The 71,150-nt window shown below is 42.6% G+C and overlaps 2 protein-coding genes across 7 annotated transcripts; one reads left to right on the forward strand and one right to left on the reverse strand.

Annotated features, from left to right (window-relative positions):
• The first annotated feature begins 6,269 nt into the window (after positions 1–6,269).
• On the forward strand, positions 6,270–53,194 carry Fbxo15 (F-box protein 15). 4 transcript variants are annotated; one of them, XM_011247086.1, is made up of 11 exons: positions 6,270–6,354; positions 6,707–6,898; positions 29,038–29,148; positions 29,990–30,094; positions 30,787–31,029; positions 31,728–31,937; positions 34,312–34,438; positions 35,827–35,909; positions 37,149–37,303; positions 49,085–49,209; positions 52,840–53,194. In XM_011247086.1, exons 2-11 carry the CDS (start codon positions 6,876–6,878, stop codon positions 53,092–53,094), a joined length of 1,437 nt encoding a protein of 478 aa, XP_011245388.1. In that variant the 5' UTR covers positions 6,270–6,354; positions 6,707–6,875; the 3' UTR covers positions 53,095–53,194. The 4 variants fall into 4 exon arrangements, 3 of the variants coding, with proteins under 3 accessions (XP_011245388.1, NP_056613.2, NP_001354894.1); XR_877588.2 differs by lacking the exon at positions 6,270–6,354 and having other exon boundaries at positions 6,644–6,898; positions 35,827–36,778; NM_015798.5 differs by lacking the exon at positions 6,270–6,354 and having other exon boundaries at positions 6,743–6,898; positions 52,840–53,191.
• On the reverse strand, positions 17,909–23,248 carry Timm21 (translocase of inner mitochondrial membrane 21). 3 transcript variants are annotated; one of them, NM_025969.5, is made up of 6 exons: positions 22,721–23,242; positions 21,108–21,170; positions 20,912–21,009; positions 19,741–19,814; positions 19,552–19,657; positions 17,909–19,463 (listed from the first exon to the last, which is right to left on the reverse strand). In NM_025969.5, the coding sequence occupies exons 1-6, from the start codon at positions 23,013–23,015 to the stop codon at positions 19,365–19,367; spliced, it is 735 nt and encodes a 244-aa protein (NP_080245.1). In that variant the 5' UTR covers positions 23,016–23,242; the 3' UTR covers positions 17,909–19,364. The 3 variants fall into 3 exon arrangements, 2 of the variants coding, with proteins under 2 accessions (NP_080245.1, XP_011245396.1); NR_160856.1 differs by lacking the exon at positions 19,741–19,814; XM_011247094.3 differs by lacking the exons at positions 17,909–19,463; positions 19,552–19,657; positions 19,741–19,814 and having other exon boundaries at positions 20,123–21,009; positions 22,721–23,248.
• Positions 53,195–71,150: the final 17,956 nt, after the last annotated feature.

Genomic DNA, 71,150 nt, shown 5'->3' on the forward strand with positions numbered 1-71,150 from the left:
GTTTTAGGATGTATTAACTTAACAGACCACTAGCTTCCACCAACCCAAAAGCTAATGGTGGGGCTCATGGCTCTAACTGCATATGTAGCAGAAGATGGCCTAGTCAGTCATCAATGGGAGGAGAGGCCCCTGGTCCTGCGAAAATTCTATGCCCAGTATAGGGGAATGCCAGGACCAGGAAGCAGAAGTGGGTGTGTTGGGGAGCGGGGACAGGGTGGAGGGGGTAGGGGATTTTCAGAGGAGAAACTAGGAAAGGGGATAACATTTGAAATGTAAATAAAGAAAATATCTTTGAAAAAAAAAAGAATGTCATCAGATGCCATCAAAAATGTGTCTCAGAGATTTCCCTGTGTTTCTGTAATGCACCTAACTGATGCCCCACTATATTTGAGAAGTGTCTTGATTTATGACTTTTTTCTATGTCTATACAAATTTTAGGAAACTGTTATCACATTGGAACACGGTTTTGGATTTTTAGGCATCTTGAGCCTGTGTGCCTGGGCTATGACCCTCTTAGTTGGCACTGGAATAAACTGCCTCTTAATCCCTTCAGAGCAAAAGCCGTTTCTGCACTAGGCACAGAGGACATCACACTCCGAAGCTGTTTCCTTTCTCTGACACCCCATTTTTATCTCCGAGCACTTTTCCTTTCCATCAGATATGTTTCCAAAGATTTATTTTTTGATATTCAGGAAATAGTTTACCTATTATAAAAAAAACAGTCAAAAGCCGGGCAGTGAGACAGGCATGGTGGTGCAGGCCTTTAATCCCAGCACTCGGGAGGCAGAGGCAGGCAGATTTCGGAGTTCGAGGCCAGCCTGGTCTACAGAGTGAGCTCCAGGACAGCCAGGGCTATACAGAGAAACCCTGTCTCAAAAAACCAAAAAAAAAAAAACAAGACAAAACGTCATGAAGCTTCTAAATTTTTACAGCACGCAAATATGATCCTAATAAAAATTCCAGATGTGTTATTCCCAGACGATATCAATCCCAATGACCGTGCTGCCAGGTGAACATTACACCCCATAGTGTCTGTCTAGGAGAGATGTCCTTAAGTGGTGCTTCTCGTGGAACCTCACAACCGCCTAGCAACAAAGCAGCAGAGCAGGTGCTTTCTAAGCTTTGGGGTCAGTAGGTTGGCGAGCTGGGAAGCATCTGGGACATCTGGACTGTTGCTATATCAAGTTTAAACTAAACTTTAAACGTGTTCTAACAAATCCAATGTGAAGGTTAGAGCACCTCGTCTTACTTTTTTGTCTGTTTGTTTCCACAATGTCAGAATTCATTAATAAGAAAATCACAAGCTTTGCCATTTTTGACCCACCCTTTGATTGATCTTATGTAAATTAAAGCAAAATAGTCTGCCATCTACCCAACTAGCTATCCATTCATCTACCATCCACCCAGCCAACTATCCACCCGTCTGCCATCCACCCAGCTAGCTATCAACCCATTGACTATCTCAGTGTCATGAGAGCAACACTCTTCGTTCCTATCATCAGACAGCTGTCACAATTCATTACATTTTATTAGAAAAGACATTCTGTCTATGAGAAAATTGTTTTGAGTATACAAACGTACATCTCTGGGATTAACAAAATTATATTAAAACACTAAAAAAATATCCTATCAATAAGGTTGTCTGTGGTGGGAATGGTGCCCCTTGCTGGGGGTTTCTGCAGAGCACATAGCAGAAGTCATCGGCCTATGGCAGCCACACTAAGCCATGTGGCTCTGATCTACCTGGAGCCTTAAACTTCTGCCTGGAGCCCCTCTTCCTGCCCACATGCTGCCGCTGCATACTCTTTCAAGATGGTTTTAAGTGATGTCCCCAAACTTCAGAAAGAGCACACATTGCAGCCATTTAATTATCCCATATAAGGAAAGCACACATCCCCACCATTGCCTACCAGCCCAGGTTCTCATAAGCCTGGAACTGACTGTGAGCCACAGTCACCAGGTCCTCATGAGGTTTCTAAGGTACCTGGGAAAGGAACTAGCATGAAGATGTCAGGAAAGGGAAAAGTCAGGTCTATAGCTTGCTGTTCAATCGATCTTCCACCCCCATGTCCTTATTTGTATCATCTAGTGTTATATATAAATTATAATTAAGCTTAGAAAGGGTCTCACCCAAGATAAGATCTTTGTGAAGTATGGAATCCTTCTGAGTTGTAAATTACTACTGACACTTTGGCATTTCTTTAGAGAACAGTAAGTAAAGTAGTGAAAAAGACAAAACAAATTGTCCTTCCAAGCCCACCAGCTGTTCACACCCCAGCGCTTGCTCCCTCACTCCCTCGCTGGGATTTCCCCAGACACTTCTAAGGATCAAAGCTCATTTGCTTCTAGGTAGGTGCTAAAGAGCAGCCTGGCAAGCTGAAAAAGATCTTGTAAGCTCCCATCCCTAACCCAGAAGCTATCTCCACTTGACAACTGCGTGCAAAGGAAAAACTCAATTTTCTCCAATTGGGTCTACAAACCACACACTTAAGGACGGGCCCCCTGCCCAGTGGCAGATGGCCAACATAAAATGAGCTCCACTGTAGTACTGTGTCCAATTTTCTGAGGAACCGCCAGACTGATTTCCAGAGTGGTTGTACAAGCTTGCAATCCCACCAGCAATGGAGGAGTGTTCCTCTTTCTCCACATCCTCGCCAGCATCTGCTGTCACCTGAGTTTTTGATCTTAGTCATTCTGGCTGGTGTGAGGTGGAATCTCAGGGTTGTTTTGATTTGCATTTCCCTGATGATTAAGAATGTTGAACATTTTTTCAGCTGCTTCTCAGCCATTCAGTATTCCTCAGTTGAGAATTCTTTGTTTAGCTTTGTACCCTATTTTTAATAGGGTTATTTGATTTTCTGGAGTCCATCTTCTTGATATATATATATATATATATATATATATATATATATATATTGAATATTAGTCCCCTATCTGATTTAGGATAGGTAAAGCTCCTTTCCCAATCTGTTGGTGGCCTTTTTGTCTTATTGACAGTGTTGTTTGCTTTACAGAAGCTTTGCAATTTTATGAGGTCCCATTTGTCGATTCTTGATTTTACAGCACAAGCCATTGCTGTTCTGTTCAGGAATTTTTCCCTTGTGCCTATTATCTTCGAGGTTTTTTCCCCCCACTTTCTCCTCTATGAGTTTCAGAGTCTCTGGCTTTATGTGGAGTTCCTTGATCCACTTACACTTGAGCTTTGTACAAGGAGATAAGAATGGATCAATTTGCATTCTTCTACATGCTAACCGCCAGCTGACCCAGCACCTCACAGTCAGCTATTGGATGGAACACAGGGCCGCTAAAGAAGGAGCTAGAGAAAGCACCCTCGGAGCTAAAGGGATCTGCAACCCTATAGGAGGATCAACAATATGAACTAACCAGTACCCCCCAGAACTGTGTCTCTAGTTGCATATGTAGTCGACCATCAATGGGAGGAGAGGCCCTTGGTCTTGGGAAGATCATATGCCCCAGTACATGGGAATGCCAGGGCCAGGAAGTGGGAGTGGGTGGGTTGGGGAGCAGGGCACAGTGGGGGAGCGGGGAGGGTATAGGGAACTTTCGAGATATCATTTGAAATATAAATGAAGAAAATATCTAATAAAAACAATGGAAAAAAATGAGCTCCACGCTATTAGTGGAGGTGTTTGCTTGTTTTTGTTGTTGTTTTTACCTTACAGGTCTTTTGCTTACATATTATGGTTTCTGATTTTGTGGTTTTATGGGATTTCTTTTTTCTTTTTTTCTTTTTCTATCTGAGATAGGGTTTCTCTGCGTAGCCCTAGCTGTCCTTGAACTCAGAAATCCGCCTGCCTCTGCCTCCCAAGTGCTGGGATTAAAGGCGTGCGCCCAAAACGCCCAGCTTTATGGGATTTCTGTTTGTTTTGTTCAACTCTTGTTTTGTTGCAGTCATTGGCTGTTTTTTTTCTGAGAGAAAAAAAAAGGGGGGGGGTTGGGTGGGGGGGGAGAATCTGGGAGGAGTTAGGGGAGGAGAAACTGTGATCAGAATATATTGTATTAAAAAATTCATTTTCAATTAAACAACAAGAATAAAAATCTCACAACTACTCCAGGACACATCTAATAGCTGCATTGCTGAGGACTCACAAGCCTTTAAAGTCATTCCCTTCCTAAAAACAAAGGCGCGGCCGGGCGTGGTGGCACACGCCTTTAATCCCAGCACTCAGGAGGCAGATTTCTGAGTTAGAGGCCAGCCTGGCCTACAAAGTGAGTTCCAGGACAGCCAAGGCTATACAGAGAAACCCTGTCTCGAAAAACCGAAAAAAAAACAAAACAAAACACAGGCACGCTGAAGCCTGCATATGGACTCTCCAGAAATCAGAGCTGCCTTGGTCTGTTCTCATTATGGCAGCACTGAGGATCTGGGGGACTCTGGGGCTGGCTGAAGTGGGAAGAGCAAGGGGAGGAGTCTGGTCTGAATGCCTTGGAGAAATGAGGAGAGCGTGTTCTTCCTACCCCACTGTCCTCTGCCAGCCAGGGTCTTGTGCCTTATATCCAGAGCCTAAACTTTAATTCTTTGGTCAAAGATATTTCTCAAATACACACTATGGCTTTTTGGTTTTTTTTTTTTTTTTTTTGCATAATGGTGGGTAATAAGGAACATGGATGTTATTAAAAGAATGAGAAGAATAATTTTAGCTTTGAGGATATTTCAAAATGAACAAGCATCAGAGGGAATAATAGAATATTTAAAAATTAATTTAAGCGAGTTTAAATAGTTACAATTGCAATAGTAACTTATTTAATTCAATTTTAATGCAATTAACTTTTAATTAATTTAACACTATAACCTTAAGAGATATTTTTGCACAGCTTATTCTGAAAAAATGGCCTCCTTGGGCCAGCAGGGGCATTAAAGTTGTAAAGCATTATAGGTTATCTTTGCTTCTTAGAGACAATGACAGGGACAGAGAAGGAAAGATGTCCATGCCTTCCTCTTAGGACCAAGAACACTGAGCATAGTCTGTAGTTTCTTCCAGGGACCATTTAAGAAGCAGACAAGCAGGACGGAAGGTGGTGGCACAAGCCTTTAATCCCAGTACTCGGGAGACAGAGACAGGTGGATTTCTGAGTTCGAGGCCAGCCTGGTCTACAAAGTGAGTTCCAGGACAGTCTGGGTTATACAGAGAAACCCTGTCTTGAAAAAACACAAACAAACAAACAAAAAGAAGCAGACAGGCTTGACTGTTTTTCTATACCAACACTTAATCTTTATTGGTGGTCCTTGGATTAACCCCTAAATAACCTAGGGCTTGCTTATATAGTTTTGTGACAAGGAACAGTCTCTGCTGCCAACTTGGGTTTGGACAATTGCTAGGCTCTCTGTTGTTGCTGTGTGGGGCTGATGTTTCCAGGCCCCTGTTCAAAGGCATATTATTCAAAAGAATTGAATAGTGTGTGAAAATAGCAAAGCAGCAGGGATGTCATCCAAAAGTCAAGGCAAAGAACAGAGCAGGGCATGGAAAGATGGGGTCACTGGCAAAGTGTTTGCTGTGCTGTCAAGAGGAATCCAGTGTTCAGCCCTCAGGTAAAAATCACATGGTAGTGTATTTGTATAACAAATACAAGGGCTTAGAAGGCAGAGACAGGTGGCTCATGGGAGCTTGCTGTTCAGTCAGTCTTGACAAATTGGTGAGATTCACGTTCAGTAAAAACCTGTCTCAAAAGAAAAAAAAAAAAAAACAAGGCGGAAACGATAGAGGAAGGCATCCTCATTGACCTTCACACAAACATGCACTCACACAAACATGCACACGCACACACACACACACTCATTACCACACACATAAGAACAGATTGAGGATATTGCAAAGGGGAGATCAGCCTGTGCAAGACTTGCTCAAGAGCCCCAAGTTCCTTTACAAAGCTCTCCATGGGTCTAGGAGGAGGCAGAGTTGGTTGTTAGGGGAAAGAAGTGGGCGGTTTTCTGTTATGATTGAAAGGTTTGGGTTCTATTAGCCCTGTTTACTGCACGTGCCATTTCCTGTGTTGCATCTGATTTAAATCATAGGTATGACCAATCCTGCATAAGGAGAAGACACTAAGTAGAAATTTCCCCCTGTAAATTCACTCAGAGGATACAGTTTGACTTATTGCACGGCCCCCTCCCCCCTTCCAAAACAAACCGGACTAGGCTAAAATGGCACGCAGCCACCGCCCTTAGTTCCCAGATGTGCTTTATCATAACAATGGAATTCCTAGGGGCTTGTTAGATAAACTGTTAAGGTGGACCAACCAGCTAGCTAGTTTGGAAAGAAGTGTGGATAGCTCAATGACAAGAATCCCTGGCTGCTAAGCAAACTGCCTCACCCTACTTTGAGGACTTGTAAGGTGAGTGGCCTTGTAAAGTCTCATACTTAGGGTCTGAGCAAGGGTGGTGTAATGGCTATTCTTGGTTGTCAACTTGACTATGTCTGGAACGAACTTCAGGTCAGAATTGGAGGGCTCACCTGTGATCCAGATCTTGAGGCTTAAAAACACAAGTTTCTGATCTGGATCTTGGCATGGAGATCTTGAGGCATAGTGGCTATGAAAAGCTTAGCCCCAGGCAAGGTAGTACACGCCTTTAATTCCGGGAGACTAAGGCAAGGAGATCTCTGAGTTCAAGGTCAGCCTGGAAGAGAACTAATCCCAGATCAAGGTGTGGTTGTAACACCTTTAATCTGGGCCCTAACTTCTTTAGGAGACTATATAAGGACATCTTCGCCTGCTTCCACTTACTTGCCTGTCCAAGATCTGTTGGAATCTGCTTCTACAGAAGACCAGCTGAAACAAATAGCTTCGTGGGACTGAGCACAACTACTAGATTCTTGGACTTCCGTTCACAGCTGCCAATTGTTGGGAGTACAATAATGGAGGAGTCGGAATTGGAGATGTAAGTCATTATAACAAATTCCCTTACTGTATTGAGACTATCCATAAGTTTTGTGACTCTAGAGAAACCCTGACTACTACTGGTGGGATCTTTTGACCTAAATTTTTTTAAATGGTTTTAGAGCTTTATTGTAAAAGGACAGGGGGAAAATGAAGTTAGAAAGAGGGAAAGAGGCCAGCCATGGCCACGTGGAGAGAGGGGGGAAGAGAGAGAGAGAGAAGGTGGGGTACAGATGAGAGTAAGGAAATTGAGAACTTAATGAGCTTGACATAAATTCTAAGGTAGAAAACTATCATTGTCAGTTCAGCTTCAATTAAAGCAGAAGGCCTCCGATGGGCTGTGATCATTTCTAGAGTAGGCTAGGAAGGTAGAAGGGAGTTCAGTGTCACAGCAACACAGCACCCCTGTCCTGTGGCCCCATGATGGGATGGATGTTCCATGAGGTTTTCTCTTGAGAATGAGTGGAGGCAGGGAGTAGGTCTACATGAGTTGAAGAGCAACAAGGGGTGGAAGCTGAGTGAGGGTCACAGTCTGAGATACTTGCTCTGGTGGGAATGACACTGGTGGGCGTTATGCCCAGTCCTGCCTTCCCACTCCTCAGTCTCTTTACTGTCCTCACCATTTGTCCCCCAAAGCCAAAGAACGTTCACGTGCAAGCCGGGGTTTCCCCCTGGTGAGGCAGAACAGACAGCAGGCTCTAAATATTTTATGCTTTCCAGGACCATTTCCTTTCTGGATATTAAGAATTCATGCCAACGTTTCACAATAGATCATGCAAATACTGATTTGCGTAGTGAACCATTTACTTTGGAGAAGGGTGACAGGCTCTGAGTCAATTCAGAGCAGAGATTTCAAACAGCAGCTGCATCATTTGACTATAACAAACTTATCTACCCAGGGACAAAAATGGAGGAGATATCCCTGAATGTCTGCTTTCCTGTAACAGGTTTTTGGAACAAACTCCTATAGCAAAAGCTGCAAGAGCCATGAGAGGTTTTTTTTTTTTTTTTTTTTTTTTTTTTTCTTTTCCTATTCCTAGTGACATCTGGAAACAGGCTTTGTTATAATCCATGACACTGGCTCCCCTGTCAATGTGGATTTCTTACAAACTAAGATGCTCCTGTTTTTAGCAGCTAAGTTAGGACTCCTTCGATCTACCACGTTCAAGTGTGCAGTCTGAACTTTCAAACCCTCACAAAATAAACCTGTGTGGAGTCTATGCCTTCAAAGGTAGTTAATATAAGACATTACGAGGGACTTTAGCGCAGTATGGTTGGTGTCCCTACAAGAAAAAGACAGTGATATGTCTACAACTATTGGTATGCATCAAGAGCTATGAGTTCTCATTAATATTTCCAACTCAAATCCAGAAATCTAGAGTTCAAATTGTTTTGCCCTTTTCATATTTACAGCTCTTCTCCAACAATGAGAGGAATGGATTCTCCTATTTCTCACAGACTATCTATCACTATTCTATCACATTCGCCATGTCTAGTCAATGTTCCTGTTGCCCCTCACGTGTCCCCTCTTCAACCACCTGAACTCCAGCATGTCCTATAGTCACTTCTGATTACAATCTCTTTCCTTGTCTGTCCAGCCTATGACAACACATCCCGCTTGAGTTTTTCGGTTTTTTTTTGTTTGTTTGTTTTTTTGTTTTTGTTTTTTCTGGTTTTTTGAGACCGGGTTTCTCTGTGTAGCCTTGGCTGTCCTGGAACTCACTTTGTAGACCAGGCTGGCCTCGAACTCAGAAATCCGCCTGCCTCTGCCTCCCGAGCTCCCGAGTGCTGGGATTAAAGGCGTGCGCTACTACGCTCAGCTCCGCTTGAGTTTTTCACCCCACCCCTTTTCTCCTTCAGAGATAACCTCATCCTAGGAGACTTCCATTCCAGGCCACATTTCACATCATCTGCTCATGGTCACTCTTCTCTGAGACACTCCAATTCTCCCCCCTTTTCTAAGAGGCAAACCTGCCTCCTTTGGTCAAAATAATAGCTCTCCTTTCTTCATTTTGTTGATTTGACTTGTTAATAACATAGCAAAACTTCCATGAATAAGACTTGTACAATAACTCATAAAATGTCACGTTTCTAGATCTCACTTAAAACGAGGGTCTAGTGGGATCTAGCTAGTGGTTTGAGTGGTTTCTTAGCATGCGTAAACTCCTCAGCTTGACCACTAGCACCACAAACAAAATAGACAAAAACTCAGCAATAATAATAACTCCAAACTAAACCAAGACAATCCACAAGGGAGGTTGGTGAGATGGCTCAGCGGTTAAGCTCACTGGGACCTCTTCAAGAGGTCATGAGTTCAATTCCCAGCAAACACATGGTGGCCTACAACCATCTTATAGGGGGATATGATGGCCTCTTCAGGCAGGCTGATGTATATGCAGCAGAGCTCTCACACATTAAATAAAGTTTAAGAAAAATCCAAGGGTATTTTGAGCATATGAAGTTTCTGGAAATGTATGTACAGAGTGTACTAGCTGTCATGTATTCTGAGGCTCCTTCCTGTGGTAATAGAAATAAGCTCAGTTCTATGATTCAGTAAGCACAGTTCCAAGAAAGAGCCAGCAATACTTGCTAGTGGCACCATCAGCCCACAAGGTCGTACCCCTAGGTAAGCGCTATTAGCTAGCGACTGATAGCTGCGGAGGGAGGAAGAGACAGGTTTCTTCAGGTGCATGGCTTCTGGAAGGTTGTCCATGCTTTGCTGGACAGTATTACACCATATACTTATGGATGGCTCTAAGCAAACTCAGTGGGTTATAAAGAAGAGGATATGAAGTTGTTGAAAGGGAGCATGGAAGGGTCTGGAGAAACTGGAGGGTGGCTGTAGGGTGGTGGGTAAGATCAAGACAATTATGTGTACGTCTGAAATTCTCAGTGGATAGATTTCAAAAACCTGTTCTTGACTATGCCTCTAACCCCTGTGTTCTGACCATGGTGATTTGTCCTCAGAGTTGCCTACTTATCAAGAACAACACCTCTGTGTGTCAATTGCTTCATCTGGTGTCCACCTTCCATCACTGTAATGCCCGCTTCTCCATGAACATAGTTCCCAGATGGGCTGCAGCTCTGTCCCTCGTTCTTTTCTCAACACTTGTGAAGCACAAGCTTCTCCTGCTGGGGATTCACCTGTGCTTCCTTCCTTGTTAGTTTCTTGGGACCACCATAGACGGTTTAAAGCTAGGGGAATTTATTCTCTTGCAGGTCTGGAGGTCAGAAGCACAAAGCTAAGCTTAGCCTTACAGGGCTTTGTTCCCTAGGAAGACTTCTCTTGGTTTGTGGCTGCATTTTAGAATTTAATTGTTATTTTCTTTTATGAGTATAGATGTTTTGCCTGCATGTATGACTGTGTACCTCTTGCATGTCTGTGGGGGTTAGAAGAAGCCATTGGATCCCCTGGAGCTGTAGTTACATGTGTGGTTTGAGCTGTTATGTATGTATGTATGTATGTATGTATGTATGTATGTGATAGGAACAGAACTCAGTTAGCCAGTGCTCCTAACCACTGCAACCTTTCCAATGCCCACATGGTTTTCTTCTATGTGTGCTGTATACCCTGTCTTAAAGACACTGTCACCGATGTAGTGCCATGGAATTCAGTATAATTTTCATTACCATTATTTTAATTTCCCCTGGACAGGTCCTATTTACACTTGAGCTCACAATCTAGTGTCCTCTGTGAATCTGAATGTTGAGAGCATTGTATAAGTGACCATAGCACCTGTGGAGGCTTGTCTCCTGCTTCAAGACATCACTGTCCACTGTTGATTGGGTGACAGCTAACAGTGTTCTCTCTCTCTTCCCACCCCACCCTCCCTCTCCCTTTCTCCCCCTTCCTCCCTCTCTCCCTCTGTTCCCCCACCCCTCTCTTCTCCCTATGCTGGAACTGAAGAATTGCTTTGCTTTGTCATTCCTCCTGCCATCATGAACTGAAATGTTTGAAACCACGAGCTAACTGCATCTTCCCTTCTTTCCATTCTCTCCGGTTCTGTATCAATGGCGAGAACCCGGGCCAACACAGTAATCTGTCTGTTCAAGGCAGTCAAGATTTCTGAGAAAGGGGTATGGAAGGGGAATGGGAGAGTATTATGACCTAAATACATAAGAATAAAAGATGAAATAAACAATTTGAAAAGGGTAAAAGGCTTCTCAGAAGAGCTCCCTTCCTAAGGAATGGGAATGTATGTTACTTAATAACTGAATTTTATTTTCAAGATTTAGAATTTGTTTAGTGTGTGCGTGCGTGCGTGCGCCAAGTGTGTGAAGGATTTCTGGAAGCCAGAAGAGGATGTTGGATCTTCTGGAGTGGTAGTTACTGGTGGTTCTAAACCACATTGTGGGTGCTGGCAACCAAAGTTCTCCACAGGAACAGTGCATGCTCTTAACCTCTGAGCCATCTCTTCACTCCTTAGTGGATCCTTTAATGTTCATGCTGCTATGCACAGACAAAAAGCATAGGTTAGCATCTCCCCCCCCTCGCCCAGCAACCCTCTGACCTTCAAGGAGGCTGAGTACACAAGTCAACAGAGCAGAAGTCCTTCCAGAAAAATCCTAGTGATCCACAAGGGCAATGGGATCAGAAAATTACCAAAGGGGAAAACGCTACCTGGATGAGAAAAGGTCCTGGAGCAGAGAGAGTTTCTCCTTTCCAGTGACAAAAATTCAGAACATAACTTTTAAGACACAGTTAAACTCTATGGCAGTTTTAAAAAGGCAAGGAAGTTTTGTTGTTTTTTTTTTTTTTTTTTTTTTTTTTGTATTTTGTTTTTTTGAGACAGGGTTTCTCTGTATAGCCCTGGCTGTCCTAGAACTCACTCTGTAGACCAGGCTGGCCTCTAACTCAGAAATACCCCTGCCTCAGCCTCCCAAGTGTTGGGATTAAAGGCGTGCATCACCACGCCCGGCAGGCAAGGAAGTTTCAACACCCTGCAAATAGTTCTGCTCAATAGAATCTGAACAAGGCTTTGGGATGTCATCCTAAAATTCCTCAGCTGAGAATCCATTTCCTTCTTGCTATCTAAATTATTTCAACCGAAAGACAGAATCTAATTAAGCTAAATCCTTTAAGCACATTAAACAATTCAATCTTTTTGTTCTGAAACTTTGCCCAAATTTGAAGAGTGGTCTCCTGTGAATTGTAATGAACAGTTAGTTTCTATGAATACTTCTTCATACTGCTGTAATTTCCATAAAGAATCAGAGGATATTTCCAAAATCCATTTCAGGTAAGCAGAAAAATCTCATCTGGGATTTTCCTCTGGCACTGGTGTCATAGCGACACCTGTCAAAGTGTTAAGGTCAACAGAGATCCAAATTATTCAATTTAATTAATTATTTTTAAATTTCAAATAGGAAACTCAGAGTGCACTTTAGCAACCTGGCCATTTGGGCTGATTTGCCGACTTCTAACTTAGGCTATGTCTGGTCAGCCATGTCATCTTGTAGAGCACAATATCCCAGTATTATCATTCCTGGTTTTGTGGGTTATAATGGCAGGAAATGAGCAGTGCTGTGAATGTCAAATTTGGGGGATGGTCTTTTAAGATTGCTTATGCTTTTGTGAAGTCTTGTTTTTTGTTTTTGCTTGTTTTTTGTTTGTTTGTTTGTTTTTCAAGACAGGGTTTCTCTGTATAGCCCTGGCTGTCCTGGAACTCACTTTGTAGACCAGGCTGGCCTCAGAAATCTGCCTGCCTCTGCCTCCCGAGTGCTGGGATTAAAGGCGTGTGCCACCACGCCCGGCTTTGCTTGTTTTTTTTTACAGGGGTCATAAGCCATCAGAACACATTCTCTTAGATGTGGGATGTGCCCCAGAGGCTTGTGTGTTTGCTTGAATACATTTCCAGCTGTTGCTGGAGGGATTGTGAAATGTTTAGGGGTGGGGACCTTACTGGAGGAAGAGGGCTGCTTTGGGCAGATCTGCTTTTAGCTGGACCAAAGCCAGGCTCAGTTTTCCTGTCTTCTCCCTTGTCTTTCCCTGCTTCTCCTTCTCCTCTGTTTCCTCCGCTCTTCCTCTTTTCTAGGCATGTACACACTCACTCTCTTTCCCCTTTCTTCTCTTCCCTTCTTGTCCTTCCATACTGTGAAGAGATGAGGCATCCCAGCCGCAGGCTCTTGCTGCCTTGGAGCCATCTAACTCCATGAGTTCCCTGGTATGATGCGATATGTCCCCTTAAACCATCAACCAGAATAAAGTCTTTCCCCCTTAAGTTGCTTTGACAGGTATTCCCTCACAGCTTCCAGAAAAGCAGCTAATATTCATTCTCTCTACACGTCAACACTAAGAACACTGTTAGTGTTTTGGCCTGGAGCAAAGAGCTGCTCACCTGGAGGAAGGTGAGCCTGGAGTCCTTGGCCTCATCTTTCTCTCCCTTTAGGCATCCAAGGAGCCTGGTAAAGCTGTATTAAGGACATCTTTCTTTGCTCTCACCAAGGACAATCAAACAACTTGTCACTTCAGCAGGTTAAATGTGTCAGTTTTTATTAAGTGACGACAGATGTGTGTGCACAGGTGGCGGTAGAACTGTAGACCCGATCAGGGAACTGAATGCACTTACAGCTTTGCAGAAAGCTTTTTGGTGCAGTGTTCAGCTGCAGAGGTCAGACATGGCTCTCAGAGTATCTACTGGCTCTGGTCCCTAGAGCACAGCCCATTTTCATGGCAGAAACAAACTGCAAGAAAGAATGTGGGAGCAATAACATTGAACTGTCCGTGAAAGCACTCTTTTGCTCAGTAGCTCCCCATCATCCGCCTTACTGGAGAATTCCATTATAGAGCATAGATCCTTCTGTACTCTCAAGGATGGAGAACATGTGACTGCACTCCCATTTTTTTTGTACTGCGTGAATGAATGTAAATGTAATCTGGAGACATTTCTGATGTAATTAAAGTTTTGAGATTAGGGGTTATCATGGATCCTGTGTGTGGACCTTAAATTCAATGACAGGTGTTATTACAAGAGCTGTTCAGAATTGAGAATATCAAGGGCAGAAGGACCTAGATATGGAGGCCAAGGGGGCAGTGAGGCAGCTATCGCTAAGGCTTACTTGGAGCAATCAAGAGGTAGCAGGGAGAGAAAGGATTCCCTGTGAGCACCTTGAGGGAGCAGTGCCCTGTGAACACCTTGACTTCACTGGTCTCCGGGGTGTAGGAGAATACCTCTGTTATGGACCAGTTAGTGGACATTTTGGCAGCTGCTGAGGATAAAAATGGATGCAGCCCCAGGCCTCCTGGAGCCAAGGTTTAAGAAGGTTTAAAGTGATTTGACAGACAGGCAGGGACTCTATTCTGTTCACTGAAATGAAAGAGATGTGAATAGCTGAGAATGAAAATAAGAGAAAGGGGAAGGCTGAGAATGAATTGAGGCCCCATCCATGTTGACACTAGAAAGACCAGCAGGCTTCTCTGATACACTCAGCTGGCTTCATAAAAGGGCTTGTTTCTAATTCTATGCTTCTTCCAGTGGGTATCAGCTTGGATGCTTAAAACTGTTTTCATCAGTTTTAGGGGAGACTGGGGAGAGGAGGCCATGGAGAACAGGCAGGAAAGAATGATGGAGAAGTGGGATCTAGAGGGTCAGAAGAGAAGGGGTACAAAGACAACTTAGAAAACTGAGACTGGATGGGTTTCAAAGACATAGTCAGAAATGGCATACTGCTGTTTCCTTGGGATGTGAGCTACAGGGTGAGAGTATCTAGACTTAGAAATGTTGGGTCCTAGTTAAGTATGGTTCTGAACATTTCATACAAGTCTAGGTAGGCCTTACCAGTCTTCATGGTCCCCTTCACATAGGGGGAAACCAAGATGTACCATGTTTCTTCTCCAAGGGAGATTGTCCCCAGGAAGCTAAATCAATAGCTCAAATAGCTCAAAGGTTGGATGTTGTGAACAGATACTATGAGCAAGGCAACTCTTATAAATTCAGAGATTCAGTCCATTATCAAGGTGGGAGCATGACAGCATCCAGGCTTACATGGGGCTGGAGGAGCTGAAAGTGTTCCAGCTTTTGTTCTGAAAGCAGCTATGGGAAGAATAGTTTCCAGGCAGCTAGGACAAGGGTCTTAAAGCCCACACTCAGTGACACACTTCCTCCAACAAGGCCATACTTTGACAAGGCCACCTCCAAATATTGTCACTCCCTGGGCTAAGCATATTCAAACCACCACAGATGCAATTATGAGGTCTGCTTCTTCCCTCAGCTGCACAGCCTCCATTCTACCACAAGAAGAGTGCTATAGCTGCCTACACCCTCACTAACGAGAAACTTAAACAAGTCCTAACAGATGTTGTGGTATTTGAGGACTGAATATATTAGTGAAAACCCTCAATAAATGACACCAAAAGTGAATTTGGCCTCAATGGCACTCAAGACACATCACAGGGAGCTTAACTGCAGATGTATACAGCCTCCGTCCGAACCCCAGGTTTTTTGAGGCAGCATCTATCTCTATAGCCCTGACTGTTGTAGAACTCACTATTTTGCCCAGGCTGTTTTTCCTGCCTCTGCCTATTGAGTTTGGGCTTTAATATCTATATCTATCTAGATTGTAGTTTCCCAGTTGCATGGCTATGGTACTTCCAGAGAAGTTAAGTAGGTTGTTTCTCAAATCATGAAATAAGTTTTTAAAAATTGGCAAGGCATTTTTTTCTAAATGGGAACAAAATAGAGGAGATCTAGTTAATAAGGAGGAATCAATGTCTGTCTGCTCAGTTGCTCGAATAACTATTTGGTTGGGTGTCCTTTTCTCTGACATCTTGTTATAGTAAGGACTAAGTGGTCTGTCTCACAGGGTGCTTGTTATTCCACTATGGCTGTGTATGCTGGAGATGGGGCTTTCCTTCCGCCATTCCTCCTGCCATCCCTTCAACATTCTAGGGACATTATTATTAGACTTACATTGTTGGGTTATTGTTTTGTTTTACTAAGGCAGACATAGTTTGGGTGGGACAAGACCACATGCATCACCTCTGTAGCCTTCTGTTCTTTACATTTAGAATTTAGTACAGCAGTATCCTCAGCCACCTAGTGTGTTGGAGTTGCAGGCATTTCTTAGGTTTGGATATAACCAAGCAAATGTTATCTTCCAAATACGGAGTAACTGTAGGTAAAACTATTAAATAGGGACCTTCTCCCTGTAGTACAAAGAGAAGAGCTACAGTGAGCATCCTACATGACTGCATGGCAGCTATTGCGGAAATAAACTCCTATAATGTCCCCACGAGGTTGAGTCTAATGAGATGAGGAAGGGGAAAGGCAGAGAAGGAAGGAAACACCAAAGGCTTTGAAACAGGACAAGCCCGGGTGCAAAGCCTGACATAAGTCCTTACTTCAGATAACCTCAAGCTACCTCCTGCTTTAGGGGTGGCTCCCCAAGGGGCGTGTCTACACTGTAATTCCTGGGTCCTGAGAATATTACCTTATATGGCAAAAACAACTAGGCAAAGGATCTACAGAGTATATTGATTCTGGGTCATATGCTAGGCCTTGAACTTAATTGTATACATCCTTGTAAGTTAGACACCCAGAGAGACAATGAACAGAGGTGTGGTAATGGAGGCTGAGGTTGGAGTGATGTAACCAGAAGCCCAAAGACACCTGGAGTTGCTAGTATGGGAGAGGCAAACAGGGCTCCCCACCTAGAGCTTCCAGAGAAAGCAGGGTCCTGTCCCTATCCTGATACTGGACTTCTGGCTTGTGGAGTTATGAAACAAAAATTTCTGTTTCTTTAAGCCATCTAGTTTTCAGCACCTTGCTACAGGAGCCCCAGCACATGTACTTTACCATAAACCCTTGGCTTCTGGTTCTTTAGGCTTCACTCCTCTGGGAAAGTGGCACCGACACATCCTCTGGGGTGAAATCTGACAGGTCTGGAGCGGTTGTAGAAACCTCATATGCTTTTTTTTTATAGAGAGCGGTTGGGGTTAGAGGCCTTTAGGGGTGTCTTGTCTCACTATGAGGGTGATGAGAAGTGAGGTGTCTTGTTCAGAAGAGTGACTTGGTACAGCAGTCTAAAGCAGGTTCCTGGATCAAAAAGCCAAGTAGCTCTGCAAGTGTTTTCCCGGGAGCTTGTGGAACAGGACAAATGAGGATGCATGGCAAACACTGGGACATGGAGAAGCTGGAAGTCTCAGAAGGGAGAATCCCATCCAAAAGGCTGGACTTAGAGGGGGCTGTTCTTGAGGACCCGACCCTTCTGGTCCCAGACAGATGTGGACAGTGTGGACCCTGAGCCAGGATTGATGCCTTGGATCTGGACTCAAGATGAGCAGCATCCAGGCAGGCATGGTGCAGGAGGAGCTGAGAGTTCTACATTTTCATCTGAAGGCTGGTAGCAGAATACTGGCCTCCAGGCAGTTAGGACAAAGGTATTAAATCCCATGCCAACAAGGCCACATCCACTCCAGTAAGGCCACTCCCTGGGCCAAACATATACATTGTGTGGCCTTTCAAACTAGGACAGAGTTGGTAAATTTCACTTCTTCTATTAGATATATGATGAATTAGTTTTAGAAAAGTTTATTTCTTGATATTTGCACATACACAAACACATGTACATACCTACACACTCACAACTTCAATAGTGATAACTCAAGCTCCCAAAGGATTTCTATTATTGATGGAAGTAGCTCTAAATTTTATGTGTAAGCTGAAATCTTTCTGAAAAGGAGGATCAAGGGTGGCTTCTTGCTGGAATTCTGCTGGAATTAGCATATGTTAACTAACTGAATGAATTGAATTGCATGCAGGAGGTATTCATGAGGAAAGGGCAGACATCTGTGCTGTAAAATAGAGCTGGGAACAAAGGCTAGTCATCTGGAAAGGAGGCTGCCAAATGTCTCCCTTCAAGATAGAGTGTAGTTCTACTCATATAGTTAGTTTTCCTTCTTTCCTTACCAAATGTCTTTAGCATCAGTTATTCCACAGGTTCTTGTCCTGAGTTTACCTTGTGTCATTGTTAGGGCTTTACTGCTGTGAACAGACACCATGACCAAGGCAAGTCTTTTAAGGACAACATTTAATTGGGGCTGGTTTACAGGTTTAAAAGTTGTCTATTATCAAGGTGGGAACAAGATGAGCAGCATCCAGGCAGGCATGGTGCAGGAAGAGCTGAGAGTTCTACATTTTCATCTGAAGGCTGGTAGCAGAATACTGGCCTCCAGGCAGTTAGGACAAAGGCATTAAATCCCATGCCAACAAGGCCACATCCACTCCAGTAAGGCCACTCCCTGGGCCAAACATATACAAACCTTGTCACTTAAAATGTGGTACCAGGAAGACAAGCTCTGCTGATATTTTCTATATTCCCTAAGTATGAAAAATTTCAGATTTATGAAAAAAGTCATTTAAACGTGGGAGTGATGATTCATGCTTGTAAATATAGCGCCAGAGAGACTAAGGCAAGCAGTTGAAAAGTTTATGGCTAGCCAGGGCTATTTATTTAGCAAGAAACCAAAGTAGTTAAAAGTAAACAAAGTAAGATCAACTAAGCTGAGCGGAGAGATGTCCAGGGGTTTGGGTGTGGGGTAGACAGACTTCCCTCAATAGGCCACCATATCAAGAACCCATCTGAAACCTCTCCACCTATTCCAACGTTGGAAGAAACACCACAGAAGTAATCCTACATTTAAGCTCCTCAGGATAAAGAAAGTTTTCTAGACCTTTCTAAATGCATAGAACACTTGTATGATCAAAACTTCCAAGAGGAAGGCCAAGTTTAACAAATGTTCAGAAAACACTTCCAAAAGGAACAGGTTATATATTATGTTTTGTTATGTTTGGACAAGCCAAATTAGTTTTTCTTGTGAAATGTTCTTGCAAATATGTAAAATTAGAGCTTTGTCCAAACACATTAAAACACTTAAATGAGGCTCCTATATACATTTACTCAATAGCACCAGGTCCATTCTTCTGAGAGCTGGGACATCCATGGTCCACCAACAGTAACTCTGGCAGCCACAGAATGGGGAGGTCTGACACGCTACAACCTGTGAGGGCACAGGCAAAGGTGGAGTGAGCCATGCCCTGCTTAGGCAGTGTGCTTTCTCCCTTATCTCAAATTAGATTCCAAAGTAAATAAAAATGCTTTTAACATCTTCTAGTTAGTTTTCTTTATTCTGTAGATTGTATAAAAGCCACACAACATTAAACAGCATAAAATACTTAAAACTTTACTTATGTGTGTATATAAATTTTAGTAACAAAAGTTTATCATGAAGGTAGAGCTGAAATACTGTCATGATTGGCAATTGAATATAATGTAAAAGTTGCTACATTTCATGGTTTTTTTTGTAAGAAAGACCTCAGTTGATCCAAACTCATGAACACTCACACTGCACTTCCTTTCTGTGTGACGCACTTTACTCTTGTTCTGAACATTCTGGAAGAGAATTGAGGGTCACAGTGAGAACAGATCCGTTCACTCTTGGCAGGAAGCAGTACGCTGGCTTGAGGCTTTTAACTTTGTTCGGAACGGTTATCTTCAACAATAATAGATCTTGTAGGAGTCACTTCCACAAATATGTATCGAAATTCAAACTGGCCACTCCCTGGGTTCTGAAAGACACGTAGATGTTATTACGCTCTCCGGAGCTTCCTGGACCCCAATGACCCTGAGTGACCCTATGGTCTGAGGCTGGCATACCTCTTCCACTTCTGCATGTACCGTTCCTTGCTTCCCTGGTTCAGAGCCCTCAATGTAGAATTTCACACGGATGCGCTTTAGCCCATTGTTTACATATTCAGAAAAACTGTAGAGAAAATACAATGTTGCACATCCAAATTCCCTGTACTCAGAGATTACCCTAGAGTTCCCCCGGGGACACCGCATTACCGGACATGCTGTCTCCGCCCACGTCTCGACATTTCCCCGTAGCCTTTCAAAGGCTCACCAAATACACCAATCACCTGCAGAATAGAGACTACACTTATTTAGTGTGATTCTTTTCATGGCTCCTATGTAAGTATTTTCTGATGGTCAAGTGACATTATTTGTTTACATATGGCAAGTGATTTTAGGAGAGAAAAATAATCTGTGAGGGCCCTTGACTCAAACAAGAAAACTAGAGAAAGGGCATTATGCGAAAATAAATATGTCACACACAGGGACAGAGATGGGTCACCCTGTCACTGGTAGCTTTACAATGATACAGGATGAGCGGAGGCTCTCTCCTTGACAAGAAACAATTAAGCAGAAGTTTGAATGTATTTCTCTATTGACACTCATACTGAGAAGATAAAATGGATGGGCAATAGTAATGACATTGTTAAAATAAACCAGGTGCAAATCTTTTATGAGAAAATCCATTTGACGTAGAAACTGTTTTGAATTTTCAAAGCAAATACTTTTCTTAAAAACATACATACAATTAAATACCATGTTTTGTCTTTTTGCTGAGTGTCTTTATTATGAGAAAGAAAGTTGTCAGATATCTAAGACCTAAGAGCTAAAAGAAAGGAATAAGCAAAAAAATAGGTCCATCCTAGCAGTGCCAGATTACCTATTTATTGTAAGGCAGGCAGTTGGCCTGGCAAAAAGTGGGACCTGTAAAAGTATGACAAAACATACCTGTTTATGGAACAGCTAGGAAGCTGACTCTAGCAATATTCTATTCTTTCATGTATTTTGTGCAGTTCTATTTGTCTCAATGTGAAAATGCCTGAGAGCCCGAGCCTGTGATTACCATTGCATCCAAACACAGTTGGGATGCCTACTGAGGACCACATAGAATCCCCTGAATTCTGTATACAATATAGTGCCCTAAGTGTAGTCTCTGCCAACTTTCAACTCTCTTGGCGACATTCTGGTTTAGGATAGTTTTGTAGGAAGGATGCCTGAGACCTGATGATGCAGGTGCACTTAACACCACTGAAAAGTGTATGTATGACACAGTGCCAGGGTCAAAGTGCATCAAAGAATGAGACCTGAAAACAGAAAAACAGCTCAGCATGGGCTTCAGAAGGGATGCACACCTCCTTCCCAATACAATCATCAGAAAACTAACCTCAGGGTGTGTTCTGCATTTTCCTAAGGCTTTCCCATATATGATATTAGGGCTGGACGAAAAAAACAGTTCTTTGAAGATCGCGTATAACAAGCCGCCTGAAAAAGCAGAAAGAGGTAGAGAGAGCGAGCAATGAAGTGAAGCACTGGGGTGAGAGGCTATGTAAAGGCATTCATGTGCTTGCTGGGTCTGTAACCTGTAAGGCCGACTCCAAAGAGCACCACTATCAAGTAGCTGACGTCTCTCCCAGCTTCTCTCACTGCAAAGAGAAAATATCAACAGGTTACAAGTGTGTCCACAGAACCCTGGCCTTCGGGGGCTTCAGGTGTTCCTAGCAGGTGACTTGTGACAGTGGGTCCTGATCCAGTGTGTACCATTCTCAGTAGCTTATCTCAAATGCTCCTGAGCTTCAGAAAAACTCCTCACCCAGGCATAGCTTACTAGACCAGAAAAGAACAGACCTGTTTAGTGTGTGTGGCATGGTTGTCCACAGGGCTTAGGGATCTCTGGATTTCTGTAACTGATGGATATTGCTTCTGTTATAGTAACAGAAAACCCCTATCAGTCTCTCAGAGTAAGAATGGCCACAGATGAGGCCATGTACACAGGTCTATCCTGTCCAGACTGAGACAGGCAACTCTTAACCCGCCCCACAGACCCCACTGACTCGTGCACAAATCAAAGAACTGAGCTTGGAATCGAAATGTTGGCTAGGAAGATCAATGAATCAAATATACTACTACAAAGACTGTTCTTATTCTGCACTAAGTGTATGAACATGGATTAAAGAATAGTTTGGGGAGATAAGATAATAAGAGGTGTAGGTAGAGACATTATTTACATAAATGCATGTTATATGTGAAAATTATATCGTCACCAGTACACTATCACTGATTATGAGTGCACTTTACCTCTTTGGTAAAATTTTATACACATGGACAGTCACATGAGGAACCCAGGTTATTCTAATTTCAGTCCTTAATTTTATCTTTCCTAGAAATCAAAGTTTAGCAGTGGTATATTTTTCCCTACTTTCATAGATACAATGAAAGAATGGAATATAATAAAATCAAAGTAGGTTACCATAACATACTTTCAGTTTTCAGTACAAGTTGCTAACTGGAAATGAGTTTAGGGGACTCAGTAGTATTTGCTGCTCTAGCAGACATCCAGAATTCAGTTTTCAGCAACTCCATCTGATGGCTCACAACTGCCAGTACCTTTAGCTTCAGGGGATCTAACAACTTTTTTCTGGCTTCCTTCACTAGTACTCATGTACACACTGATACACACACACACACACACACACACACTCACCCCCCCCCCACATAATAACAATAAATAGATATTTAAGGAAGAAAACACTAATTCAAATAACAGAAAGATTTCCATCCCTAAAAATTGTGTAATTTATGTGACTGAACTTCACAAATCCAATCTCTTTACCAGGCTTTGAGGCCGAGGGCTGCAACACCAATCTATTCCATTGTCCTTTAATGTCATAAACTACGTGTCACTACGGAGACTACGTGTCGCTACGTGGACACTGCACGAGGTCCCAAATTGAGAGCACAATAACAATTAGACTACATAACTATATTGGTGGTGCTTTCCAAATCATGTCATTGGCCTGGACAACCCAAGTCCCTATTCCCTCCAACACTCTGTCCTGACCTAATATTTTCACAAAAAGATCCCCATTCCTTGTGTTCCTGCAGTTCTCCGCCTCTGGTGCAGGCACTCAGGAGTGGGGAGCATCAAGAGCTAGCCGACAGTCTGAAGTTCTAGATCCTTTTTGTTTGTTTTTACCTTTCTGAGACATTGAGACGCCGGTTTCCTCTCTTTGATTTCTGCGAATAGACACTTGCTTGGTACTATCCTCCTTTGCTTTCCGGGGGTCCGGTCCTTGTGTCCAGAAAGTTTTCTGGGTGAACCTAAGGACAGTTCTAGGTTGTACTGTTATCTTCTGCTCTCGCAGCCCCCATCTCAAAGGCTGAGTTTTAAAGCAAGCTTTGGTGAACACAAAATGTGGCAACAACTGCCTGCCCAAGGACCCGTGCAGCTTCTCCGCATGCTGTACAACTCGTAGAAAAGCACAAATCATGTTTACAAAAACTCAGGCTTCAGGACCGCAACTTCTAAAGGTTTGTAATCCACACACTCAGGCGGATATTAAGCATTGTGTTAGGCGGATATCAAGATGAAAATAATCTATAAGAGATGTTAGGTACCACTTTTCTTATTCCTCTCTTGAATTAAAATGCCCTATTTAACCGTCTTGCGGACACTCACAAAGTGGCCGCCATGCTTTCGCAAAGCATCCCGGGAAACAACAGACGTGCTGGGTATCGCAGTTTAAGTGCTTCACACTTTCCTGCATAACTACAGAGAAGGAAGGGAGGAGAGACTACATCTCCCACAATGCCACGCAACAGGGAAGCACCCACTCTATTTCCCTAAGACGCTTCTGCGCCGATCGCTGCGCGTGCGCTGTGTCCAGGATGAAGAGGGCGTGTTATTTGTATCCCTGGTTCTATAATGGCCTCGTGGCTTAAACAGAACTTGCAAAATCGGGCAACTGAGTGTTCTCATGGCCTTTCTAAAGAGGACTGTTGTCAACTGAGAAGTTCATGTGGCTTTTGCCATAACTATAAAAATGACAATTTCAGCGTTTCCGTTTCTTCTCAGGAAAACAGCTAACAAACGTAGTTGAACAGGGCCACAAAAGGCTAACGGACCAAGAACCGGCGTCAGAATGACCGAGGCTTGGGAAAGGAGCCGGGCTGAGATAGTCCCGAATGTCCTTCCAGCAGCAAGGGCCGAGGTGTTCGCAGAGCAACTCAGTCAACGCATGCGCGATCCCGGTCGTGGTTCTGCGCATGCGTGTGGGGCAGTGGCGCTGCGCTTTTCTGTCCGGCCGCTAGGTGTCTTTGGGTCTCCATGGCGAGCGGACGCGGTCGGATGCTGAGGGGATGTTTTGGCCTCCAGGCGCAGCGAGGGTCACTTCATGGTGGGGGCGCTACCTGGGGCAGCGCGGGACAGGCCGCGGGGCGCTCCGGGTTCAGGTGACGCTCCGGGCTCGCGTGTGGGTCTCTTCAGTATCCCACCCCACCGCTCTTTCTAGGATGTCGGACCTATTCTGGCATGTGACTCCTACTTTTTAACACGGGAAACACCTTAAGAATGGCAAAGGGAAACTTCTACATCTTGGACACTAGGGTATCTCAAGTTAGGACACAAAGTTACTTCTTCCTAAGGAAGTGATGTGTATTACTAAGCATTCCATTCATTCATTGGTAGGTCCTATGGGAAGGCGATTTCCAGTCCCTGGGGGACCCCAGCAGCACACATGTAAAGACAGACGTAAACCTACTGCTCCCACCGGCACAAGGCTCTCATGTAGCATTCTTGCATTTTAGTGATTTTTAAAATGAGAATCACCCTTTTAAAATCTGGAGTAGGATGTATCCATCCACACCTAATGCTAACCAGGACATTTTGTGCACCTTTCCGGAGCACTAAGCCAAGTTGTTTTCTAGATGGTCACATCTTGATATCCAACTCTAGTTTGCTGTGTTCCTAATAAGTGTAAGGACCCTCAGAGTGACTTCTTTTCTCAATGTTTTCCATTTATCTCAAGGATGCCTTTAAGCCAAAGTATGGTCCTCACTTGCAATAACACAACGAGAGAACAGAATTTAGGACATGGGAAAAGGGCCTCTCTGAAGAACCTTCATTCACCCAAATAAGTACTTTACAAAATGTAATGTTTGTGATTGTTTAGAGCACTGTATCCATCACCTGAGTCAGGTCACCAGAGCTGGAGGAATAGTGCTAAGAACTTACTCTTTTTTTTTTTTTTTTTTTTGAGGTAAGGTCTATGTAGCCCTGGCTGTGTCTTGGAACTTACTATGTAGACTAGGTTAGCCTTGAACTACCTGCCTCTGCCTTGTTATTGCTGGGATTAAAGGGTTGTGACACCAACCCTACCCTGCAAGAATTTATACATCCCCGAGGATTTTCATTTCATTGCTAAGGCTTCTTGACTTATGGATGTAACCGTCATGTACATTTTGCTTTCTAAGGAGCCAAATGTCTTTTTGTGTAGGTGTAAAAAACTTGTTAACAGGGTATGTCAACTGCTTAAGCTATCCCTCTTTCAACTAAAAGACCCTGTCCTGCATCCTTTCTAGGTTACCTTGCTTTCAGAAAGATGGCACTTTGTGTTACAGTTGTTCTTGACTGAGCTTTTAAGACGCTGGAAAAGCCTTAAGACGTGTCACAGAATGAGAATGGGACAGCATTTGTAAAAGGAAGAGAAAGACTTTTTGTGCCTTTAAATGGGAAACTTTATTTCCCCTCTATTCCTAAAATTACCCTTTAGATTGTGCTTTGTAGAACAAGATGAGCTTATGTCTCTGTTCCTTTGTAAGTTTGAACTTTCTGATAGAACAATGTAAATGGCACTTGGCATGATGATGTGGGAACCTGCCAGTGAATTGGTCTTGTACAGATTCTGATTGGTAAAAATGTCAGCTGCTAAGACTAGAATGATTGACTGTGCTTTAAGAAGTTATTAGCCTGTCTGTGGTGGCGCACACTTTTAATCCCAGCACTCGGGAGGCAGAGGCAGGCAGATTTCTGAGTTCGAGGCCAGCCTGGTCTACAGAGTAAGTTCCAGGACAGCCAGGGCTATGCAGAGAAACCCTGCCCTGGGGGGGGGGGGAGGGGGGATGAAGATGTGTTTTTCAGTCATGCCAACATTAAACTGGTAAATATTTGAAATGGTAGTTAGAGCTCCAAAGTGGTTGTAAGGACGGACAGTCCTGGGGATGCTCCGCTGCTGTTTTGGGACTTTAATAATAGCCCTAATTATCTAGCTGGAGACATAGTGTGTGTTCTGTGAAATGTGCAGAAATCAAAACAAAAAAATGCCACAAAGTAGCCATGCCATTTTTAGAAAAGTATTAAAAAACTTGTCCATAGTAAAATATCCTTGATTTTCTTATAAATGTAGGATACAATCACTTTTAAAGCATTTACTACACTCCCTTTGCAGAATGTCATTAAGATGGATTTGAAGCATAAATTGGTAAATAAGCTGTAGTCAATGTTTTACTTAGTCAAACACAGATGTATCTGTTTGAATTAGTGAAAAGAAGTTTGTACCATTTTCTCTTAATGGTGCCAAGAAAGTACCTACCTGCCTGGTCTTTAACTGGTTAGACAGAATCCCACAATACACATTAATCTAGAGTTTTTGCGCACATACTTCCAAAAAAAAGGATGACTGCTCATCTCCTGAGATTCTTGGAGCCAGGCTTTCATAAATTCTTAGCAAGTGAGTTAATCTTGTGTGAGCTGCCAGGCTGCTGTGTTCCATGAAAGCTGAGCATCTGGTAGAGTTGTGCTTCTTAGGTATGCACTCAGAAGTGGGCCAAGGTCAGAGACATCATCTTTCTTATGTGTAAAATTGGGGATCGTTCTTTGCTTCTGATTTCTTTGCGAATGGCTCAAAACTTTTCTGCTATAGAAATTTTTGTTTAAACACTTTAATTTGTACAGACGTATAAAAGTATACCTGTTGCGGCAGCCAGCAGCTCGCAACGTGAACGGTTTGACTGATATGGCTACTCGAGCTGTAAGAGAGGAATCTAGACAGGGCGAAAGAAGAAACAGAGCTAAGACAAATTCATTCTGATCAAAGCTCAAATTTTATTGTTATGAACACTAGTTATGAAGGAAGGGGGAGGGGACCCGATTCCCGCCGAATAATCTCTGGTCCAGTAGAAAGGTGAGCACGTGTGTGGCTCCGTGTGTGGCTCCGAACAGCAAAGCGGCAGGTTCCAGCAGTGGGCGTGGCAGAACGAATGAGCAGGAAGCTCCACCCCTGAGCAAGCAAGGTTTCAGGCTGGGGGAGGGGAGACTACATATACCATAGGTTTTTTTTTTTTTTTTTTTTTTTTTTTTTTTTGATTAGAGCTATTCAGAGTACAAACTGCACACTGGACTTCATTTGCTCAAACTAGAGTGCAGAGGCCTGTGCTGCCAGGCTTTTCACTGTGCATCGTGTTACCTTCCCCGCTCTGGGAGAATTTATCCAACCGTTCGTGCCATGCTGCCTGCCAGGGTGTGGACTAATATTTATAGGGAGCTTCCCGTGCTCCAGCTGCTCAGCTGGTTGCTAACCCAGGGAGAGAAGCCCTTTGTGCTGCTGCTCAGAAGACATGGGGATGTTGCTTTTTGGGCAAGGCAGCTGGGCCTGTGAAGGGTGTGGTGATAAGTGATACATATTTTGGTGTACTGTCTTGGCAGAAGGTAATAGGCTACATTGCTGCCTGGTCAATCCAGGCCTTGGGTAAGGCCCCCCCTCCCCTTTTTTTCCTGCTTGTGTCTTCCAATAGTAGGCTGTGCTTGGAGATGAATTGGCATCTTTAATGGTTGCATTTGGTATAGATTTTGTATGTCAGCTCCCAGAGAGTTCATTAATTAGTTTTCCATTGAGATTTTTAGGACAGCTCACTTTTGCTTCTAATTACATCCTTTTTTTTCTTTTTCTTTCTTTCTTTCTTTCTTTCTTTCTTTCTTTCTTTCTTTCTTTCTTTCTTTCTTTCTTTCTTTTTTCTTGATGTTAACTTGGGAACTAAGTTATCCTGAGGGTGGTAAAACATTGGTGAATGAAGATTGGGTAATAAATACTTTATATTGCAGGGTATGGGGTTGTGTCAGTAGATGATGTATATAAGTTGTACACTGCTCAAAGAAGTAAAGTCTAGTAGGTTTTCTCTGCTGAGAAAAAAGCCAAATCAGGACAAATTAAAAATATAAAGTCAGGGGGAGGGTATGGGGGACTTTTGGGATAGCATTGGAAATGTAATTGAGGAAAATACGTAATAAAAATATTAAAAATTAAAAAAAATATAAAGGCTAGCATTAAAATATAAAGTCAGTTTTATTTGGGGAACAGCTCCTAGAGGTGGAGTGGAGTGGGTTGAGGGGGTTCACCAGTCTCAGGAAATGAGGTCAGAGGAATCATCAGGCAGAGAGGGAGAGAGGGAGAGAGGGGGGGATGGGATGGCCGGCAGGCACTGCTCACAGCTGGTACACCTGCCAGTGAATGCACCTGTATATTATCAGGGTTAGGGCTAGGGGTCCCAGGTTTGAAGCCTATCAGCTTTTCTAAACATTGCCAAGAAAAGTAGAACATTCACTGGGAGGGCTTATTGGGGCTGGGTCATAAAAGTGGGACCTGTGGGCTATGATTTCCCATAGTCTGAGCACCACTTGTTTTGAGGACTGACCCTAATACAGAGTTGTTTTGATCTGCTCTATAAATCTGTTAATTATAAAATGCATTATTTTATGTACCATTAAAGACAGCCAATTAAAATATAATTTATTTGAGTATAAGATGCTAAAATGTGGGAAAACTTTGGATATAGGTACTTTTGTGCATAACATAGATGGAAGTTACTAAATTAAAAATCTATGGTTTCTACCTTCATTACCTTTCTATTATATTATTGGAACTGGCCACTCAATATATCTGTTATAATTAAATTAGATTTAATTGTCAGTTTGACACAGCCTAGATCAGATTGCCATAAGGGCATGTCTGTGAGTGACCGTCTTGACTTTCTTCAAGAGGTCCCAGTCCACTGTGGGCAGCTCCATAGGAAGGTGATCCTGGGCTCTAGCTCAACACGAGCCAGCGAGCGAGTCAGCAAACATCATTGCTCCATGGACTCTGCTCCTCAAGCTCCTCATAGGTTTCTGCTCTCTCTGAACTGTTTTCTCCTAAATTGTCTTTGGTCCCAGCAAGAGAGTGAACTAGAAAGCCTGTGTGTCACTTTACTTTGTTTCTCTCACATACACTGTGGAATACCTACCCTCTGACAGGACGACAGCCTAACAATGAGAACAGTATTAGACGGCAACCCGCAGACTTTAGGCTTATACGTACTACACAGGTCATTTGGACCTTCTTTCCTTTCCTTTTCCCTTCTCTTTATTTTCAGAGATGAAGTTTTTTGTTGAATAATATTTACAGTTTATTGGTCTTTCAGAATCTTGGAGAAGGGAAGAATAATTTGCCTCATTTTGTAACTTTAATTTCTCCCTTTTAGTTTTAGAAGTAAGTTTGTTAGAGGCTCATCTGTCACGAAGCAGCATGCCTGGCGAAACCAGCACAGCGAGAAGCGTTGCTCTTCCTCCATCAGTTCTATATCCCTGGACAGGTAAATAACCTGCTTCTCATGGAGTGGTGGGCTTTAGGCATTGGGTTTTCTGAGGAGATTATAGTGGAGCATATATACCAAGTTGCTATTTTGAGCTTCCTAAGAATAGGATTGCGTAGGAAGAATGTACAACACAGAGTTTGACATGAGTCATGAGCTTGTCACCATTATCCCGAGACGGAACTTCTAAAGGTGACAAGTATGTTGCATTTTCCATTTATTAAGTTGTGCTTGCTAATTACTCACTTCCCAGTAGACTTGGTGGAATCCTTCTGAAGATGAACAGGTCTGTGGGGCCTTACAGTTCAGTAATTTGGAACTCTGTCACTGTGAGTTCTCTACTTTAGAACCGAAATCCATAGAATTTTCTTTATTGTGAACTGATGCTAAGATGCCTATAGATGGGTGTTGTGATACCATTTGTGGGGCATAGTCAGCATCCTCTGAGTCTTGCCACATCAGTCTTTTTCATGAAGAGACATTTTACCCTAGGATGCATACGGTGTCCCCCATCCTCCAGTTCCTGTATTTCAGCAGAGGGTAACACATGCTCATGATGGAGGCACTGAAGCTCTGCCTGTTGATCCATTGTGGGCAGATGTGGTTGACATGCAGAGAGAGCCAGTTCTCTATGCCTTTTGCTCTCTTAATTGGTCTATGCAATGAGAACTGTAATAAACAGAAAATTACAATCAAGAAGTTAATCGAGGATGAGAGAACAGTTTGCCTATTAAATGAGTATGTCTGATGCCCTCTCTTTAGGATGCGTAGCCAGTTGTATTCTGGGTATTTGTAGACTCAGTACTGGTTAACTTGTTTCATTTTTCTCCCCCGGTCTCAGAATGCCATCGGAAATCTTGGTGAAGATACTTTCTTACTTGGATGCGGTGACCTTGGTGTGCATTGGATGTGTGAGCAGACGCTTTTATCATTTGGCTGATGACAAGTAAGGAGAATACTGTGTCATCTATTGTATGTGAAAATGAGTAGGCATTTTTAGCCATTTTCTAAAAAGTAACAGAATTAATTTTAGTACTATTTTTAGACAAATTTGCATTTATGAATGTAAGATAAAGAATATTCTTTGCATGTACTAAAGATAAAGCCTATTACTATTGGACTCTAGAGTAAAACTGTAGTCTGTGATCAGGTGTCCTGGGCTTGATAGACTCATCCATTCACAGAGCCTTTCACCAAGTCCTGGTTTTCTGGGCACATGGCCTGTTCTCTGCAGATCATAGAGAAGTGGTAAAGGGGGACCCTTGCCAAAAATTTCTCAATCACTTAGAAAAATGTAAATCCTATTTGTGAATTTGTGAAGATTCAGTGCTTTGAAAGATTGTATCTTAGTGCTAGGATCTGTTTCTTCAGGTCATAGTAATGGGTAATTACCATGCAATTGCTATGTTAGTTACATAGTAATTAAACCAGTATGGGACCGGTTTAATGCATTTCTGATGCTCCCTGTTTGCTTTAAATGAGGAACCCACAGTAAATCCTCTGACCTCACTGAGGCTGTCCTACTGTCCTCACCATCCAGAAAGCATGTGTGCCTTCTCTGATTAGGAAGGGTTTGAACTGAAAAGTAATATCGCTGCTATAGCCTCCACACTGATGTGTTCTACCTTTTTCTTACAGTCTTATTTGGGTCAGGAAGTACGCAGCTGCATTTAGATCAAAAAGATCACGTTGGAAAGCTACTTCAGTGGAGGAAACAGCCACAAGTCTGAGCTTGCTGTCAGTTTGGGATAAAGAAGATGGATACTGGAAGAAAGAATATATTACAAAGCAGATCTCATCTGTGAAAGCAGCCCTCACCAACAGCCTCAGTCCTGTCAAACGCCGCACAAGCCTTCCTTCGAAAACCAAAGAGTCCCTCAGGTGTGTAGGTTCCTCTTGAACACTCACCTCAGTGGCTCTTGGACAGAACCACAAAATCGTCCAGTCTCTAACCAGATGTTGTCATCTCAAGGTGTATGCAGAGAGGGCGCAGGTTTTTTTTTTTATTTTTTTATTTTATTTTATTTTTTTATTTATTTATTGTTATATCTATGTACACTGTAGCTGTCTTCAGATGCACCAGAAGAGGGCATCAGATCTCATTATGGATGGTTGTGAGCCACCATGTGGTTGCTGGGATTTGAACTCAGGACCTTCGGAAGAGTAGTCGGTGCTCTTAACCACTGAGCCATCTCTCCAGCCCAGGTTTTTTTTTTTAAAATCAGTTTTGCTGGTCTAAGGACTGAAACTAGGACCTTACATATGGATACCATAAGCTACACTCCTAGACTACAGGAACAGTTTAGATCAGAGGGAACTGTCTTTGATAGTTCTTTATTGTGTGTGTTTTGGTGTCTTCCATGATCTTGAGTAAAGCCAGAGTGTTGAAGTGCCATCATGTCAGAACATCACAGATCTTTAGGGAGAGTTTCCTGGGAGGAGGGAAGGTTTAGAAAGTGCTGTGGGTAAAATGAAAATGTGTCAGAGATAGGCTGAGGATTTTGACTGTATTATGGGAATGATGTGTGAAGTTGCTGTTATGTGTTGTCAAGTTTTCAGCTTTTCTTTTCTTTCTCTAGAATATCTGGCTTAGGTTGGACAATCATCTTAAGAGAAGCCAGTGGCAAAGAACACATCATGCAGCATTCGAATCTTTCCGTAAATGACAACTCTGTCACTGTTTTTTGGCATGACAAAAATTGGCCACATGTAGACACGTTGTCCACCCTGGATTTGTATGGTGCCACACCAATTTTTATGGAGCAGTATAAAGGCCCTAACACAAGTTGGTAAGTTCTGATTGAGCAGCTTGTTGGTGAGGATTCCTGGAACCCCAATATTAGGTGGTGTATTATTAATTTGATTGTATCCTAGAGATCTTCCTGTCCTGCATTGTTCCAGAAGATTCTGGGTGTGTCACACGTAGCTCTAAATTTCTTGAAACTTATAACAGTAATACTGATACTCTATGTTAAAACTTTGTTAGATGATTTGTGGATTTTCTACCTATTTCTACAAATAACCAGTGATATATAAGCTGGGCACGGTGGCGCATGCCTTTAAACCCAGCACTCAGAAGGCAGAGGCACGGGGGCCAGCCTGGTCTACAGAGTGAGTTGCAGGCCATCCAGGGCTACACAGAGAAACCTTGTCTTGAAAAAAAAAAAAACCCAAAAAACACCAAAAAAACCACTCCCCAGTGACATAATTATGATATTCTTGGTGCTGGAGAGGTGACTCAGAGGTTAAGAGTATCATCTGCTCTTCCAGACATTCTGAGTTCAATTCCCAGCAACCAGATGGTGGCTCACAACCACCTATGTTTCTCTCTTCTGGCTTGCAGGCATACATGCAGGCAGAATGCTGTATACATAATAAATCTTTTTTAAAAATTAGCATATTCTTAATTATACACTAGTTATAGTACTTCCTAAATACAACTATCAGTTATTTTTTGTGGTTATTTTCCCAGACTAGATAACTAAGTATATTTTGACCGTTGATTTTTATTTGGGTATAAAATATATCTGAAATTTGTATATGAAATGATGAACACCAAGGTTTCCTACTATAGTTGTGTACAGTAGGAGAAACCAAAATGTACTGTTTTGACAGGATGGTATTTTATTGGTGTGTCATGACTATAGTTTATAGATACAGGCACAGGTTAGTTAACATTCATTAAACGATCTTGAAACGATGTGTTGTGTTGAAATGTAGAACTCACTTAAAGTGTGTGTGTCCCCAGAAATTGCCACAAGGGAATACGCGATACAACATGGTAATGGAAAACTGCAACACTGAGGGAAATTCATACAGTGTAACTAACTTATTTCCATTTAAGCTCTGAGGAGCAGCCTTTGACCAGCAGTGATAAACAGACTGCAGTCTGGGCCGTGGCTTTCATCCTGAGGAAAGTCCCTCACCTGTATCTTTGTTATGGACAGGAGAAGCTTACTTAAGCCCATACTTAAGCATGTAATTGTTTCTTCTGCAGAAGTGCTCATGGTGTTTGCAGATAATTTCCCAGTAACTTTTTGTGACTTTGTATGCTCAGCTGCATTTCTGGCATATTATTAGTTCATGTACTCCACACTGTCCATGTTTGTGAGGACCGTTATTTTCTGCCTCAGGCTATGGCTGTAGGGTACGTGTCCCCAGAGCCTGTTTAATATTGCCATAGCCAACAGAAGAATGTTTTTACAGCTTTGGTAAATTGACAATGACGTGAAGAGGTCTACCTAGTTGCTTCTTTCTTTGTTAGCCACAACAGTGAAGGTGACTGCCGGCCACTGAGTATCTGTTAGATGTGCTCTCATGGAGTTTGAGCGGGCATCCTCATATGTTGGGACCCAGTCTCGGATGGTTGTAAAGTCATTTTCAGTTGGAGCTATGGTTTCCTGTTGGGTTTTCTTGAGACTATACTTGTTCCATTAATTGGTCATGTGTTCATCGTCTCCCAGGCATGTCCTGTAGATGCTGAGTTTATTTTTAGTTAATATGTCACAAACTTCTCACCAGCCAGCTCTGTCACCTTGCCACTGTCAGCATAAGTTCCTTATGACTGGTTCTGAGGATCCTGTGACAGGAGAGCTGCAGTGTCTTAGGTGGCCCCTCTGGGTTTTACTTGGCAACTGTAGACTTATCACCCAGAGTAAACTCTGGATCCAGTGTCCTTGCACCTGAGGGACTTGGGCTCTGAGGTGACCACAGGTCTCATCTCCTTTCTCCTTTCCTGAGCAATCTCTGCATGTGTTGTCTGCCATGCTATTTCTAGATAATGTGTGCCCTCTCTGTATGGCTTCACTCAAGTCTTCCCGGAACACAGTGAAAGTATCTCTTCCACAGTATTTACTCTTGGGCATGAAAACACTCCTGATTTTGACTTAATTATCTTCTAATATTTCCAGTTCTCACTGTCTCTCAGCTTTACATTACAAACAACTTTGAAAGAAAGGCACATTTGCTCTCAGAGGAAGGGGAAGAAAAACAGGGTTATAAATTTTGTGTTTGTAGAATTTATAGTCATCCCACTTGGTTTGGACATTTTAGTGTGTATAAATTGGTCTTCAGAAGCACTTTTAGTTATGCTAATGTGACTTGACAACAAGACATATTGGGAAGTTCACATCTTTCTCTTCTCTCTTGGCATGCTGTTCAAAGTCCACGATGGCTGTCTTTAATTGAAAAGTACGATCTGAGTAATTTACGCAAGTCTGCTATGATTGGCTGCGACAGACATGTTCGGGTATTCTGTGTAAATCCTGGCCTCCTGGTGGGGCTGTGGCAGGTAAGATGGAGTTCATACATGGACTGTCATTTCCCATTCACAGTCCCATGCTTGCACCCTGCATATCAGACTGAATGTAGACTCCTGGAACAGTTCAGTAGCTGTGTCTATGTGTGTCTATTGAGTTGTTGTGTTCTCTGCTAATGTGGATGGCAGGCATGCAGTGTCTTCAGCAATAGGTATTTACTTTCAACATTGGAGAGTCAACCAAAAGGAACAGCAATAGTCTCTGTTTTGGGAGTCACTTAGACTTAGACCCTGACCAGCCATTCAAAAGAAGGTTATATTTTGGAAAGGACAGCAGGGCAGTGTGGTGTACATCTGCATCCACATTTAGCACTGTGGCTTTGGCTCTTGGCTTTTCACAGAATGGTTGAGAGTAGTAGTGTACCCGTATGCACAGCCACTATTTTCTGCAGCAGCATCTTTTTGTCCTTTGTAGCATATGGTAGTCATTTCTTTCCTTTTTTACTCTCTGCATGTGTGACTTGAGGGTGAAGCAGCACTGGTTCATTCTTGCCGGTCTGATTTGCTTGGAGAGTAGCACCTTCAGGTTTACCATTCAGGGATGGCTATGGCTGTCAGCATCAGTTCCCTACAATCACATTTCTGCCATTTAATCCTGTGGCCAAATTGAAGAAGCAAAAGTCTAGTCATTCCCACCGTATCTTCCAAACCATGCAGTGATCTGCAAAGTAAATATTGTGATCTCTGTGGCTGTGAGAACCCCCAGGATCAAACAGTACATCATTAAGGAAAGTCAGGGCAGGAAGCCAGGTCACCTGCAACTCGATGGCAGGAACTGTGGAGGAAGGCTGCGTGTTGCTCAGCTAGCTAGCATAGACTGTCCAGAACCTCAAGTCAAGGAATGCTAGACCTTCCTATGTCAATTACCGATCAAGAAAATTCCCCAGAGACAGGCTCTCAGGCCAGTCAGATCCAGGCAGTCTCTCCGTTGGGAGCTATTGAGTTAATAGCTGAACCTAACTAAGGGAAACTTTATCTCGTAATGCTCAGTGTTTGTAAAACTTACCAGACATCTGTAGGGTCCACATCTTTCAAAAAAGGTGAGATAGCCTGAATTCATCTCCCCCAACCTCTCTCAAGCACACACAAAGTACTTATGTGTGTGTATACACACACACACACACACACACACACACACATTCATATAAGTATCATGGCAATCATTGTATAGAATAGAGAATTTTGCTATTTCACAAGTGCTAGGACATTAGTTCTTCAACTGCATATTTTGCATTGTGGGTGAGTGGTCCAACATCTTATACACAGTAATGATGCATGTATCTTTACGCTGGGATTTTCATGATGAACTTCTGAAAAATTAAAATACTGATATTAAAAATTATGTTCTTTTAAATTTTCAGGAGAATGGTGGACTAGCTTTTGTCATGGCAAATATTCATTCCCATGGCCTTTTCGAGAGAAGCATAATGGGCTCAGACACTATGTATGTATCTGTATGTCTGTCTGTCTGTCTGGGCAGGTTTCATTTTTATCTATCTGTATGTGTGGTTGGGATAGAGGGCTAGAAGGGAGTTCCACCTTAATATTATTTCTATATTCATGAAAGTATTTTATAGCCAGTAGGTACAAGACAACAGATATGATCTTAACCATTGCTAAATAGTTACATTATTTATAAATATGTATTTGCTTGATTTATTCTAGTTTAAGGACTTTATTCCTTATAATAATATTCTTTGAGATCAGGGGTGATCTCTTCTGTTAGCATGGTGCCATTCTCCCTTCATTCATATTTCATGTGAAGTTTTGAACTTTGAAAAGTGCAGACCTCTGACTCTGTTCCAGTGGGTGTCTTCTAATATATTAGCATGTTTTTAGGCTCCCTACAGCTTTTCCCTTTGTCCTTGGCCCCTGCCTTATTTTTGTTAACATCTGAAAAGCTCCTGGATGGTTCTTTCCAAGTATGTTGCCTTCCATGGTGAGGCCTACCTTACTGAAACAATTTATTGGGCTTCTTTATTTTTACTTGTTTACCTTATATCCCAATCATTGTCCCCTCCCAATCACTTCCTCCCACAGTTATTTCCCCCATCTCCCTTCCCCTTCTTCTCTGAGGAGGTGGGGGTCCCCATGAGTTCCCCTGCTCTGGCACTGAGGCCAGACAAGGCAGCCCAGCTAGAAGAACATATCCCAGATACAGGCAACAGCTTTCGGGACAGCTTCCCCCAGACAGACCCACATGAAGACCAATCAGCACATTTGCTACACATGTGCAGGGAGGCCTGGGTCCAGTCTGTGCATACTCATACAGTCAGATTGGTGGCTCAGTCCCCGAGATGTTCAAGTGTCAAGGTTAGTTGACTCTGTCTTCCTGTGGAGTTCTTATCCCCTCGGGGGCCCCTCACCCCTTTAACTGGAGTTTTTTTGCTGAGTCTCTGCCCTGTAGATTTGCGTTGATTCATCTTTTCCTGGGCAACTGAAGACAGAGTGTTCTTTGTAGAGAACTACTGTCTCAGTCAATCTCATAGTCACTGTGGTGGTCTTTGGTTGCCCATGGAACTCTGCCTATGTCCCAGTTTTTGTCCAAGTTGGTGAGGGATTCCTATAGCATGTTATTTGTGGGAAGTAGTGTTTTTGGATAGATAAGTTTTAGTAGTATTTTCTAGCCAAATATTTTATCTGTGGTTTTGACAGATTTGTACACTTTTTTTTTTTCTTTCAGTCCCTATACATTGCCTCCCGACACTACATTTGTGGATAACTACCCAGACTCAATGACCTTTTATGGAGATAAAGGCTTTCAGCTGCATATCGACATTCATGGCAGTAAGACTTACTTCCTGTGTAGCACCTTCCACAATCTCTTCTGCAGGAGAGGTAAACCTAAGTCAACTTGTTCCCTTCTGAAGTTAGTGGGTTGTAGAGAAGAGAAAGTATAATCCAGGTTAAGAATTCTCCTTCCAGTTTATAATCTGCCAGCCCTGCTCTGTTCCCTGACCCTTCTCTTTGCATGAGGCTTGTGAAGTACAGACAGCCTCTCACTCTCTCTGTAACCTCTAGAGGGAGGCTTGGCTCATCTTTTCTGATATTTACTTCCAAATCTCCCCTTCTATTTCCAGGAATTTTGTAAATGTGGTCACAGGGTGAATGTCACAACTAGGATCTAGTTTTTCTCGTTTGCAGTGCCTCAGAGTTTGCCATTTGCCACGTTTTCGAAACTAGGGCTGGGAAAACGCAGAATGCACGACCTGCCCTGTGCTTTGGGAGAGTGTTTCATGATTTCTTAACGCCTAGGGTATGTCTGCTTGAGTGCAAGTTTAACATTGTTGGTGAGTGTATTTTATAGGGAAAATGTAACTTCATTTTGCATCATTATGAGATGCTATGTCAGGTGGTCCTGTCAGTAGCACTAGATCTCCTCGTTTGGCTAGGAGGGTTATTGTACTTCCTCACTGCTAAGGCATGATTTTTCTAAAGTGATTGCCATAATCCTCTTCCACCAGGTGGGCTTGATTGCCACTAATGATCCGTGTCCAAATCAGACTTTAGATCGATCATCTGCAAAAGAGATACATTAACTCCCCCTACCCCGCCCCCTTTTTGTATTTGCATCCCTTTTATTTCATTCTCTTATTACTGTGGCTAATACATTGAGTACTATATTGAGTTGGAGCCGAGAGTGAATGAACATGGTAGTAGTGGTTAGAGGTTGGTTCCTTCATGTTGATGTGTGCTTTGTCGAGTTATCTTTTTTACTTAAAGGCTGTTAGTTTTTGCATCTGTTGGGATGAGAATAATCATTTTCCCTCTATGTTTGAGTCCAGTTTGAGTGATTGAGACTGGAGCCTTGAGAGGGGCTCTTCTCATATCTCAGCAAGAAGAGGAATGACTTGCTGCTGAAGAGGGCGATGCTGCAGTTTAATGACAATGCTAGGCCACAGCAAGCAGGGTGGCAAGGGTTTCAGGAGCATTCTATGGAGAAAAATTCTGCCTTCCAGGCAGGCCCCCAAATACCATCAAACTTGCTTCTCAGGCAGCCTTGCAGGTCCAGTGCAGCCACTCTGGTTGTGCCCTGGCTTTCTCATTTTCCATTTTCTTAAAGCCTACAGATGGGTAGAGCCCATTAACTGCTTCATATGTCTTGCTCTTTGGAGGGAGGCAGCCCCACAGACTGCCCGACTGTCTGTGCCTCATTACAAGTACAGTTTCTTCATGAGCTGCATGTAGCTCCTGTGGGTCTGCTACATCTCCTCACTTTCTCACGGCAAGGAAAACATCAGACATGGTTTCTATTTCTGATTGGTCATGGTTTATACAGATTACTAATCATTTTGTTAAATAGCCTTTTAAATTTTTTTCCAATCATTTTGTAACATTTGTTTCTGTAACATTAATTGAATTTTGAATTTTTACAGCTTTATAAATGTGATAGTATTAATACAGAGAGGTCCAGTATTGCCTCTATACAGAATCTTATGTTTATAATTCCCTTTTCTTATTTGTGATACCCTTATCTACTGTGTGTGTGTGTGTGTCTGTATACATACACATATATGTCTGGCTACTGCTGATTAGTCAGTCAGCTAGGAGATAGGACTGTCTGGGGGAATGAATGCTCATGAGGAGGTACAGAGGAGAGGGCTCCCACAAGTGCAGCATATGTAGCTTTCTCATTGGCTATACCTGAGATGCCGGATTATGCTGGAGTTGCTAGTGATCAGATACATTTATGGGCACTTACTTTAGCTGCTGTTCTTACTCATGACATCATGAGAGTGTTCCTGATGTGGAATCTGCAGCTATTAGCTAATCACTTTCTTGATTCCTTAAGGCATTCCTAATCCTTGATTCCACAAATGTGCACAGGTGCACAGGTGCAGAGGTGAAGTTCCCATCTGCACTTGAGCCTGCATCATCCCAGAGAGAGCAAGCACGTGGCTACATAACCACTGGTGTCTGTTTGCATTTTAATAGTTTGCAGTTAGGGTTTGCCTCTGTATGAGTGGAGGGGGGAGGGGAGAGGTGTTTGTTATTGGTTTCCTAGGTGTGAGTCTGTTGTGCTGATATGCTACAGTAGCATTCAGTCTAGCTTCATACAGGGTGACTAAGCCCTGTCAGTAATGAGGTTGTTACAACCTGCAGGAGCTGGTTAATGTGGGGAAATGTGGAATTAGACAGTTTCCCTTTTGAAGAGTCAGCAGAGGGAGCTGTTGCCATCAGAGTGCATAGCATTTTCACAAGTACGGCTGTCTCTTGGTATGGTGTAGTATATTTAGTAAATTTCAGCTATGTCATTGAAGTTTGAGATGACAGAACTTTATCCCTATTGAAAAAACCCTTTGTCCCTACCAAGGATGAAATGTTTTATCATCATGTCCCTAGAATTTAGGTCACTCCTCATTTGTCCTTAGTGAGACATGAGAAACCTGACTGGACACAAATGAGACAGCCTCAGTGAAACAGCATGGGGTTAAAGCATCAAGGCCAACTTGTCAGGTCTTGCATTAACAAATAGTGCTGGATTCAAGGATGAATCAGGCACAGGAATACACAAGATTCTTGAACATAGGCGGTGAGGCCGGGGCTTGCTGAACCAAGTACTTATACACACTGCATGCTCAGAGGGTGGTTCACATAGTTCTCTGAATAGAGTTTTTATGGGGGAAAATGAGGCAAAGGAGAATATGAGGCCGTCTCGATGTCTAGAGTAGCATGTTCAGTATTTAGATAATAAATGCAGCATAGGGGGGGGATGGTTAAATTTGACATAACAGCCTGAGCATGGTCATTTCATATGGCCATTTCTGGCATTCTCTCTTTGAGTAACGATCATGTGTTCATCCACAAATCAGCTGCAACATTTGGAATACCCTTGAAGGGGTTAGGATGTTGCTCAGCAGAGCACTTGCCTAGGATAAGTCCATAGGCTCTATTTTCACCAGCACGGTGGACAGCTGGGAGGGCAGGTAAGTGTATGTAAACGAGGAAGTCCTTTTAGAAAAATGCATAGAGAGATAGGTGCAGAACTTGGGTATGTAAATTTAATGATGAGTTACTAGAAACTTTTCTATACATGATGTGGTCCAAGCTTTAGATAATATAATCAAGGAGCCAGGACAATTTAAGAAATATACTGTTAGAGCCGGGCGTGGTGGTGCATGCCTTTAATCCCAGCATTTGGGAGGCAGAGGCAGGTGGATTTCTGAGTTTGAGGCCAGCTTGGTCTACAGAGTTCCAGGACAGCCAGGGCTTCGAAGAGAAACCCTGTCTCAAAAAAACAAAACAAAACAAAAAAAACAAACCAAAAAAAAATATACTGTTGCCATGACATTTGAGGTCCTTGTGTGACCCTTGCTACTGCTCTCTGCTGTTCCTTCTGCCAGAGGCCGCCACCATTTCTGTCTTCCTCTATCCTTTTCTTTGTATTGTGAATTGATAACAGCAATGAGACTTCTGCTTAGCATAAACTAGCTACTGTACTCCTATCACTAAGGAAGTATGGTGTCACAGAAGAGATGGAAACCCAGGGGAGTGGGAAAATGGGAAAATATCACTATTTATCACAGTTCAAATTAGTCAAGAATTATTTGAAACCATTCAGCTACATCTGATAAACCATTACTTACAGAAAAAAGTCATCCCATAAGTGTAATGTGGCATATCTTTACATCTGGGTGTGTCTTCATCCTGTAGAGTGTATTATTTTTTGAATGTTGGTATCGAACAGGTTGTGTAGTTTGCTTAACTGGCATCAAGGAGTTGCCTTTGCCTATGTAGGGATACAAACCTCAGAAAGCATCTATGCTTTCCATTCATTCTCTTTGGTTTGACGGTTTTTTCCATGGAGCTCACTCATGTTCCTCTAAGGAACATTGTCTCTCTGTGAAGGTATCAAGTGTGTGTGTGCTTGTGGAGGGCAGACGGCGATGATTGTTTTTATTTATATTTTGAGACAGGGTCTCTCTCTCTCTCATTGAACCTAGTCTCATGGTTGGCTAGACTGACTGGCCAGATAAATCCCAGCACTTTGTGGAGGCATTACAAGTGCATGCTCTTCTTGTTGGCATTTTTCTTTTTGGTTTTTAAAGATGGATTTTGGGGATCTGGACTAAGGCACTGAGCCGTTTCCCCAGGAGCACTTTCTTTGAGATTTTCTTAAGTCATGGCTATAGTAAAAGTTTATATCTCTTTAAATAAATTTATGATCCCTAAACCTGCACACAATTGACGACTATTTGTCCTCAAGAGAAGTGAGGAGGTATTTGCTGTCTGAATTCAATGAGAGGGTATGAGAGGAAGAGCCATAATAATCATAGCACAGGAAATGTTTCCAGAATACAAGAGGTGAGTTTATAAAAGTATATGGTTTTTGTGTGTGTGTGTGTGTGTGTGTGTGTACAATTTGTTTTTTTTTTTTGTTAAAAATGCAAATAGACTGACCAGATATGACTGGTCCTAACTGAGATCATTGACTCAGTAGGATAATTCACAGTATTCTGGATATTGATGTATTAGTGGATACAATCAACAAAGAGGAAAGGTATATGAGGTGAATGAATTAAGCGGAAACCACCCGGTGCTTAGCGCCTTCACTGTTACCATGTATGCGTGCCTCGTTCCCCCAGAGCTGCTAAATCTGAGGTTTTTACTGGGACGAGTATGGGTCTGTGTGACCTAGGTAGTACTGTGACCCAGCACTACTGTATTTCCAGACTTCTATAAGGAAACAGGTGCACCAACCTCACCCGCACCCGTGTTAGGCACAGTGAACAGCTGCCTTAACTACATGGAGAGATTCTCCTGGACTTTCAGAGGCTAAAGCAGACCTCTGTGAGCTAACGCTGCAGGACTCCAACCTGCCACATTAGTTCTTTTCAGCACAAACTGTCCATTAACATTTTGATTAGGTTATGGCACAGCCTGGTGAACAGAGGAAATAGTTCAGTTGTGCCTTTGAAGTGTAAATTGAGATTGCCAAAGGGCCTGATCAGCAATGCAGAGGATAAAGGAATGTATACTTATTTGATCCTCATATCAAGCTAATTATTACCAATTTTCAGAAGCAGAAGGAGAAAGGTTTTGCACAGTATGGTATGTTGTAGTTTTTTATCAGTATTGAGGAGTAGTTAGGGAAAGAAGAGAGAAGAGAGAAGTGATTTTAATTAGCAAAGCGCACTGTCCCAGCCTTTGATTTTTAAGAAAGTATGCTTCACTTTTTAGAGCATTTTTTAAGGTCTGTAATAAAACTGAGAAGGTAATACAGAACTACCCCACACCATAAGCTACAGCTGATGACCACACATCAACATATTATTGCCCAAAGATATCAGTAGCATCAGTAGATTGCTCCGGTAAACTTCTCAGAGCAGCCTGTACACAGCAGCCTGTACACAGCAGCCTGTACACAGCAGCCTGTACACAGCAGCCTGTACACAGCAGCCTGTACACAGCAGCCTGTACACAGCAGCCTGTACACAGCAGCCTGTACACAGCAGCCTGTACAGGACCTTGGCCACAGTGGACAATGAAGAGGAGCTGAGGTCCTCCATGTTGTCCCTCCATGCGTGTGATAGATTCTGAGTGAGGATAGTTGTCTACCCACTCCTGAGCCCAGCAGGCTCTAATGCTTAGTTGGAAATCTATAGAGACATGTTTGGTCCTGGTGGATAACAAAACAAAGACACAAGGATGAAGAGGAGATGGGATCTGAGAGGGAAATATGAGGAGGATGATGGTGAGAATAATGTACTATAGACATTTATGGAGATGTCGGAGAATAAACATAGTCAAGGAAATTGCCCAACTGTCTTCCAGAATGGCTGTAGCACTTTGAATCTCCATAGACAACAAGTGATTCTTGTTGCTCAGGCCTTTGGCATCATTCGGGGGCGTTCTTTCTGCGTGTTTGCATCTTCTGCATGGATATCATCAGTGAGGGTACTTTTAGCCTTAGATTGGATCTAGTATGCTCCCTGTAATCCCTATATGTTAAAAGCGTTATTAGGCTGTTGATGTAGTTCATGATGTAAACTCTAAGAAGGGGATCTAGTGGGAGGTCTTGCAGCTACTGTAGATATGTCCTTGGGGTAATCAACAGTCCTCTGTCTCCCTCTGGCCACGAAGTGAGTAGTATTGCTGTACTGTGTGCTTCTGTTAGGATTCACTACCTTCCCACAGGCCAACTGGAACCTTCATTATTAGTCAAAAAGAATCCCTTTTCTTAAACCATTGGTTCACATATTAGTTACATTGATAGACTCAGTATGTTTAATGTTTAATTTCTTACCGCATCATTCCAGACTCCAGCACAGTCCTTTAAGTCTGCAGAGAGAAGACACCTTACCCTGTCTGTTTCTCAGACCTCAGTGGGAATGCTTTAACTATCACTGTTAGTTTTCCTTATTGGCCTATTGATAAAGTAGACGGTTCTGAGTTCAAATCCCAGCAACCAGATGGTGGCTCACAGCCATCTGTAATGACATCTGACACCCTTTGAAGACAGCTACAGTCAGTGTACATACATATAATAATAAATCTTTTTAAAAAAATCCTTCAGGGGTGTCCAGCTCCTTGCACTTTACCCCACTCCAGATGCCATGATCCATCACACCACCTTATCTGAAACTGATCTGAAACTGATCTGAAACCGGTTTTCTACTGCTCCCTTGCTTTACTCTCATCTGGAACATTTCCTTTTTTGTGTTGCTGTTATGAATTATTAAGCTCTTTGGGATAGTGTTTGCCTTTTCTACATATTAGGGTTTGTTAAGTATTTACACAGTTATTGTGACATTCTTTCCATTAAACACTATGCTAAGTGTCTTGGGCTTTGTCTGTAAGACACCACAGATAACTTCAGAGAATTCAAAGAGGTTATCAAAGTTACAAGATCTCTTTTATTCCTTGTACCAAGAGTAGACTCCACAACAGCTGAGAGTGAATTCTTTTGAAGTGTTTTTCCTTTGTAGATCTTGCGCATATATCATATTATCTTATTTTTGTGGCCATGATCCTAAAAATAGGTAGGTTTTTCGTCTCCTGTCCCTGATATTAATTGCTTGCTATGTTTCTAGGTCGAGTTGTCCTCAGTAAGCATTTGTCATGCCATGTGAGGTACTGGAAGCAGTGGTGTCCTTCCTGGGTGGTGATTATTTAGAAAGCTTAGAGAGGGCACTGCACTTATGGCGTCTTCATCAGGAGCACATGGTACATGTTTCCTGCTCTGTACATCTAATGAGATGTAAACTTTGCAAGTGATTGGCTTCTGTGAGAGCTTACCCAGAGGCAGAGACTAGCTATTGAGCACAGCTCTTTAGTTTGTATGGCCTGTTGCAAAATTACTAATAAAATCAAAATGGCATTAAGAGCATTAAGTCCAGGTCTTTGGAACTACACAGGATGTATCCCAAAAAGACCTGGCAGCCGCACCTATGATTCTGATGCCCAGCGCCTGCTTCAGCTGCTGGTCCAGATTTAACTCCAGCCTTTCAGCTCTTTCTGGTGACTTGAATTCTTTAAACCCTATTTGTTGTCAAGGAAATTTGTTTCAATATGATATTTTATATAGTAAGATTTTGTAAGGCAGTTATGGTAACAGGATGTCTTATGTAAAACAATTTATAGACTCTAAGTATAAAATTTGTAACTTTCTCCGGGTGTGAGTTTCCTTGCTGTTGATCTCCAGTATGCTGGACTTAGAGCTTCTCTTGCCTTGGATCACACTCTTTTTTTTTTTTTTTTTTTTAAAGATTTATTTATTTATTATATGTAAGTACACTGTAGCTGTCTTCAGATCTCGTTACAGATGGTTGTGAGCCACCATGTGGTTGCTGGGAATTGAGAGTAGTCAGTGCTCTTACTCACTGAGCCATCTCACCAGCCCCCAGAGCCTTTCTTTCATTGCTCACGCTTTCTCTGGATCATTGGCCTTCAGTTAGCCTCTCCCCCAGGACTGTGACACAGTTACTATCAGGAACCTTTGAGTCAGTTTCTAGATGCCCTTTATGTTTTGAATAAGGTCCAGCATCTCCTTCTCCAACACTGACGCCCGTGCCCCCCTGAGCATCCTGCACCCCCCTGCCAGCACACCTTTACTTGTCTGCCTCAGCTTTTCTGTTTTGCCCTTTCTGTTTCAGAGGAAAAGATGTATGTCCCACTTCTTTGCAAAATTTCTGCTCCTATATATAGCCACTCTCGCCTGCTTGAGACCTGTATTTAGCCATTTGTCTCTTGTCTCCTTCATTGCCACAAATCAGCTTCCGTATCGGCTCCCCTTCTTAAGAATTTATCAAGTTATTTTAGAAGAAAAAATCAACTTCTGTGCCACGTAATTTTTTTAGTGTTAAAATTTTTTAAGTTTTACTAAAAGCTACAAACCCCACAAGCTAAGATAGCTTGACAAAGCCATTTAATAGTGTTGAATTGTTCAGAGGTGGTTTGACGCAGGCCCATTGATGTGTCTGGCTGGCGTGTTTCCTGTCCTGACTTGTCAGCTTTCTTCCATGGCTCTCACGCCCTATGTCTGAGGTTCCTTTTACATTTCTGAGAGTCTCAGTCCATCTCCTTGGTGGCTGTGCATGACCCATTGTACAGGATCATTGATTGCCAAGTGTCATTTCTCTTACCCTGCAGCCCCACCATATCGACTTGTTGCAGTTGTGAATATGTAAAAATACCATAAGCAGGAACAGAATAGGACTCCAAACTACCTGTGTAGGGAAAACTTGCCCAGGAAAATCATACTCAGGTGGACTAGGCTGATATGGAATTGGACCAATGCCATTGAAAATAGAAATGGGAGAGGCAGGGAAAAGCTAGCTGGAACCCCTAATCATAGCAAGCTCCACACACTTGAACCAATGGTAAGTACATATGTTACTCCCTTTAACCTGCAATTGATTGTCCTGGTGCATGTATGTGTATCTTTCTATGTGGGCCTAGTTAATAGGACAGATCACATACTGACTGACAGCAGGTTTAACTGACACTGTCACGTCGTCACCGTGCCAGCTGGCACAGAGTGAAGGTTGTCCTTTTGTGCTACACAGCCTTACTTGTAACAAAAAGGACCAGGAGGGACCATTCCTGATCCTACTGTGTTCCATACTAGCTTAGGTATTTCTTCTCTTTTTTGGGGGTTTGGAAAATCAAACTATTTTTTATTTGCTAGGAAGGGAAAAAAGTCTAGATAAACTATGCGTGTGCCTTGGGCTGTTTACTTAACAGGGAGTGAGGAACATTACTGAAGACCAAGTTTGTTTGATCATTAGGGCCTAACTGTTACTGATTGCCCCTTCTAGTATGTGGGTCTGGTCAACACTGGTTTTCAACATGCCAACTAGCTTTCAGTTCATTGTGTGAGAGGTGCTTACTGTTACTCTTGGTGGTTCTGTGTTCCCAAGTTTGGCTCGGGTGGAATCTTTGGGTGAGTTGGTCTCTTTTACCACCTCTGATTCCTCCCTAGATTCCGTTCTAATCTACTTTGACCTTCTGCTTCTGTGTGCATTAGAAAAGTCAATTACCAGTAAACCAATCCTCCCACACTCTTTATATTCCACCTTTTCTATGTCCCATTTATTTCTGAAGCTGAAATGAACCCTGATTATAGCTGGAAATGTATCATTAATATGTTAAAGTATTGGTTTTGACAAGACCGATATTCTAACACAAAAACTTTGTATGTAATGAGATGCCAGAGAGTAGTCGAGGTTTAGAAATGAAAGGCAAAGGTAGACTTCCATACAAGTAGATGGTAAAGTTCTGAAAGACTAAATTGTTGGGGCCCATCAGTTATAGCTGGCAAGTGTGGCAAATATGGGGTGCAGCTATGCACAGTGTCTTCTGTTCTGATTTCTGAGATCTGTCAGAGACTCATGTGTCTTTATTGCCCCCCCCCCACATCTGTTTCACATTTAGTGCATTGTATAAATAGGCTCACAGTTTGTGCTTTTTGCTTCTGGTCTTTTCCTGTACTCTGGTTCTTATGCTCAGTGTTATGCTCTGGCTTGATCCATACAGTTGCAGATGTTAATAGCTCATTCTTGTGTATTGACTAGTAGTGTTTAAATATAAATATATGAATTGCCAGCTTTGTTTCTTTCCTTGATGGAAAGAATCCTAGGTTTATTCTATTGTGGGACCTTCTAAAACCTTTAGAATTTTTGGGGAGTCTTGTTGGCCTTGTCTCATCAACCATCCATCTCATCTGAGGGAGAGCAGAGGAGGACCAGACCGAGTTTTGTTACTCACATGGAGAAGAAGGAAGAAGGTGGGCTTCCCATTCAGAAGCCGCTGCTATGGCCAGGGAGGCTGGAGTTGACTGTGCCCTCCCTGAAGCAGTGTGTCATATAGGAGACACCTGGGGAAGCCTTGGTTTCATTTGAAAGTAGTTAGCAATTGGAGACAGCTGCTGGGTTAGTACAATGGTCATGGTGTTTCTTCACAGCCCTAGATAGAAATCCTAAGACAAAAAGAGTGTAGTGAGGATAGTTCTGTTTTTATTGGCAGCTCATATATTCATTATCCACACAATGAAAAGGTTACTAAAGGACATAATTTTGTCCTATTGGCATGAATCTAAAAGCAGATTGATCTTTCAGGTCTTTATTCCTGGATACATTTGGAATACACTTGAATAAAAACTGTTCAAATGTGATTGTTATCAGGATGGGGAAATATAGTATTAGGGATAGGAGTGTGGCAGCCATGGATGGGGTGGATGGCTGAGGGGGTTCTGAGGTTACAGGGGAGTGTGTGCAGGAATACAACTAGTCTGCCAAGTATAGTGATACATGTGTGTGTTTGTGTGGGTATAAAACTCAAATCCAGGGGGGGTGTGGAGGGTATATGGGGTCTTTCGGGATAGCACTTGAAATGTAAATGAAGAAAATATCTAATAAAAGAAAATGAATAAAAAAAAAACCAACTCAAATCCAAATAGGGGTCCCATGACCCTAAACTGCCTGCTTCACCATGAAATAGCTGAAGTGCAACCCAAGAACATTTGCGTTTTCCTTCTACTTTTGCAGAAGTGAGGTCCGCCTCACTGGCATGCAGCTGTCTGACTCTGCAGTCATTGTGTACAGTGACGACACTGCAGCATTACTGTGCCGTGCAGTCTTCTTCATGGTGTGCGAAATAACTGGCAAGGGGTGTGTTTATAGGAACTGGGAGGCGTTGCAGGCTCTGTTTGTTACCAGACGCTTTGGAAAGCATGCAATACTTTGTGTGGTGGCAAAGTTGCTAGTGCCCACCTTTGGGTACATTTTGGACTCAGACTTTTTGGCAAACATTTACAGGGTTTTTCCTCGAGCATGGGCCTTTGTGTTTTATAAGTCTTGGTTTTCAGCTTGGCACTGTTTGAGATTTTAAGAGGTTGTGGTCCCTACATAAGAGGTGGGAATATGGGGACGCCTTCAGGTCATTGGGGTGCACCCTTTCCAACAGTGACAGGGCATGCATTTCCTTAGCCATCTTCTGATTCATTTCTCTGGAATCCACACCCATTTTCCAATCAAAGGTTCATGACATAGGCCTCACGATAGAATATCATGTCATCAGTGAGTAGAACTTTGCAGTATGTGACATCCCTCTGGGAGTAGCCTGTCCTTTTTCTGTCCTGTATTGAAATGTAATAATTAAACTAACCTTTCATTTCAGCGGGCATTAACAATGGATATGTGAAGTTCTTGATGATAAACTTAAAAAATAACAGAGAACACCTACCTCTTGTTGGAAAAGTTGGCCTTGAATGGAGAACTGACTGTTTAAATGGCCGTATTGAGGTAAAAACTATTTTATTTTTTGAAGCAACTGTTTGTATAATTAAAAAAAATTTTTGCCTGTTGATACATAGATATATAACCCTCCTTAAAAGTATTGTGGCTTCTGTGAAGTGAGATTTTCATCAAGTGTTTAATATTTTGCCTTAGTCATGGTTCTACTGTGATGAAGAGACACCATAACCAAGGCAACTCTTTTAATTTGGGGCTTATTTATAATTCTAGAGGGTTAGTCCATCACCGTCATGGCAGAAAAGCAGACAGGTGTAGTCTCTGTCTGTATCAATGAGCAGTATCTGAGTATGCATTCAGGTAGCAGGCACACGGGACCTAGGAGGAGACAAAGACAGACAGACAGAGAGGGAGGTACTAGGTTTGATAGGCTTTTGAAACCTCAAAGCCCACCTCCTTCAACAAGGCCAATTGTCCTAATTGTTCCCAACCAGTTCTAACTGGGGACCAAGCACCCAAGCATCTGATCCTATGGGGCCATTCTCATTCATACCACAGCAAACCTTTGCTCTCCATGGAAGCATTTCCTGTACCCTCCATTCCCTCACACAGTCAGTCTGTTCCATGAAGAAAGCAGGGAGCCAAAGGTTGGGCCCAGTTCACAGGCCAAGAGACTGTCTTGAATTTTTTTCTATTTTCTCTGTAGCCTAGGCTTAGGAATCTACATGGAGCTCGACATTAGTTTGATTTTAATCCCGACCATGCAGGATTAGTGGTGGGCTGCATGCAGGTGGATGGTTAGGGCAAGAGGAACAAGGATGGCACCAGACTTCAGATACAGCTTATGTTCAGTGATGCCACTCCAGAGCCCAAGGTGCAATCCTATGCAGTTCTGCTGGGATGATCATAGGTCCGAGTAAGTTGTACCAAACTTGATTAACCTCTGGGTCATCCAAGGTGTTGAGTAAGACCTTGAATACTTAATTCCTGAACCTTGAAGGAAGTTCAGCCTGGAGGTATACTTTGTTGTAAGTCATGGACATCTAGATTATTGTATGAGTTGTGGATGTAGACAAATTCCATCTAGGGAGAGAGTGATTATATATAATAATAAAACTGTTGCTTTAGGACCACACTATTAGTAGGGTCTGGTGGAAGTTATGGGTGGTTCTGGAAGCACTGGAAAAGGTAGTATTTGAAGCAAAGAATTATAAACAGTGCTAAACCTTCCAAGGTGAAGGAGGCCTAACAAATATTCACTGTGCTTAGAGACCTTAGGAAGATGCTGGGTCAGAGTGGGTTGAAGTATAAGCAGGAAGTAAGGGAGGAGAGAGAGCTCTACCTGCCAAGTGAAGAGAGAACAAGGTCACTCGGAAACTCTAGGAGGGTTGTTTCTCTCTGAGTGTCTGTTCTCCTTTTCCCTCACCCCTCCCAACCTCTTCTCTCCTCTCCTTTCCCCTCCCCACCTCTCCTCTCCCCTCCCCTTCCCACCTCTCCTCTCTTCTCCCTTCCCCTTCCCACTTCTTCTCCTCTCCCCTCCCCTGCCTACCTCTTCTCTCCCCTCCCCTTCCCACCTCTTCTCTCCCCTCCCCTGCCAAGCTCTCCTGAGCTCTTCCCTTCTCATTCCCTCCCTCTGACAACTCCTCCCTCCTCTCTACCCAAGAGTTGCATTAACATGTTGGAAAGTTAAGGGCTGGACAAGGTGTTAGAGGCTACCTCCTTGTCTACCTCCTTGTGATAGAAGCACACATAACAGAGACATGTAAGGAAGGAGCTGGTGAGGACGAACTTGTGTGTTTGGTGTTGGAAACAGGTGGCCTTCCTTCTCAAACTTCTGAGAAGTGTATGTGAGGTGTAGGAGCACCCTGTGAGGAAGCAAAGGGAGTCTTGGGAGAGATGAGGTATGACAGTTGGGAGGGTGCCCCACAATGCATAGCAGACTCAAACAAAAGACTTGAAAGCATGGTTGTGGTTCCCTGGGGATAGCTCCCTGTGTGGCTCTACTACCATGCTGGAGATTTTATTATGGACTTGTTTTGAATACTTTTCTAAAAATGTCATGGCTACTTTGTGGTGTTTTTTTCTGCATTTCTCTCACATTTCACAGAATATACACTATGTCTCCAACTAGATAATTAAAGTCCCAAAGCAGCAGCAGAGCATCTCCAGGACTGTCCGTCCTTACAACCACTTTGGAGCTCTAATTACCATTTCAAATATTTACCAGTTTAATGTTGGCATGACTGAAAAACACATCTTCATTTCTTAACACTGACATCACATTGGCACAAGCCAATCTCCACTTGACTGGAAAGTCACTCTACATTGCTTCTTAATACTCATGTCTCATTGACACAGGCCATTCCACTAACAATCGTGAGTTGAGTAAAGCCCCCCTGACTCATGCAAAGCTGGGTGTGGGTAGATCTGGAACCAGGTGAGATGAAATGTTGATGAAGAGAGAAGCAGGAGTGACTGAGATGAGGCCCGAGGAGAACTAGGGGTGCTGGTAGGTCAGGGGCTGTACTGGCTAGTTTTGTGTCAACTTGGCACAGCTGGAGTTATCACAGAGAAAGGAGCTTCAGTTGAGGAAATGCCTCCATGAGATCCAACTGTAAGGCATTTTCTCAATTAGTGATCAAGGGGGAAAGGCCCCTTGTGGGTGGGACCATCTCTGGACTGGCAGTCTTGGTTCTATAAGCAAGCCAGGGGAAGCAAGCCAGTAAGGAACATCCCTCCATGGCCTCTGCATCAACTCCTGCTTCCTGACCTGCTTGAGTTCCAGTCCTGACCTCCTTTGGTGATGAACAGCAATGTGGAAGTGTAAGCCAAATAAACCCTTTCCTCCCCAACTTGCTTCTTGGTCTTGATGTTTGTGCAGGAATAGAAACCCTGAGTAAGACAGGGGCCATGGCACTCTCCCTCCATCAACTCACTCACTCACTCACTCACTCACTCACTCACTCACTCTTGTTATCTAAACAGAATTTACTAATGTGGCGCTTATGCTTACAGCATATAATTTTCTTTAACACATAGGATGCACTAGTAGCAATGGCTTGCTGTGACAAAATTCTGGCGAATCTTTGTCTAGTGTGCTGGGAAGTAGGAGTAGCTGAGGAAGGAGGAAGGTGAAGGGACAAGTTAGAAAGCAGGGCCCACAGCCCAGTGTTGACATGGCGGTGCTGTGTCTGGGGGTAAAAGTAGGAATGAGTAACAGAGGTGAGGTTGATCATTTCAATTTGAGAATCAATGGGCCGATGTCATCATGTCTCCTGGGATCCCTAGGGTGGTTGGGTCACTCAGGAGATGGGTAAGGGGGTGGGTGCGTAGCAGAGAAACCATGAGCAAGGGTGGGAGAGCTGGAAGTTTAGACTCAAGGGAACTGGTTGATAAGAGTGGAAGGCATTGAGAAACTTCTGTCCAGGGCTGAGTGACACCCTCTTGGAAACAGGAACAAAGGACTCTCTCCAGTTGCCTCTAACTTCAGCAAGCGCCTTGGTCTTATGCAGGGGTGAGGACACGGTAAGGACTGACTGAGTAGCTGTGGGATAAAATGTAGTCACACGATGTGTAGGAGAGGGTTTTGGAGTGTATTATTTCCAGTCTGCTCAACAGTCGCAGTTCCTGTGGAATTGAACCTTTACCCTGAAATGTGTTCATCTTCTTTGTGAATTACAGAGTTGCATTGTAGTGGATATGACCTTGCTGGATGAGGACAAGAAGCCCATCTGGTATGTGAGTTCTCCAGTGTGCTTGAGATCTGCCTGCCTTCCTGATTTCCCGCAGCCGGCTTACTCTTTCGAGTACATGGACAGCGTAGGAGGAGTGTGCGCAGACCTAGGGTGGTTTGAAAATACCGATGAATACTTCATTGTCAGACTGGACATTTACCTCAGTGTAGCAAAATTACAACAATGGTTTGGGAGGCAATAAATGCTGAGTTAGCAGTAGGGAGTCTTGTTATTAGTAAGCTGTTTGTTTTTTACAACTTTGTTTTTATTGAAAGTTAAAATAAAGCATATTTGTGGTAGTCTGTTTGGTGTCTTATTTTCTAATACAAATTATGGTTTGTGACTACAGTGTTTAGAAGTTGACATTTTTAATAAAGCATGCCTCAGTGAAGATCAATATAAAGGTATGCAGTAAATTAATACAGTGGCTGTTTTTCTTATTCCTAGCTAACTCCCCAATAACAACACAGAGAGACCAAGATTTATTTTCAACTTAAAGTACGACTATAAGTAGGCCTTATAATTCTAATCTAGATCGAATCCTTTAATCTAATATGGCTACCTCCCAGCCTAAATCACTGAGATTCTTGCATTTTTAAGTTAGTCTTGCTCTCTGGGCTTCAGGTTTGCTCTGGACCCCTTCCTCGTGCCCTCTTCTCTTTTCCTCTTTCTCTCCCTCCTCCCCTGGTTGGCAGGAGTCCTGCCCTATTCCCTCTATTGCCTTGTTGACTTTTCCAGCTTTTATTGACAAGGCAGAGAATAAGTGGTGAGCATTGTTTACACAAACATGAGACAGGAGATTCTGACATAAACATCACAGTGCCAAGTCATTGAAACCAGATAGGGGGATAGACAAATCAGCACTCGAATAAGACAAGGGTCAACCTCTGGGGTGCATGGTATCAAGGCAAGACAGGTGTCGGTGTGATGTGGAGACATTAGAATGCTATTGCTGGGTATGTGACATTTTGCAGCCGCTAGGAATTTAAGTTCCTAAACTAGCATTATACAATCTTATTTCTAACTATGTATTCAAAGGAGTTGAAACCATGATATTGAAGGGACAGCCACATGCTCATGTTTATTGCAGCATAGGTTTTAGTCATGATAAGGAATTAGCCTCCATGTTCATGGATAAAGATACACACACACACACACACACACACACACACACACACACTGAAATATTTTTGGACCTTGAAAAAATACATGGATGAACTTAGAAGACATTATGTTGAAGTGGAAACTTTAGGGTTCTTTGGAAAGTCAGTTGTGTTGGGTGTGTTGCTGGGACAAACACATGTGAAGGAGTGTTTCCTGAAGCAGAAACAGGAGAGAGGATGCTCTGCTAAAGCAAGCATGTGAAAGGACATGTGATGAAGGATTCTTTGCTAACGACACACATGTATTGGTTTGCCTTACATTTTGTAGTTGGTCTATATTGGTTGGGACTCCATGAGAGAGAAATGCATCAGAAGACTTCTGGTGGCGAGCTATGGTTTCTTGCTACTTCCATGGACTCTGATTGGCAGAGTGATGTCAGCTGAGACAGACAGACATACTGAGGCAAGACACAGGCTGAGGCTAGACCCGTGGAGGACACTGATATTTGGAGGGTATAAATAAGACTCGACAGAGAGTGGCAGAGGCTGAGCTGGGCTTGCTTATAGAGCTAGCTGTACAATGCTTGTTGGTCTTAACTGATCTTTGCTTCTCTGAGAGAGGCACAGTCTAGAGCTTCTGGTGTTTCTGCTGGCCCCTGCTGCTGACTAGTGCCAAGGCTGAGGCCTGTCTCTGTCTACTAGGTAGTGCCACTATTGCTGATTTCTGCTCGCTATCCCAACTCAACCAAACTGGATTGATGGTGTATCTGGGAAGTGTTTCTGAGTCGATGGAGCTGCAGCTGCCAACCTGTGAACTGAACTGCTGATAGCCAGAGAGCATGGGTGGGAGTTGCTCCAACGAACCATTTCTGAATGGGTCCACTTCCCCCATATCCTTTCTTTTCCACCATCTCTGGTGGTGGGTAGGCTACAAGGGAGGTTAAAACATTGAATAATCATCATTAAAAATAAGCGTTGGGGAAAATTAAAGTTAAATTATGCCAAGTGAAATAAACCATAGATGGGCAAGTTCTGTGCTGTATTATTTTACCTGTTAAATGTAAAAGATGAAAACCATAGACACACTAGACTAATGGTCGCCTGGAGCTGCAGGGAGGACGAAATGGGAACTTTTCTCCTTTTTTCAAGAGCACAGAGTTAGAGTTATGCAAGATGAAGAGGTTCTAGAAGTGTATTAGTGTAACAGCCTCTCTGTAGTGATACTGCGTCAAGCACTCACAGATTTGCAGAGATTCCATGTTAAGTTCAAAAGAAAGAAGCACTTCAGTATTCCCACGTGCCAGCATTTCTGATGGGATATTCAGATACATTCTCTCTCCCTCTCCTGGTGCATGCAAATGTGCAGGTCTGTGTGCCTGTGCATATGCAGAGGCCAGAGGATGACGTTGAATATCCTCTATTGTCATCTGACTATTTTTTCTGACAAGATCTTCACTGAAGCTTGCTGGTTGTCCAGAAAGATCCCAAGAACTCTCAATTTTGTCTGGGTACAGAGAGGCAGGCATCACCATGTTGGCTTTTTGTGTGGTACATAGCAAGCACTCTTATCCACTGAGCTATCTCCCCAACTCTCTTTTACTTTAAAAATCCCGGGGAAATCGCTTTTCTCAGGAAACACCCTCCTCCGACAACTCTACTGGGATCATCACACTGGGCCAACTTAGAGATAAGATCTGCCTCTCTGTAACATTCAAAACGGAGTCACCAGTCAAAACTCCTGCTTGCAGATACATAAAATATCTGATTCCACTTGGTGCTACCTCATCTTTTAAAGGGGAACCTGGGGCAGGTTCCAAGACTTCAAGAAGCAGGTGACTATGCATTCCCACTTGGAACATCGCAATGAAGGAAAGCCTTAGGAGATTGTGTGAAACACTGCAGAGTATTTTGCCTCTCCAACCCCCACAGTGATGTTTGCTGTGTTCGTCATTAGTAAAATTGACTACTGACATGGACAAGAATTGGTTCCAGCGAAATATCTATATATGTGTGTATGTGTGTGTATATTTACATAAATAAACAGTGTATTTACATAAATAAATAATATAGTATATAGAATATATGATGTTTTATATATAATTGCATACCACACATGTATTTTATACGTTGTTATACATTTTATATGATTATAATATATATTGTATTACAAGCTATTTATTTATGTGGTCTAGGAACCAGGTCAAAGAGTTATGTTGGTTTAATGGCATTAATGTTGCTGTAATTCTGAGAAAGATGCTTTACTGGTGAATTGTCTGAACATCCTCAGGGTTAAAACGGTGAGGTTAAGAATGTCTGAACTTCTTCATATACCTGAAATGCCAAGTACTTAAGTGTAGTGTGCTTTATGCTAAGTAAAAGTTACATATTTTCAATAGGGGCTAGACAGAATAATGACCAAATAAATGCAATTAGGTTTGTTGATGTCATATGTTTTTTTTTTACTTGTAATTCTATTAATATTACTGAAATGTGATAAAATATTTAAAATCCGACATTTAGTTCATGGATATATTAACTCTATTACTAAGTTCTGATATGGCTGGACTGTGGGTCCTACAGTAAGAGCTGTTAGAATTATTCACATACAACCCACATCCCAGGAGTCCTTAATTCCCCTGGTTCTTTCTTGTGCTTTTCCTGAACAAGCAGATCTTTCTGCATTTAGGCGAGAATTGTGGTTGTCATGGAATGAGATTTTCAGTGATAATATGCATATACATTTACAAACTGCACCTTCTGGTTTTCCTGGAACAAGACACCGCCTTTCTGTAATGAGATTCTGTTGGCCACCTGTCTGCCACTGAGTTACTAAGCAAGGCTGACCTCTGTGTGCTTTTCCCAAGGAGCTCATGGGAACACACAGACAACTGATTCAAGGAGGTTCTCAGACCCCTGTAGTAGGAAGAAGTCTCAGCTGGTCTTCAGTATAAGCCAGAATCCTGAAGTAGGCTCTAATGCCAGTGAAAGAATGGATGTGAGGGCAAGAGCAAGCAGGCAAAATGTTTCCTTCTTCTATATTCTTTATATAGAGTATTAGCAGAAGGCGTGAACCAGATTAAAGGTGGATTTTCCCACCTCTAAAGATCTGGATTAAAACCAGTTCTTTCCACTTTTTTTTTTTCGAGACAGGGTTTCTCTGTGTAATCCTGGCTGTCCTGGAACTCACCAGGCTGGCCTCGAACTCAGAAATCCGCCTGCCTCTGCCTCCTGAGTGCTGGGATTAAAGGCGTGCGCCATCACGCCCGGCGGTTCTTTCCACTTTAAATGCTTTAACTAACAACAAAAATCCCTCACAGGTTTACTTAGCCACTTGTGTTTTACCTAATTCCAGATATAGTCAGACTGATAACCAAGAATCCTGCTATCATGAATTGTAACTGTGCTTTTTAGCTACTGCAATTTATGTTTTTTTTAAAAAAAAAACGTGTGTGTGTGCATGTGTATATGTGTGTGTGTGTGCGAGAGAGAGAGAGAGAGAGAGAGAGAGAGAGAGAGAGAGAGAGAGAGAGAGAGAGAGAGAGCATTTAGCAGGCAAGATGAAAGGGCTTCTCTACGGAAAACTCTGCAATCCCCCAAACACAAAGAAACAGAGCTTTAAAGTCCCATGACACCAGTTTCTTCTCACCAGGAGCCTTGGACACTGGGCATAGCCAAAGTTCTGTCAGTGTGGTATTGTCCCTTTTTTGTGTGGAGTTACTGACTGGCAGACAGGACCTGGGCAGAGAAGGCAGGAGGTGGCTGTGCTCTTGACTTGTTCCAAGTAGAATAATTTAGTCATTTACCTGAGGACATGAGAGCACTGGCAGCACATGGAGGAGCGGTGAAGCCCAAAGGGAATGAGACAGGCAGCTAAACATTCATCGCCATCTGAAAGTTTCCCTAAAGCATGGCATGAGAGTTCTGTTTACTCTTGAGACTCAGGTTCATAGGTTAAATATATGATATTTCCCATCAAATCAGCTTTGGATGTCAGACTACTTGGATGTCATGACTACTTGGCAGGAACTACATTGCCTCACACTTGGGAACATGGTACCTGCTTGGCTGGCGTGTATGGAAGTGACCATCCATGTCTTCTGTGCCAAGAGTGGTTTCTGTCCTGCCCTTTGGTGCTGAACAATGACTAATGTTCTCTGGATGGGTGATCATGTAGTTTTGAAGACAGTGGGAATTCTCACATCATATGTAGCCCCTCAGGGAGGTGGGTGGGTGATGACGTCAACGTGCCTCCTGGTACCAGCTCCACTGCACAAGACAAGGACACTGCTGCAAAACATCTTCATGGAGGTGGTGGGGCGTGGCTTTAGCACCTTGGGATGACAAACATATTATGAATGCAGAAAGATGTGTTGTACTCTCATGTGCCCTTCCCCTTCCTTTCTTTCAGCAGGGTTATTATCCTAGGAAATCAGTCTTAAGAGTGCTGAGTCATCCTGAGTCATAAAGATTACCAGGAACTCTCCCCGAGGTAGATCACTGTGTTCTTACTGTCCCATGGGTGCCATGTACAGTATGAGAAATCACTCAGGAAGGGGAGTAGAAATCTCTGAAGGAGCCAGCGGATGTCCTCAAGACGGTTGCTAGAGGGCAGTCCAGAAGTGTGACAGAAGACAAGACCATCTGATAGTGATAGAGGTGCTAACACTAAGACTCCTTCCTGTGTCCCTAAAACCAAACCTATAAGCATTTTCTGAGTAGTCAGTAGATGGGATTGGGACCTGCCTCTGTGTAGCCTCTACCCTAGCACACTCCACAAGAGCATTGATCCAAATCAAGCAACAGGTTACCTATTTCTCCCACCTCTACGGAAACTTAGGGAAGTTTCTGAAAAGCTTAGACCCCAACTTAAAGTCCCTGGATAACTCAACTTTTAAGGAGGAAATAGATACTTCTCAGGAATAAAACCTTTTTTCTTCACTGGCTGCATTGCATGTGGAAGGATATTACTTCTGTCTATCCAATTATGTCTATGTGTATATGTGTATATGATGTATATGTATATGTACAATGTGCATATAGATCAGCAAGCAGCTGCAGATGGCGTTGAAGGTAGTGGTGTCACTTTCCTCTTCCTCAGCAGCTAGAGTGTGGTGAAGGAAGCCTTCAGATGTGTATAAGAGGAAGACAGATATAGCTGAAAATGCTCAGTTTCATAAAGTTAGGATCATTGTGGTTACACAGAGGGTAGTGTTTGCTACAGCTATCTGGGCTTGAAGGAGAAAGCATGGGTTGTATCTTGTATCCTTTGCAGTTTACTACAGAATGACCTTTAAGATTGTCATTTAGTAGCTGATCTTGCTGACCCCTTTGGCATGCTAAATAAAGCCCAACAAGAGGACATGTTGAATTGACAAAGCTTTATACTTCATTAAAGTTTGCCCAGGGAGAGAAGTCACGCTAACAAACTGATGTCATTCTTCACCAGAACATCAACAAATGGCTACCCGACCGAGTTTGTTGAAGTGAATGCAATCACGCATCTTTTCCTGACCTGACTCAAATAATTAAACAGTGAATATCCACTAGAAAAGCCTTTGTGTATGTGATTAAGCAAGTTATTTTTAGAGACAAATCAAAACTAGAATGGTGCTTGCGTCTCTGCCCACAGAACTTTTTACATCCGTGTGTGTTCAGGTATGTTAACAGCTTCATTTTGGGCATGTAATTTTAGCAAAATTTCTTAGCTAGAGGTCAGGACATTTATTTATTATTATTGTTTTGTTTTGTTTTGTTTTGTTTTTTCGGGACAGGGTTTCTTTGTGTAGCCCTGGCTGTCCTGGAACTCACTCTGTAGACCAGGCTGGCCTCGAACTCAGAATCTGTCTGCCTCTGCCTCCCAAGTGCTGGGATTAAAGGCATGCACCTCCACCACCACCACCTGGCAGGACATTTATATAACAGGAAGGAAATCTACTAACAAACACTGACTCTCTTCTATCCATCTGTGAATGTCATAAATGACAAATAACCACGTCTATCACTTGTAGAATTACTATTGTGTTCACCTCTCAACAGTCACGTGAAATGGGAAAGGAGATGTGGACAGTGTATGTGTCTTGTGAGAAGTGACAGCCACATGCTTCTGTGAGAGGATGATGGTTTTCATTTTTATGTGATGTGCAGTTTAAAATGCAAGATGATGATAAATTGAGACCATGTCACTATTTGCAGTAATACCGGAGTGCAGCTAAGTGGCATGGCAAATATAAAGTCACATATTGATAAATGACTTCTGCTTAAAAGCAAGTGAAATAATTTTACTTATATATTGTATTTCTACAATCAATTACAGAATAATAGGGCCTCTCTTTCCACTGATGGCCAACTAGGCCATCTTTTGATACATATGCAGCTAGAGAAAACAGCTCCGGGGTACTGGTTAGTTCATATTGTTGTTCCACCTATAGGGTTTAGCTCCTTTAGTACTTTCTCTAGCTCCTCCATTGGAGGCCCTGTGATCCATCCAATAGCTGACTGTGAGCATCCACTTCTGTGTTTGCTAGACCCCGGTATAGCCTAACAAGAGGCAGCTATATTAGGGTCCTTTTAGTGTTGCTAAAATGTTGCTAGTGTGTGCAATGGTGTCTGCATTTGGAGGCTGATTATGGGATAGATCCCCAGGTATGGCAGTCTCTAGATGGTCCATCCTTTTGTCTCAGCTCCAAACTTTGCCTCTGTGATTCCTTCCATGGTTGTTTTGTTCACAAGTCTAAGAAGGGGCAAAGTGTCCACACTTTTGTCTTCGTTCTTCATGAGTTTCATGTGTTTTACAAATTGTATCTTGTATCTTGGGTATTCTAAGTTTCTGGGCTAATATCCACTTATCAGTGAGTACATATCATGTGAGTTCTTTTGTGATTGGGTTACCTCACTCAGGATGATGCCCTCCGGGTCCATCCATTTGCCTAGTAATTTCATGAATTCATTCTTTTTAATAGCTGAGTAGTACTCCATTGAGTAAATGTACCACATTTTCTGTATCCATTCCTCTGTTGAGGGGCATTTGGGTTCTTTCCAGCTTCTGGCTATTATAAATAAGGCTGCTATGAACATAATTGAGCATGTGTCCTTCTTACCAGTTGGAACATCTTCTGGATATATGCCCAGGAGAGGTATTTCAGGATCCTCTGGTAGTAGTATGTCCAATTTTCTGAGGAACTGCCAGACTGATTTCAGAGTGGTTGTACAAGCTTGCAATCCCACCAACAATGGAGGAATGTTCCTTTTTCTCCACATCCTTGCCAGCATCTGCTGTCATCTGAATTTTTGGTCTTAGCCATTCTGGCTGGTGTGAGCTGGAATCTCAGGGTTGTTTTGATTTGCATTTCCCTGATGATTAAGGATGCTGAACATTTTTTCAGGTGCTTCTCAGCCATTCGATATTCCAAAGATGAGAATTCTTTGTTTAGCTCTGAGTCCCATTATTTAATGGAGTTATTTGATTTTTTGGAATCCACCTTCTTGAGTTCTTTATATATATTGGATATTAGTCCCCTATCTGATTTAGGATAGGTAAAGATCCTTTCCCAATCTATTGGTGGCCTTTTTGTCTTATTGACGATGTCTTTGCCTTACAGAAGCTTTGCAATTTTATGAGGTCCCATTTTTCAATTCTCTATCTTACAGCCCAAGCTGTTGCTGTTCTATTCAGGAATTTGTTCCCCTGTGCCCATATCTTCGAGGCTTTTCCCCACTTTCTCCTCTATAAGTTTCAGAGTCTCTGGTTTTATGTGGAGTTCCTTGATCCACTTAGATTTGACCTTAGTACAAGGAGATAGGAATGGATCATTTTGCATTCTTCTACGTGATAACTGCCTCTTGTGCCAGCACCATTTGTTGAAAATGCTGTCTTTTTTCCACTGGATGGTTTTAGCTCCCTTGTCCAAGATCAAGTGACCATAGGTGAGTGAGTTCATTTCTGGGCCTTCAATTCTATTCCATTGGTCTACTTGTCTGTCGCTATACCAGTACCATGCAGTTTTTATCACAATTGCTCTGTGGCATGGTGATTCCACCAGAGGTTCTTTTATCCTTGAGAAGAGTTTTTGCTATCCTAGGTGTTTTGTTATTCCAGATGAATTTGCAGATTGCCATTTCTAATTCATTGAAGAATTGAGTTGGAATTTTGATGGGGATTGCAATGAATCTGTAGATTGCTTTTGGCAAGACAGCTATTTTTACTATATTTTCCCTGCAAATCCATGAGCATGGGAGATCTTTCCATCTTCTGAGATCATCTTTAATTTCTTTCTTCAGGGACTTGAAGTTTTTATCATACAGATCTTTCACTTCCTTAATTAGAGTCTCGCCAAGTTATTTTATATTATTTGTGACTACTGAGAAGGGTGTTGTTTCCCTAATTTCTCTCTCAGCCTGTTTATCCTTTGTGTAGAGAAAGGCCATTGACTTATTTGATTTAATTTTATATCCAGCTACTTTACTGAAGCTGTTTATCAGGTTTAGGAGGTCTCTGGTGGAATTTTTAGGGTCACTTATATATACTATCATATAATCTGCAGAAAGTGATTTTTTTGACTGCTTCCTTTCCAATTTGTATCCCCTTGATCTCCTTTTGTTGTCGAATTGCTCTGGCTAGGACTTCAAGTACAATGTTGAATAGGTAGGGAGAGAGTGGACAGCCTTGTCTAGTCCCTGATTTTAGTGGGATTGCTTCAAGCTTCTCACCATTTATTTTGATGTTGCCTACTGGTTTGCTGTAGATTGCTTTTATCATGTTTAAGTATGGGCCTTGAATTCCTGATCTTTCCAAGACTTTTATCATGAATGGGTGTTGGATTTTGTCAAATGCTTTCTCTGCATCTAACAAGATGATCATGTGGTTTTTGTCTTTGAGTTTGTTTATATAGTGGATTACGTTGATGGATTTCTGTATATTAAACCATCCCTGCATCCCTGGGATGAAACCTATTTGGTCAGAATGGATGATTGTTTTGATGTGTTCTTGGATTTGGTTAGTGAGAATTTTATTGAGTATTTTTGCATCAATAGTCATAAGGGAAATTGGTCTGAAGTTCTCTATCTTTGTTGGGTCTTTCTGTGGTTTAGGTATCAGAGTAATTGTGGCTCCATAGAATGAATTGGGTAGGGTACCTTCTGCTTCTACTTTGTGGAATGGTTTGTGAAGAACTGGAATTAAATCTTCTTTGAAGGTCTGATAGAACTCTACACTAAACCCATCTGGTGCTGGGCTTTTTTTTGGTTGGGAGACTATTAATAACTGCTTCTATTTCTTTAGGGAATATAGAGCTGTTTAGATCATTAACCTGATCCTGATTTAACTTTGGTACCTGGTATCTGTCTAGAAATTTGTACATTTCATCCAGGTTTTCCAGTTTTGTTGAGCATAGTCTTTTGTAGAAGGATCTGATGGTGTTTTGGATTTCTCCAGGATCTGTTGTTATGTCTCCCTTTTCATTTCTGATTTTGTTAATTTGGATGCTGTCCTTGTGCCTTCTAGTGAGTTTGGGTAAAGTTTTATCTATCTTGTTGATATTTTCAAAGAACCAACTCCTCATTTGGTTGATTCTTTGAATAGTTCTTCTTGTTTCCACTTGGTTGATTTTGCCCCTGAGTTAGATTATTTCCTGCCATCTACTCTTCTTGGGTGAACTTGCTTCCTTTTGTTCTAGAGCTTTTAGGTGTGTTGTCAAGCTGCTAGTGTGTGCTCTCTCTAGTTTCTTTTTGGAGGCACTCAGAGCTATGAGTTTTCCTCTTAGAAATGCTTTTATTGTGTCCTATAAGTTTGGGTATGTTGTGGCTTCCTTTCATTAAACTCTAAAAAGTCTTTAATTTCTTTCTTTATTACTTCTTTTACCAAGGTATCATTGAGAAGAGTATTGTTCAGTTTCCATGTGTATGTTGGCTTTCTATTATTTATGTTTTTATTGAAGATCAGTCTTAGTCCATGGTGATCTAATAGGCTGCTGCATGGGACAATTTCAATATTTTTGTATCTGTTGAGGCCTGTTTTGTGACCAATTATATGGTCAATTTTGGAGAAGGCACCATGAGGTGCTGAGAAGAAGGTAATATCCTTTTGTTTTGGTATAAAATGTTCTGTAGATATCTATTAGATCCATTTGTTTCATAACTTCTGTTAGTTTCACTGTGTCCTTGTTTAGTTTCTGTTTCCATGATTTGTCCATTGATGAAAGTGGTGTGTTGAAGTCTCCCACTATTCTTGTGTGAAGTGCAATGTGTGCTTTGAGCTTTGCTAAAGTCTCTTTAATGAATGTGGCTGCCCTTGCATTTGGAGCATAGATATTCAGAATTGAGAATTCCGCTTGGAAGATTTTTACCTTTGATTAGAATGAAGTGCCCCTTGTCTTTTTTGATAACTTTGGGTTGGAAATCGATTTTATTCGATATTAGAATGGCTACTCCAGCTTGTTTGTTCAGACCATTTGCTTGGAAAATTGTTTTCCAGCCTTTCACTCTGAGGTAGTGTCTGTCTTTTTCTCTGAGATGGGTTTCCTGAAGGATTACTTTTTTGCTTTTTCGTGGTTTCTGTCCTTGTATTGTTTTTTTTTTTTCTGTTATTATCCTTTGAAGGGCTGGATTCATGGAAGGATAATGTTTGAATTTGGTTTTGTTGTGGAATACTTTGGTTTCTTCATCTATGGTAATTGAAAGTTTGGCTGTGTATAATAGCCCGGGCTGGCATTTGTGTTCTCATAGGGTCTATATGACATCTGTCCAGGCTCTTCTGGCTTTCATAGTCTCTGGTGAAAAGTCTGGTGTAATTCTGATAGGCCTGCCTTTATATGTTACTTGACCTTTTTCCCTTATTGCTTTTAATATTCTCTCTTTATTTAGTGCATTTGTTGTTCTGATTATTATGTGTCAGGAGGTATTTCATTTCTGGTCCAGTCTATTTGGAGTTCTGTAGGCTTCTTGTATGTTCATGGGCATCTCTTTCTTTAGATTTGGGAAGTTTTCTTCTATAATTTTGTTGAAGATATTTGCTGGCCCTTTAAGTTGAAAATCATTCTCATCAACTCCTATTATCTGTAGATTTGGTCTTCTCATTGACTCCTGGATTTCCCAGATGTTTTGAATTAGGATCTTTTTGCATTTTGTATTTTCTTTGATTGTTGTGCTGATGTTCTCCATGGAATCTTCTGTACATGAGATTCTCTCTTCCATGTCTTGTATTCTGTTGCTGATGCTGGCATCTATGGTTCCAGATTTCTTTCCTAGGGTTTCTATCTCCAGTGTTGCCTCACTTTGGGTTTTATTTATTGTGTCTACTTCCCTTTTTAAGTCTAGTATGGTTTTGTTTATTTCCATCCCCCATTTGGATGTGTTTTCCTGGTTTTCTTTAAGGACTTCTACCTGTTTGGTTGTGTTTTCCTCTCTTTCTTAAAGACGTGTAACTCTTTAGCAGTGTTCTCCTGTATTTCTTTAAGTGAGTTATTAATGTCCTTCTTGATGTCCTCTACCATCATCATGAGATATGCTTTTAAATCCGGGTCTAGCTTTTCAGGTGTGTTGGGGTGCCCAGGATTGGCTGAGGTGGGAGTGCTGGCTTCTGATGATGTCCAGTGTTCTTGGTTTCTTAATATTCTTATGTTTGCCTTTTGCCATCTGGTAATCTCTGGAGTTAGTTGTTATAGTTGTCTCTAGTTAGAGCTTGTTCCCCTCATGATTCCGTTAGCCTCTATCAGCAGACTCGGAAGACTAGCTCTCTCCTGAGTTTCAGTGGTTAGAGCACTCTCTGTAGGCAAGCTCTCCTCTTGCAGGGAAGGTGGACAGATATCTGGCATTTGAACCTGCCTGCTGGCAGAAGATGAAGACCCAAAACAGTGCTTGTCCCAGAATCTGTGTAGCTTCTGTAGTTCACACTCTCACCTGCGCAGACTAGTCTGGGCCGGATCCGAGAACCAAGATGGCTCCCCCAGTTGCTGAGGCAAAGCCCTCCCCGGCGGGGCAGACACCTCTCCTCTGGCAGGGAAGGTGCCCAGATGTCTGGAGCCTGAAACGAGGTCTGTCCTAGAAACTCTGTGGCTTCCGCCTGTCCCAGAAGCTGTTAGCTTCTGTAGTCCACACTCTCCCCTGTGCATACTAGTCTGTGTGGAATCCCGGAACCAAGATGGCTCTCCTGGATCGAATTGAGTATTTCCAAGCAAAAGTTCACCTAAGCAGAATTTGGGAGGTATTTAAAAAGCATGCAGTTAATAAAGGATTGGTACTCAGAATGTATTTTCAAAGCACAAAACTATTTCAGAGCTTATAAGCCAAAGACCAGAAACTTGAGAAGAGGAGAAAATAAATGATCAGATAAGTCACAGGGAAAGAGCATGGGTGGACATAAACCAGGAGATAGCCGCCACTCTCATGTCTTCAGGAAAGTTCAAATAATGTGGGAACACATCAGTTTTGCATTTCAAATTGTCAAAAAATATGAGATCCTGATGATGAAATCCAGTCTGGCTGTACTGTGGAGCTTGTCAGTTGTTGCAGCCACTCAGTACAAACCAGGACAACCACCTTAGAAAATATTTTCACATTTTCTAACAAAGTCGAACATGCATGAAATCTAGAGTTTGGCAATTCCATCAGAAAGTGTTCTTGTTTGCTTTCTGTTGTGGTGATAGCGCATGCTGACCAAGTGCAGCTTGTGTTCCTGATCACAGTCCAGGGACAGATGCCAAGGCAGGAACTGAAGCAGAAGCCACAGAAAACTGCTCCTTGCTGCTTTGCTTCTCAAGGCTTGCTTAGATCTCCTTGTTATGCAACCCAGTACTTCAGTGGGCTAGGCTCTCCCACATCAGCCATTAACCTCTTGCCTATAGGCCCCTCTGATGGAGGTATTTTCTCAATTAAGGTCCCCTCTTTTAAGATGACACTAAGTTGTATTAAGTTAACAAAAAACTAAGCATCACAGTAAATATGGACCAGTAGACGTCTTATGTACATGCACACAAAGACAGATAGTAACATTTATATATTTTTATTTGATTTATGGTATAGATGTTAGACATGGTATACTTATACATCACAAATATCTTGTGGGGGGCATGTGGAACAGGAGTAGCTAGAGAACTGGTATGGTCCTATGTGAATAAGAGCAGGAAGAAACTTAAATTTCTGTGGCAAACAGACAGGATGATATATGTGCATATACGAGAGTTTGGAGAGAGTGGGAGATAGTTGTAGATGTAAAAGCAGAGGTTGTAGGGGTGAGGGAAGGAGCTGAGGACAAACCAAAGACAGATCTCCAAAAGTACAGACTGCAGCGTCAGTAGCGAAAAGACAGGTATTTATAAAAGAATAATACCCATAGAGTTTACAGAGCAGGGAATGCAAGTGCCCCATCACACAGCATGGATAGGTCAGTGGTAGAAAGTGGAGGCTGAGGGGAAGGAAGGAAGAAGGAAGAAAGGAAGGAGGAAGGAGGGAAGGAGGGAAGAAGAGAGGGAGGAAGAAAGGAAGAAGGTAGGGAGCTTTGAAGTATATTACCTTAGTGGACCACTAACTTTTACCAGCCCCAAAGCTGAGGATGCCATCAAATAGCGTCTGAGGCTGAAAGAAAAGCTTCCTCGTTTTCTGTAATAGTCTTCCTGATATTCTCAACAAAGTATTTTAAATTTGCCTTCATTTATTACATTCTTTGTTCTGCAAGAACAATAAAATTTCATAAAACAGGTTTCAAAAGTCTTAGAACATTGTATTTAGGGATATCTAAATTTAAGCAAGTTCCTGGGCCATACCTACTCCTACATCCTCCATCAAGAACTGCGTTTTTATTCCTTCGAGATAAGACCTGTTTCTTTCCATGACATCAGCGACAGGTGGAAGACTGAGTCACATACCCCGAGAATTCCTCATGAGGGGAAATTAAAGAAAGGCACTAGGGAAGTGTAAGTCAGTTCTTTCAGGGACACATCTCAGGGAAGCTCGCCTTTAGAGCTCCAGAGAGGAGAAGGAGCGAGCTATTAGATGTGGGATCTAAGGTTTAGAAAGCCAGAGCAAGGAATGGGTGGACACCTCACAAAAGATGAGGTACATATGCTGGTAGATATACAAGAAGAGGCTCAACATCCTCAACCATCAGGAAGATGACAATCAAAACAACTCATTCCTATCAGAATGCATATCATTAGGTAAGCATTTCCGGTGCCATGAGGATGCTGGGAAAAGAGAACCCGTACACACTGCTGGTGGGAACATAAGCAGCCCTGCCGAGGTGAAAAGCAACACGGAAGTTCCTCAGAAGCTAAAAGTAGAACTGTCCTATGGTCCAGGTCTGCCCACCCTGGAAATATATCTAAGGATTGGAGGCAGCACAGCGTAGAGACATCTGCCCGCCCATGTCCACTGCAGCACTATCTGGAACCCCACTAGTAATTCCCATGTTGTGAATCGGCAGAGGCATTGTGGGAAACATAAAAGAAATGCACTTTTCTACCAAAATGGTTAAGTAACACAGAACCTCACTTTAAGAGTGTAAAGAAGCTGCTTGGCAGAAATTCAAATTCCTCCAGGGTCAGCACCTCTTGGAATCAAAGTAAGTGCTCAAGGTCGTATTTGTCTTGTGTGTATCACCCGCAGCTCTTTAGCCAATCACGGGACAGTGTGAAGCGAGCTGGGCTTTTCTTTCTGTCTCTTTATAGCTGGTTATTTCTGAGAATTTCTTACATGAGGACTGTATTTGCATCCCCTTCCCACAACTCCTCCCCTGTCCACCCCACTCCTGCACCATAACGACACCAGTTCACATTCCAACGTTGATGGGAAAAGTCTCATAAGGTGTCACCTGTAAATAAAAAGACACAGGAAAATAATGACTGCTGACAGAGAGAGACGGGGCATTGCAGTGTAGAGGTTTCTCCATTTTGTATTCTTGCCGAGGTCGTCTCAGTATTAACTAGAATTTATTCTCCTTGAGTGACAATCCACTTGAAAACTTGTAAATGACTTAAAAATATTTTACGTGAACTATATTAAAAATTGCGAAAGAGAGAGAGAGAGAGAGAGAGAGAGAGAGAGAGAGAGAGAGAGAGAAAGTTGTGCACAAGTGTAGTGTGCACATAATCCAGAAGAGGGCGTCAGATCCTCTGTAGCTGGAGTTACAGGCAGCAGTTGTAGGTTGGCTGCTGTGGGTGCTGGAATTTGAACTCGGCTCCTCTGTAAAAGCACTACAGATTCTTAACTGCTATGCTCATTAGCAGCCCTGCTAATGACTTTTATTTATGAATACACCACAGCCTAGTTTACTTCGCTTGGCACGCTCCTTAGCATTCTGCTGTTTTATGTAGGCCAGGGAGGTAATTGGTGTTTAATATCTGAAAAGCAAACAGATGTCTTAGAGAGTGAAGGATGGCAGTGCTGCTCTTGGTTTGCTCCTCACTCTCCTGTGTCTGCATTTTATTCTTTGACTCATCCTTCTGGTTCTAATCATTGCGAATCAGAAAGCTTAAAGAACCCACAAGGAATAAATAAAATTCTGTCTCCCACGGCTAAGTGCCTTGGAGACAATAAAAACATTTTGTAAATGAAAGGTTTGGCCTTACAGCCAGAGTTCCTTATTGCATTTGTACTGATAATAGAAGAGGGATTGCCGCCGTTTGTCTTAGTTTTTCCAGGTCCTGCAAGAGAGCAAGCGTGAGGAGAGGCAGTCCTCTGCCATCAGGCTGGGCGTAGGTGTGAGGAGATCATGGCCAGGTAGAATTCTGATGGAGTCTACATTAATTGAAGAGCTTTACACCCCAATGGAAGCTGTCCTTACCCTTGACCTCTGTCTGTTGGATAGATTGAACAGTCATTTTTGAGACAGGAGTGTCTTAGATTATGCAGGGGTGGCAGGATGAAACAGAGCAGACCTTTTGAGGTCTATTCAAGTTTTACATCATGGCCCGGCCATCTGCTAGAATGTGACCTGGAACTTACTTTTGATTTCTCTACCCCCCCCATCCCCCAACTCTCTTCACTTGCAGAGTAAGGACAATCGCTGCCTGACTGGTGCATGGCCAGCTGAGAGGTCTTGTGCCTCCACATGTGTGACACCTGCCATCTGTGCGTTTCGGACTTCTGGGTGCAACTTTATCAATCAGAATGGAAGTGGTGTGGACGGGATGGGTGCCTGCTGGCTGCTGGCGCTGGCTGCAAGCCCTGTGCACCGAGCTCTGTGTTATTGTGAGGGAGTACAGTGTGAGTGCACACCTTCATTGTCATTTCGTTTCCTGTTTTATCAGAATGGCAGTAATGGTGCTGTTTTCCTTTTGGGCCTTGCATTTTTCTATACTTCGTTCTGATTATGTAAATTGGAAATGGGCCACTAGCTACTTGTGCCTTGGGGCACAGAAAGAAAGATGGGGTAGAGGGTTCACAAGGGGTACAGTAAGGATCCCGAAGAATTCTCTAACTGCCTGGGACATTCTGTGGTGCAGTTAACGTTCTGGAAATATGGGGGGGGGGGTAAGTTTTCAAGAGACATTTCTTAAGATATACTAACTTTGCAGCTGCCGTTTATATGTCTGTGTTTAGAGTGTTCTGCCTGTCAGAGTTTAATGCAAGGCTTGTGTGTCTTTAAGAGACTTCCTGCTTCTTTTCAGGAGAGAAGATAAGAAATTGAAAATAGAAAGTTGGAGAGATAGTTCCGTGGGTGTATGGAGAGTGAGAGGAAAAAACACGCTGAATCAGGCAAGGTTGCTCCCTCCTATAAACGTTTTCTCCCTACATCTTAAAGAGAATTTACCATTTTGACAATAAATAGTTTGTTTAATGAGGTTTTAGTGTATCGATGCAAATGAAAATCAATAAAGGAAAATCCTGATAGATATCTGATCATCTAACAAGTCGAGCACCCTGACTCCTTTGGAAGCAGCCACCGTTCTTTCAGATTTGGTGCCTGCCTCTGACCTTCACCATGGGGGAGGGGAGGGGTGGTGGTGCCAGGGATAAGAGCATTGGTTTTTGGCACAGGACCAACTTAGTATCTGTCCTGTGTGCTGACACCCGTTAGCCACATCACCTGTATGTGAGGTTTTATTCTCTGGTTCTCAGTTCCGTCACTTGTGAAATGTCAGCGGCAGACTGACAGTGGATTACTCACAAGATCACTGTATCAAATAGGGCAGCGGCACAAGCACCCAGCAGATTCAGGTATTCA

Source organism: Mus musculus, chromosome 18, assembly GCF_000001635.26.
Source record: "Mus musculus strain C57BL/6J chromosome 18, GRCm38.p6 C57BL/6J".
In the NCBI taxonomy this organism is placed as follows: domain Eukaryota; kingdom Metazoa; phylum Chordata; class Mammalia; order Rodentia; family Muridae; genus Mus; species Mus musculus.

Coding starts and splice junctions, on each gene's coding strand:
- Fbxo15 (NM_001367965.1), top strand. CDS start 23,852: ATGGCGAGCGGACGCGGTCGGATGCTGAGGGGATGTTTTGGCCTCCAG. Junction 23,977..29,037: donor GCGGGGCGCTCCGGGTTCAG/GTGACGCTCCGG, acceptor TCTCCCTTTTAG/TTTTAGAAGTAAGTTTGTTA. Junction 31,938..34,311: donor AAAGGCCCTAACACAAGTTG/GTAAGTTCTGAT, acceptor TGCTGTTCAAAG/TCCACGATGGCTGTCTTTAA.
- Timm21 (XM_011247094.3), bottom strand. CDS start 23,015: ATGATTTGTGCTTTTCTACGAGTTGTACAGCATGCGGAGAAGCTGCAC. Junction 21,171..22,720: donor CGTCTCAATGTCTCAGAAAG/GTAAAAACAAAC, acceptor TTCTCTTTGCAG/TGAGAGAAGCTGGGAGAGAC. Junction 21,010..21,107: donor CTTTGGAGTCGGCCTTACAG/GTTACAGACCCA, acceptor CTGCTTTTTCAG/GCGGCTTGTTATACGCGATC.